Source organism: Gymnoscopelus microlampas, assembly GCF_963454915.1.
Source record: "Gymnoscopelus microlampas genome assembly, chromosome: 12".
Taxonomy (NCBI): domain Eukaryota; kingdom Metazoa; phylum Chordata; class Actinopteri; order Myctophiformes; family Myctophidae; genus Gymnoscopelus; species Gymnoscopelus microlampas.
Window position 1 is genome coordinate 5,926,157 of NC_139949.1, and position 51,320 is coordinate 5,977,476.

At 42.0% G+C, this 51,320-nt stretch overlaps 1 protein-coding gene across 2 annotated transcripts; it reads right to left on the reverse strand.

Moving 5' to 3' along the window:
* Positions 1-25,308: 25,308 nt before the first annotated feature.
* LOC311056970 (uncharacterized protein) lies at positions 25,309-46,448 on the reverse strand. Of its 2 annotated transcripts, none has more exons than XM_084073836.1 (10): positions 46,257-46,448; positions 42,930-42,984; positions 40,856-40,871; positions 40,702-40,751; positions 40,097-40,183; positions 33,563-33,690; positions 31,337-31,578; positions 29,117-29,230; positions 27,116-27,260; positions 25,309-26,093 (listed from the first exon to the last, which is right to left on the reverse strand). In XM_084073836.1, exons 2-10 carry the CDS (start codon positions 42,950-42,952, stop codon positions 26,053-26,055), a joined length of 846 nt encoding a protein of 281 aa, XP_083929962.1. In that variant the 5' UTR covers positions 42,953-42,984; positions 46,257-46,448; the 3' UTR covers positions 25,309-26,052. The 2 variants fall into 2 exon arrangements, with proteins under 2 accessions (XP_083929962.1, XP_083929961.1); XM_084073835.1 differs by having other exon boundaries at positions 40,841-40,871.
* Between the last annotated feature and the right edge of the window lie 4,872 nt (positions 46,449-51,320).

Genomic DNA, 51,320 nt, shown 5'->3' on the forward strand with positions numbered 1-51,320 from the left:
GGAGACGAGAGCGTCGCTCCACCCGACCCCGCCCCCGCCAAAAAAGCAACAAGGAAAACAACTCGACCGGCTCCGGCCCCCTCCCCCCACCCCCACCACCATCAACACCAACATCTCACGGCGCTCCCTAGCCAGTCCACCGTCCACCACCTTAACACTCAAGCTAATCCACCCATTGTCGTGTCTCACCCCCCCGTGCCTGCTTCCCCCCCCATGTCAAACATTTTATCTGTTTTGTCCTCCCTGTGCTCGCAGGCTGCACTTCTATCCCATCCAACCCCACACCCTCCTCCACCCCCCATTGTGTCTAACCTCCCTTCCCACCCTCCCCAACCCCCCCCCCCCTCCCTCCCTCATGTCTCTCCCCCCTCATGTCTCATCCATGCCTAACCATGCAATAACATCTGCTATGTCTAATTATGCATTAACTTCTGCCGCCCACACTCAAGTGGCCCCCCCCCCCCTCCCTCCTCCCCCCCACATTTGGCCATGGTTTCGCTCCTGCCACCAGCGGCCAAATGCCCCCCCCCCTCCCCCCCCTCATGTCCCATCCATGCTTAACTATGCAATAACATCTGCAATGTCTAATTACGCAATAACCCCTGCTGCCCACGATCAAGTGGCTCCCCCCCCCTCCCTCCTCCCCCCCACATTTGGCCATGGTTTCGCTCCTGCCACCAGTGGCCAAATGGCTCCCCCCCTCCCCCCCACATTTGGCCATGGTTTCGCTCCTGCCACCAGCGGCCAAATGCCCCCCCCCCATCCCCCCCTCCAAACCCACTCCTACCTCCAACCTCAGGCTCCGGCCCCCCTCCCCTTCCGCCAAGGTCCCCTACCCCCCCACGGGCCTCAGCCCACCTTTTTCTCCCTCTCCTCAGCCACGCCGGCAACCATGCCACCTACAGCCATCGCCGCCAACCCCATTCCAGTCTCCGCGTCCCTCCGTAACCAGATCCTCCAGGGTATGGACATCGACCTAGCTTCCCTATTAAAGCCCTCCGCCGCCACCCACCAACCCAGGACCGTCGACTGCGGGGGGGTATCCATTACTCTCCGTGACCTCCACACCTCACCACTACACACCGTGCTCACACCCACCGAATTTGTTCTGGCGTTTTCCCTTTTCCGCAACATAATCTGTTCACTATTTCCCACCCGCAGGCAGGAGCTGGACGATTACGTCCAGATAATAATGGACATGGCCGTCCGCTTCGGGGGCACCGCGTACTTCCAGTACCACCGGCAGTTCGCAGCGATGGCGGCAGCTCGGCTCCAGCAGTGGAACATGGCAACCTATTGGGGCGCGCAGGACACCGAGCTGTACTGCCGGCTCTTTGCCGGCAGAACCGCCATCGCCTGCACCCTGTGCGGCTGCCCCGCCCACCCCACCACCGATTGCACCCTGGTCTCCAGCTCCCACCCCACCACCCCCGCACCGCCCCCCGGCCCCCGACCAACCTACAACCAGCAACCCCCACCACTCATGTCCTCCGCCGTCCGCCCAGCCAGGCCAAGAACAGAGCGTCCCACCACCTTCCCAGCCTCCTCCCAGACAAGGGACCGTCGAGGCCGCCAACTTATCTTCGTAGGCTCCAAAATGGTCTGCAACAACTTTAACGACCAGGGCTGCAACATGTCCACATGCAAAATGTTGCACGTATGCACTTTTTGCAGCGGAGCACATTCCCGCCCCACCTGTCCCCACAATCCCACCAAGCCCGCAGTCAGCTGACTATCACAGCACCTCGCCACTCCCATCAACATCCCCGCCATAGCCTCAGAATTAGCCTCCCACCCAGATCCCACCTTCATCCGTTTTTTCATAGACGGCCTCAACCACGGTTTTTCCCCCGGCCTCATCACACTCCCAGACACATCCCACACCTGCAATAACCTCCAATCCGCCATAACTGACCCAGACACCGTCGACGCCCTCATCACTAAAGAAGTCAACCAGGGCTTCATGATAGGCCCCTTCACCTCCCCCCCATTCCCCACCTACAGAATCAGCCCCGTCGGCATAGCCACCCGAAAGTACTCAGGCAAGAAAAGACTCATCATCGACCTCTCATCCCCCCACGGTTCCTCAGTCCCCAGCATTAACAGCCTCATCCCCAGTTCAGACTTCTCCCTCCAATACTCCACCGTCACCCACGCCATCTCCCTCATCCGTCTAGCCGGCCGCGGGGCCTGGCTTGCCAAAGCCGACATCACATCGGCTTTTAAAGTGCTCCCCCTCCACCCAGACTCCTGGCACTTGTTCGGAGTCTGCTGGAGGGGGAAGTACTACTTCTCCGTAAGGCTAACATTCGGCTGCAAAAGCAGCCCCAAGCTCTTCGATAACTTATCAGAGCTGCTTTGTTGGATTCTACTGAACCAATACAAGATCCCATTCCTCGTCCACCTCCTAGACGATTTCCTATCCGTAGACTTCCCTTCATCACCCCCCGCACGCACTCTGCTAGCAATCCGAACGGCCTTCACCGCCCTCGGTGTTCCCCTCGCCGAGGACAAAACAGAGGGCCCCGCCACCAGCCTAGAGTTCCTCGGCATTAATCTCGACACCACCACCTTCCAAGCTTCACTCCCCCTGGAAAAATTACACCGAATCACCCTAATCATCGCCAATTTTGCAGACACCCCCTCGTGCACCAAACAGCAACTCCTCTCACTCCTAGGTCACCTCAACTTCGCCACCCGCATCATCCCCCAAGGCCGCTCATTCATTTCCCACCTCCTCTCACTAGCCTCCTCCGTCCCAGCCCTCCATAACCAGGTCACCATCTCCCCAGAGTGCAAGATGGAGCTCTGCCTCTGGCACAATTTACTGCAAAATTGGAATGGAATCAGTTTCTTTTATGACGATTTCCACTCCTCACCAGAGGACCTCCAATTATTCACAGACGCCGCCCCCTCGGTAGGCTACGGAGGCTACTACCAAGGCCGGTGGTTCGCGGAGGAATGGCCAGAGGAGATGCTAGATCCCCCGTGTGACTCCGGCCATTCCTCCGCCTTATTCGAACTGTACCCGATAGTGGTAGCGGCTTCCCTTTGGGGATCGGAGTGGACCAGCCGCTCCGTCCTCATTCACTCAGACAACCAAGCCGCCGTCAACATCATCAATAAAGGTCGCTCCTCCTCACTCCCCATCATGGCACTCCTCCGTCGACTCACCTGGATCACCGTCACTCACAATTTTATCATCCGCGCTGCCCACGTCCCCGGTCACCTCAATACAATTGCTGACTCACTCTCTCGTTCTCTGTTTCAGAAATTCAGGCACTTGGCTCCAGAAGCAGACACCTATCCCACTCCGGTACCTCCATATTCACACATGACCTTCCCCTGAACCATCCGCTCGGCCATCTCATCCACCACGCACGACAAACCATCCTCCAGTCACTCGCCCCATCCTCACTCTCCACCTATTGGACGGCATGGAAGAACTTCCAGCTGTTCCACGCCACCTTCACCCTGCGCTTCCCGTCACTAGACCTGGCCACCCTCACGGCGTACGTCAGCCACTGCCACCACTCCCGGTCCATGCACTCCTCCACTATCCGAGTTTACCTATCCGGCATAAACTTCATCGCTAAACTCCTCACCGGCGCCGCTCACCCCTTCCACACGCACCCCCACGCCACACTGCTTCTCAAAGGCATCAAACGCCACGAGCCTCACCACCCTCCTAGCCGCCAACCCCTCACAGACAACGTCCTCGCCGACTGCATCACCGTCCTCCGTTCCGGCCACTCAGACCCATTCACCGACTCCACACTCGAGTCCCTATTCCTCCTGGCGTTCTACGGTTTCCTCCGCTGCTCCGAGTTCACATCCACTAATACTAGGTTCGATCCGGCTCGCCACCCCTGTCTGTCCGACCTATCAATATTCAGCCCTTCCACCCTCATCTACACCCTCCGGCACAGTAAGACCGACCAGTTCGGAACATCCACCCCCATTCACCTGTTCAAACTAGACTCACCCCTCAGCCCATACGAACCACTCGTCCGCCACCTCGCCATCCGTCAGTCGCAAAACGCCTCACCATCCGACCCCCTGTTCATCTCAGAATCCGGTTCCATAGTCACACGCACCTGGTTCCACCATCATCTCCGCTCCGTCCTCACTAAAGCCGGCTACGCCGCCAACCACTTCTCCGGTCACTCGTTCCGTATAGGCGCAGCCTCCACAGCCTCCCGGAAAGGCGTCCCCGAACACACGATCCAAATCCTGGGCAGGTGGTCTTCACAAGCATACCACACGTACATCCGTTCCAACTCCCACGATCTCCTCCAAGCCCACATCGCACTCACCCGTTAAAACGATGCACCATTCTTTGGGGTCTTTGCGCGACTAGGTCGCAGACGGACCACGGGCCCCAAAGCCAATATACCCAGGGCCCATGCCCCAGACCGCCCGGCCCCCCGCCCGCTCCTCTCCATTCCTCCTCCCTACCTCCCCTCATCCCCCTACATCCCTCGCCCCTCCTTCAGGCGCTTCATCCCGCCTCTCTTCCCTCCCCGCCTCTATCTCACCACCTTCATCTCCCTACAACACCCCCCTCTTCCCCTTCCCCACTTTACGCCCACCTCCCCTACAGTATCCCAACAACGGGACCCCCAATCGCCCCCTCTGTCCCAACAACGGGACCCCCTATCATCCCCGCCGTCCCAACAACGGGACCCCCTATCATCCCCGCCGTCCCAACAACGGGACCCCCATTCCTCCCCTCCTTCCCAACAACGGGACCCCCATTCCTCCCCTCCGTCCCAACAACGGGACCCCCTAATCATTCCCTCCGTCCCAACAACGGGACCCCCATCCATCCCCTCCTTCCCAACAACGGGACACCCATACACCCCCTCATTTCCCCCCGACCACGCCTTTCTCATCTAAGGCGCCCCTTCCCCCCCCAACCTAACCCATCTTCCTTCCACAGTGGCACCACATACACAATAACCCCTTCTCTCAACAGTGGCACCACACACACAAACCAATGCATTCCCCTGCACAAACCTTTCTCCCCACAGTGGCACCACATACACAAATCAATGCATTCCCCTGTCTACATTTCAATGCATTCCCCCGTCTACATTTCATCATCAATAAATACAACCCAATCGATTCTCTGTTTGATGGTGTGGTCTTTGCTAGTGAAATGCAATTGGTACAATGTAAGTTCGGGAGGGAAGACCACACCGGATAACATCTCCTCCCCCTCCTAATCGCCTCCAATCTGGCCAACACCAACTCCTCCCAAGCTCACCTGCTTGCGATGGCGCTGATAACAACTCCTCCCTTATCTCCTCCTACCAAACTAATCAAGGGTTGTATTTATACCACGCCATGCCCGCTCTCATTCATGCTCAGTGTTCTCGCATCCCACCACCTCCCCTTCTCCTCCCCATGCAAAAAACTAACCCTGCAAAACTGATCTGTTCTCCTCTCTCACACATGCTTCCTCTAGGTCTCCAAGGGGGGTCTTTGCGCGACTAGGTCGCAGACGGACCACGGGCCCCAAAGCCAATATACCCAGGGCCCATGCCCCAGACCGCCCGGCCCCCCGCCCGCTCCTCTCCATTCCTCCTCCCTACCTCCCCTCATCCCCCTACATCCCTCGCCCCTCCTTCAGGCGCTTCATCCCGCCTCTCTTCCCTCCCCGCCTCTATCTCACCACCTTCATCTCCCTACAACCCCCCCCCCTCTTCCCCTTCCCCACTTTACGCCCACCTCCCCTACAGTATCCCAACAACGGGACCCCCAATCGCCCCCTCTGTCCCAACAACGGGACCCCCTATCATCCCCGCCGTCCCAACAACGGGACCCCCTATCATCCCCGCCGTCCCAACAACGGGACCCCCATTCCTCCCCTCCTTCCCAACAACGGGACCCCCATTCCTCCCCTCCGTCCCAACAACGGGACCCCCTAATCATTCCCTCCGTCCCAACAACGGGACCCCCATCCATCCCCTCCTTCCCAACAACGGGACACCCATACACCCCCTCATTTCCCCCCGACCACGCCTTTCTCATCTAAGGCGCCCCTTCCCCCCCCAACCTAACCCATCTTCCTTCCACAGTGGCACCACATACACAATAACCCCTTCTCTCAACAGTGGCACCACACACACAAACCAATGCATTCCCCTGCACAAACCTTTCTCCCCACAGTGGCACCACATACACAAATCAATGCATTCCCCTGTCTACATTTCAATGCATTCCCCCGTCTACATTTCATCATCAATAAATACAACCCAATCGATTCTCTGTTTGATGGTGTGGTCTTTGCTAGTGAAAAATATGTTTTAATGTTAAAACAACCATTACTCGTGTCTATTTTTTCTTGTGGGTTAATTTGGCCCTTACAAGTTACTGTATAGTATAAATGTACACACACACACACACACACACACACACACACACACACACACACACACACACACACACACACACACACACACACACACACACACACACACACACACACACACACACACACACACACACAATTTTAGCAATTTTACAGGCTACAGCAATGCTCTTCACTATTTAATTTTAATTTTGTTTGAAAGAATGTTGAATGTTTTGGACTATTTTAGAGAATATGGGACGGCAGGTTAAACATTGAGGAAAGTAATTATGATTTTGTGAAATATGTTGAATATTTGGACTACCTCCAAACAGCCAAGGCTATTTAAATCATGTTTTTTTATTTATTTTAAAATGTAATAACAGATTGAGTAGATATTTTGCTAAATGTAAAAGAAAATGTAAAGGATTATGAAAATAATGATCAACAAAACCTTATTCATCCACAAGAGGGGGAGGCACAGGTCAGACCACAATTCTGGAATGAATAATTAAAACAATCAGTAATAGGTTAGATAAAAAGGAACAGTTTTCCATGTGGTTACGGTGTGTGTTCATTTAGATGTGGAAACAATGGGGATTACCCCAAAAGCCCAACATTCATGGACATACATTTCCCCCACCCTCTTCTGTTCTCATGGCAACATTATATTAATGACTTTTATTGGCTTTTAGTTGTGGTATCTTATTTTTTAAAATCATGCTCAGTGTAACTATAGCAACCAGGATGTGTTATAGAGGCATAGTGGATGTTGAAACAGTATGTTTTTCACAGGCAAATAGTTGTTATTAGTCACACAACAATTTGTGATATTAGTGACTCATAACTAATGTCGTGTTACTGAAGAGTCATAAAGGAAAACACAATGAGTGAATTTGACCACCCCACACCCGTCTCCAATTAGGTTGATTTTAATATAACAGAACTGCTGTATTCTAAAGAAGGAACAGTATGATAGTTACCTTGTCATGACACTGAAAGTAAATCTAGTTCGACACACACACGGCTATGGTCTAATGTTCACATGTTGGGTTGACGTTTGGTCAAAACAGTAAACATAATGACCAAGGAAAATGAAATGATGCAACTAATAAGTAATGCATTTTCATATAAATGCACAGTTTAGCAGACCAGTCCATTAAACAAAATGAGGTTCTGCTATATGATGCACTTACTCGTATCAGCAAGTTATTTGTTGTTTCCGCCAGGCCGAAAGGCATGGCGAGAGAGTATGTGTTACCCCCTGTCTGTCCGTCCGTGTGTCCGTCCGTGTGTCCGTCCATCTGTCTGTGAGCACACAAAGATGATTGAGATGAAATGGCAGAAGATCTAAGGGCGGAGCTTACTGGTTGAAGAGACAGATGTGTTCATAGATATAGAAACCTACAGTAGATACCTCATTGTCCTCTGCAGTTCGTTGGAGCGACCTGTTTCGTATCGTGGCCGCCATATTTCCGGGGGCACGGGCACTGGCCAATCATAATCACACAGCATTCAAATATGCTGCAATCAAATAATCCCAAACTTTGTTTCTGATGTCATCTTTACCTCAGCAAGGGTTTCCAACTACCTGCAATTCAAAAAGGGACGCACAGCGTCCCTTATTTCTTAGAAACATGCGTTGTGAGCTTATAATGTATACTGTAGAAGAGATTTGGTGTAGACAGAAAAAAAGAGACAACATGGGTCCAGTTTACTATAAGTGTGGAGGGTTTAAGTGGTTACAACCTGTATTATAATATAATGTATATGAGCTGTTTGAACTTGTATGTGTGTCATTGATTGATTCCGAAAAACAAATAACAAAGTGTGTCCCTTATCAGTTCAATAAGGGACACGTCTTGTTTCCAAATAAGGGACAATTCCTTATTTTAAGGGACAGTTGGCAACCCTATCAGCAAATGGTAAATGGTGCCTTTATCCAGACTGCTTTACAATGTGCATTACATTCATACATTCACACACTGACGGCAGAGGAAACCATGCAAGGTACCAACCTGCTCTTCAGGAGCAGTTAGGGGTTTGGTGTCTTGTTCAAGGAATGCATGTACCCGCAATACAATTACTAAACTTACAATTAACCTCATTGTACATACAATGAACCTCAAGGTTAATTGTGTGTGCAATGATTTTTGTTCCAAATTGACCAGTGTGATCGGCACACACACACACACACACACACACACACACACACACACACACACACACACACACACACACACACACACACACACACACACACACACACACACACACACACACACACACACACACACACACACACACACACACACACACACGTGACATGTGAATTGAAAATGTTGTAAAGAATGTTGAATATTTTGGACTATTTTAGAGAATATGGTATGGCAGGTTAAACGTTGATGAAAGTAAGTTATGATTTTGTGAAACATGTTTAATATTTGGACTACCTCCACACAGCCAAGGCCTCACACACCCCTGTGATCTACGCAGGTTTAATGAACACTTATGGTAACACGTTGTATGAAGCTCATGTCTAAAATGTATTATTAACACATTTAATTGCCACTGGTCAATAAAAGACGTTACATTCATCGTATTCAATGCAATTCCCACAATCCTGATCTACAATCTCACAGCATGTCACATCACGACCACAGTGAGCTCATCGATCGGATATCTGTGCTATTTTCTGTATTTGCAGTTATTTCACGATGGGCTATCTGGGGGTCCTTGCCTTGACAGAGTTGGGGAACCCCTGATTATCTCATCAGCACCAGCACCACAATGCAAGAGTGAGTGTGGGGCTCAAGGGGGGAGGCTGTTTTCAGACCGTGCTTTACCAGTGATGATTTTTAGATCATGCCTTGTGCTTAACCAGGTGCTTATGGGCACCATGTTGGCTACACTGGCGTAGACAATACACACATATGAGTGTATTTAGACTAATATGGTCACAGCACAATGACTAAATGCCACCATCAGATCTTAAGTGAGGAATGACAAAGGTCAGTGTGAAGGTGAGTGATGGTGATGTATGGGGTTTACCATGATCTGGTGTTAGGGGAGGAGCAAACTATGATTTGCAGGAAAGAATTTAGCTGTTCTTATCTAATCAAACGCTATCTGACGTAAAGCCTCTATGAACTACACACACATGTGTACTCTCCTCTATTACTATAGGAATAAAGGGGAAACATTGTGGTTAACACAAGATGTTCTTCCACTTCAGTGGGAACTTTAGGGGACCCCAACGGGGAGTTACTAAAGGGGAGCCGCCACATCTTTGTGAGTGTTTCTGTCTTATTTTTTGACATTAACCACTTGAATCCTGGCATCCTTGTTCTGCGGGAGACGACATATGCCAAACATAGCCGATCTATTAGCTCACAACATGCCTTAAGCTTGTAGATTTGGCTATTTGGCAAAGAGATGTGGTGTAGAGGGAAAATAGAGCAGACCAAAAACAGAGTGAATTCAACATATGATAGAAACAACACCTCTGTATTATACGTTAATCTACTCAGCAACACATGCAATCATTACAACCAGCCCATGCATCTGCACTAATTACAATCCAATATTATACAATAAATCTGGAGACCAACCAACTTCAAATTCTCCACACACGTCACAGACGACCCGTGGGAGTTGAGAGCTCAGCGTCGAGTTGGTCAGATAGGTGGTTGTCCAGAACCGCAAGAAAAGGCTCTGGCCGTGGCCCAATTGAGCCAATTGATTGCCATGGCAACTCCAGCCTAAGCTTGATTTGGCAGTTTGCACTCTTTACCCATTCTCCACAGACATTTACCATTGCACAACGACTTTACATATGTGGGCATATAGTGATAACATTAGGGATTTCCATACATGGGCACACAAGGGACACAGACAGACAGACTGACGGTTACAACGGGTACTCTGACAGCGGGCATAACGGGTATTGCGTAACAGGGTGGGCCATGCATTCCCTATTTGCATCGTTCCCAACTTGCATCGTTCCCGAGTAGGCCTGGTAGCCAACGGGCACCGGTCTAGTCATTGGGAAATGGGTCATTCTCCATAATGAGCACTAATGTAGGAGGGTGAATTTCCTCAACGATGAACCCATCAAACTTCTTATACTGCCCTTGCAACACGTGCCATATGTGAAGCTAGACAATTTAATGTTGGTGTAGCGTGGAAACTAATCGTTCAGTCATAACTTCATCATCCAGAAGGAAACACAGGGTTCAAAATGAATCACCAATGCTGGAGAGGAACTAAGTACATCTTTATACAACTCAAATGTATGTGTCAATAGAGGAGAAGGGAGAGCAAATACAATCGTCCCAATTGTATTTACTGTATTAACATAGTCTACCATACAGATTGGACAAAATGACATTGTGTTCACTTAAAAAACAAAAGTGTCAAAGCATACACAGCTTCAGTCTGCTCATCCTCACCACAGATTCTGCACTACGCACAACAAAGGTGTGAAAATGAAACCACACTGGGGGGAAAAAACACTGCTCAAGTTTGTGTGTGTGTGTGTGTGTGTGTGTGTGTGTGTGTGTGTGTGTGTGTGTGTGTGTGCGGGCGCGCACCCGCGTGTCTCTCCGGCCCTGAATTACTGTGTCTGGCCCTGATTGCTTCTGCAATGTCTAAAGAAGCAGAAATAATATTTGTACTCTTATGTAGGCCTACAACAATAAACACAATCTTGAACCATGAACCTTTAGGAAGCCCATCGATGCATCATCTCTTTACATTTATTTTTTATGTTTTTATGTTTGTCAACACACCTATGACAGTTTCAGCATGAAACACTTATTACCATACAGACCCAAAGTACACTTTATAGTATACAACTCAGTGAAGTTGGGGGTTTTACTCATGTTGCGCACAGAAGAACACTGGAAAAAAAGAGAAAGAAATCCCAAGAATCACCTAAAGGAAAAAAGAATGAGTGAATTTGATGCTATCTGAACGATCAACCCACCCGCTTTCCACCACAAATATTATATAATAAGGCCATCACAGGTTAGAGGGTATAGAAATCAACAGCTTCACTCTTCAACAACACTGCTGAACATAAAGCTGACCAGGCCCTGACACCTGACAATGGAGCATCTTTTCACCATTCTGCTTGGGATCTTTACCCTCTCAGCTGGCCTTCAAGCACATCCTGTCGAGAAGGACTTCACACCTGAATTAATAGGGACACCCATATGTGTAAGTTACTGTATAAATGTATTTATTTTCTTTTAATAGAAAAGTTTAAACTAATACATTTTTTAGTATTAGTAACTAATAATCTGCTTTCTTCCACAGAAACAGGTTTCAGTATTCTACACTCCCAGTAACTCCACTCCCGACATGACGGTAAGAGTTATTATCTGCAATTAGAATGATTTTAATAAAACAGAACCGCTGTATTTTAAAGAAGGAACAGTATGATTATTACCTGTTCATGACACTGAAAGTAAATCTAGTCCCACACACACATGAGTTACAGAGCATGGCAATGGTCTAATGTTCACATGTTGGGTTGATGTTTGGTCAAAACAGTAAATATAATGCCCAAGGAAAATTAAATGATACAACTAATGAGAAGTATGATAATGTAATTTGTATATACATTCCCAGTTTAGCAGACCAGTCCCTTAAGTTAGAACCAAAAGTGGTTCTGCTTTATTATGTACTTACTCGTATCAGCAAGTTATTTGTTCATTATACTTTTACAAACCACATACAAAAGGAAGTGTAGTACAGGAAACGACAGCTTGGCATGTGTTTTTTTTTCTCCAAACATCAGCAACAACAGAGCAGTGTAAAAATTACAAGCTCATTTAGTCAAAGTACTGATCAACACTAGGGGTGTCACGATTCACTTACCTCACGATTCGATTCAAAATCGATTCCTAGGGTGCCGATTCGATTAAAATTGCGATTCTGCGATTAATTGATATTCGATTCGATTCTGTGATTTATTGCGATTTTCTAGGGTGCCGATTCGATTAAAATTGCGATTCTGCGATTAATTGATATTCGATTCTGCGATTTATTGCGATTTTCTAACCCAAATCACTTTGCTTTAATTATACTAGAACATTTTAATATAATATAAACCATGAAAAGTTGAATCATACACTTCAATGCAGCCAGATCATGTCAGTCAGTCTTTCTGACATTGATTTCAGACAAAGTGCCAGTGAAAAAGGTACTAACTTATAAAAAAAAAATAAAAAATAATAATAATAATAAAAAATCGATTTTAATATTTTGATTCGATTTTTAAAATCGTGGCATTAAGAATCGCGATTTATTCATGAATCGATTTTTTTTGACAGGCCTAATCAACACAACTGTCTCTGTTCACATGCAGGAATCCTGTGTATACTGGTGTTTTGACGTTGAACTGAACAACGTAAAGTATGAATGTACCATCACTGATGGACAACGTTTCCACATAGACCAGGCAAAGGATTACTTGAACAAAAAACAAGATATAAGTATTTAATATAAACATTTAATGCCAAATAATTAAGAATACAGAGTGACTCCTGACCTGGCAGGACAATTACCTCAATGCACCTTCGACCTTGAAATGCTCATGTTTATACAGTAAGGTGATGTGATGTTGGTTATGTTAGTGGTTTGAAACTGTAATGAGCTTAGTTTGAATTCCCAGTAGAATACATTTTAAACAGGTAATGGGTACATGTGGGTATTAGGTTAGACATTGGTACGGTGGTTAGGTAAGTATAACGTTTATTTTTAATTAAAGTATTAATTACATTTTACAAATAACTCTGTTTAGGCATTAGGATGATTGATTTTATTTGGTGATATCACATAATAAAAGAGCACAATAGCGCGTTCCCGTCATAGGATCACCAAGGATTAAAAAAAACCACAACAACGATTGTAAAGTTGTGGTATGTGGTTAAAATAGTTGTGGCAGTAGCTTGGAGATTGTTTAGTTGAGGTACAGAATGGAGGTTTGTCATTTAGGATGGAGTAAACATCTGGGATGGGGTTAGCAGCAGAGATTGAATGACCTCTGATTCCTGGAGTCAGAGCTTAGAGAAACAGTGTTATGGTGCCGTTCAGCAGACACCTTAAAAATAACTAACTTAAAGAAATGTATTTAATGAGACGATCAAGAGTTTATCGTTTGCTGGAAATAATGGAATTACTCTTCTCTAACAGGGAACAACCAACTCTACAGTCTGTTCCTGTGAGAAATGGCAAGGACGTCCTGTGCAAGACTTTCTTATCAAACTTAAAGAGGTTGTTGTGACGATGAGAGAGAAGAAAAACTCAGCAGGTGTTTGATTACAAGCTGGAGTTGAAGGGACTGGTCATGGTAGTATAGTCAGTCGACACACACCTGTGTTCCTCTGCTGTCACCCTCAATAGCCTCATACCTAGTAAAGTAAATTATGTAATTTAATTTGTTTTGTTAACTTATATTCTTTGGATATTGCTGTGAAACCTACAGGTATGTTTAATGTTTATCATACTATAATCCAATTAAATGTAATTTAATTCATAGTCGCTGTCAGGCAGATACCTTGTATCTCCATATCTCAACTTTTTATGCTTTTCCGCAAATGAATGCTCTACTTCATCATATAAGAATGTCGCACAGAAGTAGCGATATAATAAATATCAGATCTACAAGCTCAAAACATGTCGCCATCGGACGCATTGTGAGCTTGTACATCAGCTATATTGACTATTTTAAAAGTTTTTAAAGTAATATTAAAAAAGGTAGGGTTTTGGACATACAAGGTATCCACCCAACAGCGATGTTCTGCCTTTATATCAGTTGAATACTAATATTTATTGTCAACATATTCATTGTCAGTTTATTGTTCATGCCCTGAACTTATAACTTGGTAATAAAACAATAGTGTAAACAGTGTGTATTTCTATGCTTGCATGTGAGCTCCATCCAGACTGCATGGCCTTTCAAACCTCTCAGTCACTTCCTACATGTTCATTCATGTATTCAGAGGTAATACAGCGTAGCCAGTTTGATGACCAACTATCATGGTTTAGTGTTAGGTTAATACATGTATCTGCCTATAGCAGGAAGTCATTAAAATCATCCCTTTATCAGATGCAACATTAAAATGATGAACATATTAATGCATTACTAATTACAAAACAATATTATGATTGTGAAATGGAACATTTTGCATAATGACTGCTTTTATGTTTGGCACTGTAAGCATACCTTGATGCCAATAACTTCATGAATACAGGACATTTATGTGTAACAGACCATTTTTTGTTGCTGTAGTGTTGCTACTTTTGCTGTAGGATGGTGCATTTCCTCAACGATAAACCCAGCAAACTTCATGGTGGTGTAACGTGGGAAAATAAACCCATTGTTCAGTCATAACTGCATCACCCACAAAGGAAACAGGATTCAAACATGCTGTAATCAAATAATTGCAAACTTTGTCTCTGATGTCATGTTTACCTCAGAAAATAGGGTTGACAACTAGCTGCATTTCCAAAAGGGACTCACAGCGTCCCATATTGCTTAGACAAATGCGTTGTGAGCTTATACTGTAGATCGGATATTTTTTGCAAAGAGATTTGGTGTAGTTAGAAAAAAATGGTCCATGTACAGAGACAATTAAGGTCTATTTTATTATAGGTTTGGAGGGTTTAAGAGGTTACAACCTGTATTATAGTATAATGTGCTGTTGATGAGCTGTTTGAACTTGTAAGATGTGTGTCATTGATTGATTCCAAAAAACAATTATCAAAGTGTGTCCCTTATCAGTTCACTAAGGAACACGTCTTTGTGTGTCCAAATAAAGGACAATTCCTTATTTCAAGGGACAGTTGGCAACCCTATCAGCAAATGGTTAACGTTGCCTTTATAGATGATGATTGAATGATAGAAGGATGCATTTCATGTTGCAAACTTCATGTTGGTGTAGAGTGGAAAATAAACTCATTGTTCAGTCATTCATCACCCACCAAGGAAACATGATCAAACGTTGTCTACTGATGTCATGTTTACCTCAGCAAATGGTAAATTATTTATCCAGACTGCTTTGCAATGTGCACTACATTCATACATTCATACACAGACGGCAGAAGAAACCATGCAAGGCATCAACCTGCTCATCAGGAGCAGTTAGGGGTTTGGTGTCTTGCTCAAGGACACTTCAACACTAGGGGGAGCCACTCGCTCTGCCTCCTCAGACACTGCTGCCCTGTACACACAATGCATGTACCAATTACTCAACTTACAATTAACCTTGCACGCACGCACGCACGCACGCACGCACGCACGCACGCACGCACGCACGCACGCACGCACGCACGCACGCACGCACGCACACATACACACACACACACACACACACACACACACACACACACACACACACACACACACATACACACACACACACACACACACACACACACACACACACACACACACACGGTTCCATGCAAATTCAAGCATCTAGTTTGAGGATGTATTATCTCACATTTACAGTACAATCAAGCTTGTCTGATTTTGAGGTGTTGTGATTACTGGTACCTTCAACCATGGAACTATTACATGTATCTGTTGGATTTATGCAAACATTGCCATGTGTAGAGCCAGCCATCCTAAAACAACAGTATGGTGAATGAGCAGGACTTTACATAACGTTTGTTAGTTACCTAGTACGTCCAAAACTGTTACTTTTCAGGAACTCTTAATACACTCATATGTGTGTATTGTGGTGGCAGCCAACATGGTGCACCACAAGCACCTGGTTTCACAGAGCATGATCTAAAAATAGCACATCACTGATAAAGCACAGTCTGAAGGGTTAGAGTTCCAGTGGATCCATTGTAGTTATAATTTAGTCACAAACTCTTGTTATAATACTTTTCATTAGTTCAACGTTTACACACATTTAGCCGCTTTTACTTTCAACATTTTTCAAAAATAGCAGAAAATGTGCTACTTTTCAGCGACACTCTTGTGTACCAAAGTAGAGTATTAATTCATGAGAAAAAAAAAGAAGACAAAACGTTTAAATATGGAGTTATGAGGTTTCTGCTCGACGGCGACAATATTATTCATATAGTCACCTCAGTATAGTCTCACATTGTCAGACTTTCAGAGATCTTCGCCTAGACGCAGCTATCGAAACGTTTGGCTATGCGAGACTACCTCATACAGGTTGTGTGGTTGTGACCTACAGCTGTACACACACACACACACGCACGTGCGCGCACACACGCACACGCACACGCACGCACGCACACACACACACACACACACACACACACACACACACACACACACACACACACACACACACACACACACACACACACACACACACACACACACACACACACACACACACACACACACACACACGACACGTTGTATGTGTGTAACCACATCATAAGAGTTCTATATCCTGTTTAATTTATGAATCTATTAGCATCACCAAAGTAGAGGTGGGGAGACACACGGAGACACAACACACACACACACACACACACACACACACACACACACACACAAACACACACACACACACACACACACACACACACACACACACACACACACACACACACTGCACACACACACACACACACACACACACACACACACACACACACACACACACACACACACACACACACACACACACACACACACACACACACACACACACACACACACACACACACACACACACACACACACACACAATGGTGGCTACATCAGAAGCATACATGCACAGGTCAGACCACAATTCTGGAATGAATTATTTAAAAAGTCAGTAATAGGTTAGATAAAAAGGGACAGTTTTCCAAGTGGGTAAGCTGTGTGTTCAATTAGATGTGGAAACAATGGGGATTCCCCCAAAGAGAGCCAAACATTCATGGACATACATACTTTTTCAGTGGTCGATATGGAACCTAAGTGGTGGGGACTGGGACCCATCGAACATCATTTACTGTGGACCGGTCACTTCCGGTCATGGTTGCTGCAGACGGGTAGTCCAGTGTACTTTTTATAAAAAGTTTAAGAGCAGTTTAAGCTAATGATTGAGGCAGTTTCTTGGTTGTGGCAGCTTGCTTCTGTGCTGCTCTGCACTGCTATTAGAGGCCTAGTGGATGTGACGTCAGTTACTGTGAGGTTTCTGCTATTGTAGCAGACTAGTGTCGCTAATAAAGTTGTCACAGAACGGTACTCAGTTGTGAGACAACGACGTAATTCAACAACACATGCCTCTAGAGCTGGCTTTTTAAAAGTGGGTGCCATGGTGCTATGACACCAGTCGAGGTATGCCGCAGAATACTTTGATATTTGGAATTTACCGATATCACTTATACACTTATTTTATATGACTTTAAACATCCATTACGAAGTTATGTTCAATCAGTTCAAACCAAAACAGATAATCTCTCAAGTCTCTTAGCCATCAGGATACTGTAAGTCCAAAGACATTGAATATTTTAAGTTATCAAAAATCACAAAATGTCATCACAAAATTAAAAGGAGAGCCTGAACATAATTATGCTTTCAACTGTGTGTGTTCATTTCAATGTTGTGGTCACCAGCATCATCTTATGATACTAGTAATAATCATCATAATGATACAAAGTGTTATAGTAGTGCCTATCATACAGTTATGTAAAAGCATTAAAACATAAATATAAGGTGCTATACTGAAACGTAAACATGTAATGTAGGGGTGCAGTGGGTGGAAATAATTCTGTATAGGGATGCCCTGATTCCGAACTCAAAAGGTTTGATAACCACTGCTCTAGGCATACATTGATGTTGTGAGAGTGCCACTGGTCAAAGAGAGAAGTTACGTTCATCGTATTCAATGCAATTCCCACAGTCCTGATCTACAAGCTCACAGCATGTCACGTCACAACGCACTGTGGGAATTATTTGCAGTAATTTGCAGGTTCCTTGCCATGCCAAAGTTGGGGAACCCCTGGATTATGTCATCAGCATCAACACCACAATGAAAGAGTTAAAAGGCTGTTTTCAGACAGTGCTTTACCGGTGATGTTCTATTTTTAGATCATGCCCTGATGTGCGCAACCAGGTGCTTGTGGGCATGTTGGCTACCACTGACGTAGACAATACACACATGAGTGTATTTAGACAAATATGGTCACAGTACATGTCACCATCAGATCTTAATTGAGGAATGACAAAGGACAGTGTGAAGGTGAGTGATGGTGATGTCCTGTGGGGTTTTACCATGCACTGATGTTAGGGGAGGATAAGATGTACAGGAAAATAAATGAGCTGTTCCTACAGTATGTCATCAAACGTTATCTGAACATAAAGAACTATACACAAATGTACTCTCCTCTATTACTATAGGATTAAAGGCGAAATATTTTGGTTAACACAAGACGTTCTTCCACTTCAGTGGGAACTTTTTGGGGACCCCAAGGGGGAGTTACTAAAGGGGAGCCGCCAAATATTTTTGAGTGTTTCTTTCTTAGTTTTTTACATTAACCACTTGAATCCTAGCCGATCATAGCATTAGCCGATCTATTAGCTCACAACATGCCTTAGCTTGTAGATGTGGAGATGTGATGTAGAGGGAAAATAGAGCAGACCAAATACAGAGCGAAAGGTCAAGTATTGAGGGATTAAGCAGTTCAAGTTGCAGGGCAACTCCAGCCTAAGCATGATTTGGCACAGTTTGCACTCTTCAGTCATTCTCCACAGACATTTACCACTGCACAAGGACTTTCCATATATGGGCATATAGTAATAACATCAGGGATTTCCATATATGGGCATAAAAGGGAGACAGGCAGACAGATACAGATCTCCACATGCAGTATGGGCACAGAAGGGACACAGACAGACAGACGGTTACAGCGGGTACTCTGACAGCGGGCGTAACGGGTATTGCATAACAGGGTGGGACATACGTTACCTATTTGCATCGTTCCCGAGTAGGCTGGTACCCAACGGGCACCGGTCTAGTGATTGTGAAATGGGTCATTCTCCATTAAGAGCACTAATGTATTTTGTACCGCAAGTATATTTTAATGCCAATAATGTTGTACTTTAATTAATAGCCACATACCTACCCTGGGTAAATATAATGGTTTAATTTTGAATACAGGACTTTGACTTATTTCTGCATTGTGGCATTTCTACTTTTACTTATGTAAAACATGAGTACTTGTTCCACCAATAGTAGTGAATTAGTGAGCTGTAGGAGGGTGAATTTCCTTAACGATGAACCCATCGAAATACATGTTGGTGTAGCGTGGAAACTCATTGTTCAGTCATCACGTCATCATCCAGCAAGGGATCACAGGATTCAAAATGAATCACCAATGCTGGAAGTTCATTTCTTAATATAGTATAATATAATATAATAGCCTCAATAGAAGAGCAGGGAGACCAAATACATCCATCCCAAAGGTATAAGTTATATTGTATTAACATACTCTACCATACAGATTGGACAAAATGACATTGTGTTCACTTAAAAAACAAAAGTGACACAGCTTACACAGCTCCAGTCTGCTCATCCTCACCACAGGTACTGCTTCTGCAACAAAGGTGTGAAAACGAAACCATTACTGGGGGGAAAATGTGTGTGAAAAAAAGCACTGCTCGTGTGTGTGTGTGTGTGTGTGTGTGTGTGTGTGTGTGTGTGTGTGTGTGTGCGTGTGTGCGTGCGTGCGTGCGTGCGTGCGTGCGTGCGTGCGTGCGTGCGTGAATTACTGTTGTCTGACACACCTATGACAGTTTCACCATGAAACAGTTATTACCATGCAGACCCAAAGAACACTTTATATTTTACAACTCAGTGAAAGAAAGAAAGAAAGAAAGAAAGAAAGAAAGAAAGAAAGCAAGCAAGCAAGAAAGAAAGAAAGAAAGAAAGAAAGAAAGAAAAACCCTTTGCACGACTGAAAACAGGGAAATGTAGTTTCACAAGCTAATGCCCAGTGAAAGTTAAAAGCTATGCTGTGTGAGTGAGGTGGGGGTTTTACTCATGTCGCGCACAGAAGAACATTGGAAAAAAAGTGAAAGAAATCCCAAGAATCACCTAAAGGAAAGAACAATGAGTGAATGTGATGTTATCTAAACGATCAACCCACCCGCTTTCCACCCCACAAATTATATAAGAAGTCCATCACAGGTTAGAAGGTACATACATCAACAGCTTCACTCTTCAACACCACTGCTGAACATAAAGCTGACCAGGCCCTGACACCTGACAATGGAGCATCTTTTCACCATTCTGCTTGGGATCTTTACTCTCCCAGCTGGCCTTCAAGCTAACCCTATAGCTAACCCTATATCTAACTTCAAACCTGAATTAATAGGGGAGATCATATGTGTAAGTTATATTGTTTTGGTTTTGTTTTGTTGTTTTCCCCCATCTGCATTTTAAACTAATTAAGTTTTTTTTTATTGTAACCAATAATCTGCTTTCTTCCACACAAACAGGATTCAAAAGTCTACACTCCCAATACCACCACTCCCGACATGACGGTAAGAGTTATTATCTGTAATTAGGTTGATTTTAATACAACAAAACCTCTGTATTGTAAAGAAGGAACGGTATGATTATTACCTATTCATTATCCTGGAACTAAATGTAGTTCCAGACACACATGAGTTACAGAACACTGTAATGATCTAATGTTCACATGTTGGGTTGAAGTTTGGTCAAAACAGCAAACATAATTCCCAAAGACAATGAAATGATGCATCTAATAAGTTCTGTCTTTTTTATATAAATTCACAGTTTAGCAGACCAGTCCATAACCAAACATAGGTTCTGCTGTATGATGCACTTACTCATATCAGCAAGTTATTTGGGCAATATGCAAACCACATAAAGGAAGTGTAGTACAGGAAACAACAGCTTTTTTCATACGACTGCAACTCAAAGCAACAGTGAAAACTTCATTCAGTCAAAGCGCTGAACAACACAACTATCTCTGTTCTGTTCACAGGAATCCTGTGTATACTGGTGTTTTGGCACTGAACTGTACACCATCCAGTATGAATGTAACACCACTACAGGACAAGAATTCCACATCGGCCTGACAATGGATTACTTGAACAAAAAACATGGTGTAAGTATTAAATATAAACATTTAATGGCCAAGAATTGAACATACAGAGTGACTCCTGAACCGGCAGGACAATTACCACAATGCATTGCACAAACATCCAGAGACGAGCTAATGTTGTTCCACCTACTATAGAAACTAATGTTTGTTATGTGGTGTTATGTTAGGTGGTGTTATCTTAGTTTATCTTAGTTTAAGTATGAGGATAAAACTAGTTCCTTTATCTATTAGGTTACAGATGGTTAAGTTGAGGTAACATATGAAGGTTTGTCTTTTAGGATGAGGTAAACATCTGGGATGGTGTTAGCAGCTGAAATTCGGTTATATCAGAGAGTCAATAGCTTGTAGAAACAGAATTCACATACAAAAAACACATTACAACTTTAATGATTAGGGATTATAATTTGCTGGACATAATGTGATAACTTTTCTCTACAGATAACAACAAACTCCAAAAGCTGTCAATGTGAGAGCTGGCCACAACGTAATGTAACAGACTTCCTTACCCAAATGAAAGACGTAGTTGTTACTATAAACCAGATGAAAACGTCACAGCACAAAACTACAGACCAAACCCCAGCAGTTGTTTGATTACAAGCTGGGGTTGGAGGGACATATGGATAGCTATGTGTAAATATGTAGATACCTTGTTGTCTCTTTTTGTTTCCTTCTTTTTTTCACTTCCCTTAATTGTGTAATTTAATTTGTTTTGTCAACTTGTGAAACTGTATAATATTATAATGCAATTTAAATCTATTTAATTTATGCTTTATATCAGTTGAATATTTATTGTCAATATATTTATTGTCTGTGTGATATTGTTCGTGCCCTGAACCTGAACTTATAACTTGGTAATAAAACTGTTTAAGCCTTGTAAATAGTGTGTATTTCTATGCTTGCATGTGCGCTCCAGACTGACTGAGGTTCAGTCACTTCCTAATACAATGTCGTTTTGTCATCTTCATTCATGCATACATACATACATACAGAGGTATTATAGCGTAGCCAGTTTGATGACCAGCGGTCTTGGTTTAGTGTTACAAGTTAAGCTACCCATGGAGAACATAAATAAATCAATTGCAATTCAACAATGATTGTGAAATGGGCCATTCTGTATAATGAATACTAAGTATATTTTGATATAGTGTTAGAGTAGTGTTCTAGTGTTGCTACTTTTATTCATGTAGGAGGTGAATTACTGATAGAAGGATGCATTTCATGTTGCAAACTTCATGTTGGTGTAGAGTGGAAAATAAACTCATTGTTCAGTCATAACTTCATCATCACCCACCAAGGAAACATGATCAAACGTTGTCTACTGATGTCATGTTTACCTCAGCAAATGGTAAATGATTTATCCAAAGCACTTTACAATGTGCATTGCATTCATGCATTCACACACTGACAGCAGAGGAAACCACGCAAGGCACCAACCTGCTCATCAGGAGCAGTCGAAGTGAGCTGGTGGAAAAGAAGATTCTGATTTGTATTTTAGTTTTTTAGTACTTTTGGTTTATTGTGAGATTGTGTGTGTTCTTTTTTGTCATGTTTCTTTTTATAATGTGTTGCGTGTTTATAGTTTTCCTTAATGGTTTTCTTTGTTTCCTTATTTCTATTTGAGTTGATTTGCATGATTTTGTTAACCTGTTCTTTCCACTGTCTGGCATCAACCAAACCTGGGTAATACACAACCTGCACCTAAAGGAGACAGAAGTGAGCAGGGGTGATGGGAGCTGAGAGTCTGCTGCGTGGCCGAAGCGAGCGCTGTGGCCTGCATGGCCAGAGGGAGGGCAGCTACCACGGGCAGCCGTCCGGGTGGGCAGGGACACCCTGGGGAAATATTTTTTATACATTTCTGTTTGTTTGCCTAAAATTTCATTTTTTATATATTCTTATGTTTTGCCTATAAGTCTATTGTTCTCCCCTCAGGGCTGGTGCGTGGGCGGGTGGGCATATGTTAGGGTTTGTTTTGTTTTGTTGTATTTTGTCCTGTGTTTTCTGTACTGCGTTTCTTGCATGTTACTGTATGTCTTGTATTTAAAAATAAAAAATAGTGGAAAAAAGAGCAACAAAAAACAACTGCTATGCAGCCTGCTATGTGCCCTGTAGCCAGCAGCGTGAGCTGCAACCAGAACCAAGGGAGAGGGACCGCTATTACAGTACAGTACGGCGACCACCTACTGGATGACCACATCGTGCCCTGTGGAGTACCAGAGAGAAGGAAGACGCTGCGTTGACGTCTTACTTCACCGGTTTAGTCGCATGGATTAAAGCAAAACAAATGTGTATGCCTATTACGCGATTTGTGAAAGGAGCCCCCGACTACTAGCGCTGTTTCAAAACAATTAACACAGTATCTAAAATTATGTTTTAGTAATATTGTTCAAGCTGCTCTACACACTGCCAACCAGGTGAAGAAATCACAGACTGAGGCTTTAACCTTTGCTTTTATGTAATATCCGAGACCATTTTTTATACCCGAGACCATTATTTTTTTCATGGTTTCATGGAAAATGCATAATGCTAGTTTGACCACTTCAAATAAAAATAAAGCCTAAAAATAGCCTATCTTCAAGCTCTCCATGCAGAGCTTGTAGATAGGCTTTTTTCGCTGCCCAACATGCTTCCATAGAGGACAAATGAAATCCTACAGGGGGTCAATTTAGGGGGTCATGAAAATGAAATATGGAGATTATGAGGTTTCTGCTAGACCGCAACGATATTATTCATATAGTCACCTCAATACTAGTCTTGCATAGCCAGACGTTCAGAGATCTCCGCCTAGACGGAGCTATCGAAACGTCTGGCTGCACGGGCCTATACCTCAGTACAGATTGTGTGGTTGTGACCTACATCCAGCTGGTCCTGACAGAGAACACACACCCACCCACACACACACACCATGTGTGTCACCACATCATAATAGATGTATATCCTGAAGTACTAAGTAGAGCCAATAGTACCTTGTATCACCATATTTCATCGTCCTGTTTCTCTTTCATAAATGAATGTCTTATCTTACGACAGTGTTGTGTAAACAGAGCAAATAAAGAGCAGATCTACATGCCTCATCATGGCACTGACTCCTTGGCACTCCACTACCAGGTTCCACTCCTGGTGGTCCTCAGGACCAGGCTCTGAACCTGGGCCGACAGGGTCCTCCCTCTAGAATGCGCACTCCCCAAACCATATCAGAGACGCCCCCTCCCTCCCTTCCTTCAAAACCGCCCCGAAAACCTTACCTTCCCCAAACAATAAGACAGTGAAACAAGAGTTGTTCTCAACTCTTGTTTCACTGTTCTATTGTTTTTATTCTTGTACCCATGTTGTACTTAGCCACTCCCCCCCTCCCGCCCCCACACAGACTCATGTAAAGCGGCTTTGAGTACATAGAAAAGCTCTATACACTGTAAATATTGAGGTATCATTACTAAGTCCAAAAATCTATTTTAATCTTAAATTGCCCTCACAATGTCTATTTTTCCTGGCCCTTACAAGTTATAGTAATGCATGCAAACACGCACGCACACGCACGCACGCACACACACACACACACACACACACACACACACACACACACACACACACACACACACACACACACACACACACACACACACACACACACACACACACACACACACACACACACACACACACACACACACACACACACACACACACACACACACACACACACACACACACACACACACACGGGGGGGGGGATTTTGTCAAAACATGTTTAAAAACACTTTATATGTCTAAAATGTATTATTAACACATTTAATGCATTATAATCTGCTTATGACTGTATAGTTATAAGGAGGCAAATGTCCTTGAATCATATATTTCTTTTTTTTTATTTCAAAATGTAAAAACAGGATGCATGTTCCATCACAATCAATGAAACAACAAGAAATAACAGATTGAGTTGCTATTTGGCTGAATGTAAAAAAAAACACATATATTTGTTTACAGAAAATAAACAGAAAATAAACAAAACCTTATTCATCCACAAGAGGGAATAGGCTCTATGCACAGCAGCCACTTTGGAGAGAAATTGGGCCTCTTCTTACTTCCTAATGAAGGCTCTGTTCCATTCTGGTCAAACAGAGTCAGGGTGCTGATATTGTTCATGTTGGCTCACTGGGAACACTCTGCTACACCAGTGGGTCTCAAAGTGTGGTCCAGGGACCCTCATGGTTCCTTGAGGGGGTTCCAAATGGCCCCTTAAAAAGGTGTGTAACTCTGAGAGTGTACAAATGGAACCAAATGGAACCGTAAGGGTCCATTTGGTTCCATTTGTTGGGGGGTCCTTGAAATTAAAAGGTTTGAGAACCATGGTGCTACATGAAATGGAACAAAGCCTTCATTAGCATCATTGGTAACACCTGTGAAGGAATATATGGCTGCTGTGCATAGAGCCTTTTGGATGGTTATAGCAGTAGCATATAAAAGGCACAGGTCAGACCACGGTCTGGAATGAATTATTGGTCCAAATAAAAACACAGGTTATTCAAGTAAAAGAAGGCACCTTGTGAGTGAGTGGGTGTGGTCACAAATCAACGTGTCACATGTCACACTTTTGGCTGACTTGGGACGCCCTCGGGACGATGATCTGAGGACAAAATAACAACACTTGTTTTCACTGACAATAAAAAATTAAAGTAACTCACAGACGGTCACATACTGACTGACAGACTAACAATTAAATCAGCCTATAGCAGTGGTTCTCAACCAGTGGTCCGGGGACCACCAGTGGTCCTTGAGGGGGTTCCAGGTGGTCCCCAGCTAAATGATGGAGAGTTGGTAACCAAATGGACTCTTATTAGATCTTTAACTCTTGAGAGCGTAAAATGAAACCAGGTCCATTTGGTTTCATTTTACGCTCTCAAGAGTTAAATTATTGTTAAACATCTGCATTACTTAATTTACAAGAAGTCTACACAATTAGAAAATGTGGAAGAATTGTTATTTTTGTTCAAAGTTTGCCTGTTATCTCTCCTATTGGTACAAACATCAATACAGCATGGAATTGTGGACAAAATCTTATGCAACGACAACAAAATATTTTAAGTTTTGGGTCTGAGAGTCTAAATCTCATCAAATGGTGGTTCGTGGCTCAAATGCTGAATAAATAACCTTGATATGAAAAGGGTTGCAAACCACTGGCCTATAGAGTTTCATTCCCCTTTAAAAGGATCCCTGGCTAATAATACATTAAAATTGCCCTCCATAACAAAAAATAAAAACACCTAAAATATTATTTTAGAAATAGTTCATCTGTCAACAACACCCGTCGCAGGCTGATGACGTCATTTGTTCATGTGTGGCCCAGCCCTATGGAATGTATGGAATGCATGTGCTACTAAAACATATTTAAAATATTGTTTTGATGCTCATATTAACCGTAGGAAGTGTTACGTTTTTTTTTTTATTAGCACATGCATTCCATAGATTCCATAGGGCTGGACTTAACTCAACTTGCGAGTTCATCTTTTACTCATCAACTTGGGTATTTCTAAAATAAACAAAATATTTAAGGTGTTTTGAGTTTAAAAAGAAATATAACAGACGGCAATTATAATATAATAAGGCATATAAAGTGTATTATCCCTTTAAAAGAACTCAAGTGTTTACCTGAGATGTCGACGTCTTCTTGCTTCCAGATGGTTTTGCCGTCGGTTGTCTTGACTTCAAACGTTGCGTTGTCTGCATCGAAATCGATGAACACCTCGAACGTGGCATGGTAGTTTGGTCCGTAGTTCATGAAAAACCTAGCAAGCTGAAGAGAGAGATAATTTGTATTAGTATGAAGCAGCAGTGGCCTAAACGTTAGAGGAGCGAGTTTGTAACTGAAAGGTTCCGGGTACGATTTCCCGGACGTGCGGGGCGGGAGGAGTGAATGGCCACCACGTATCCTTCCCCAAACACCGCCCTTGAGCAAGGCACTGAACTCCCAATTGCTCAGTGCCCAACAGTATAAGACTGTGGTTGTAGTGGGCAGTTCCCAGGTATTAATGATGTTTGTGTGTGTGTGTGTGTGTGTGTGTGTGTGTGTGTGTGTGTGTGTGTGTGTGTGTGTGTGTGTGTGTGTGTGTGTGTGTGTGTGTGTGTGTGTGTGTGTGTGTGTGAGAGGTAGGGTAAGTGATAGTCTTTGGTGAAAACAAACATCTTGACCAACAAAAGATTAAAGTACTATATTGTGATAGTACTCATTGCTATAGTGTTTGTTCAGTAGCATGTGCCTCCCCGTCTCTCCAGCTCTTTAATAAACAGAAAAGAAAAAAAAATATCAGCCTATCAGGAAAAGAGTACCCATTTATCATCTTAAATGTTATAGTGTTCCAGTTCCAAATCACTTCTACTTTCCCCTGTTTAATCGGTATTCTGTGCAAGTGCTCACTCCTGATTGGATGAAATAGGTATCCTGACCTGAAAATGTATTTTCTGTTTACTAAGCAATGATTACTATGAGAATATAGAGCTAATAGGGGTGTAATGATACAGTAGTTGTATCGATTTTGAATTCCAACGGTACAACTACATCGATATGTAAACAGCAACATATCGTATCGTGTGACTTTGCATCGTATCGTTTTGCAATACTAAGAACTTGTGTCACGTCAAGACAAGAAAGAGGAGTTTAATTACTTTTCCATTCCATATCGCTACACTTTGTCTATCAATACATGTGCGAGCTTGTCCATAATGTGTTCAAATACAATGTCCATGTATTTGCCAGAGAATCACTGTGTTTACTTATTTATATCCATACTAATCATTTTTTCCCTTAAAAAAAGACAAATCGTGCACTATCCACACGTTTCACAGATTGAATTATTTTCATAAAAGCTGTATTGTGTTTTAACATTGAATCATATCGTATCGCTATAATATTGTGAGCTTGTAAATCTGCTATTTTCAAATGGCCGAAATATATATATAGGGCTGAAGTGGTTAATGTATGGTTTGTGATAATAATCTAAATCTACAAAGTAACTAGTAACTAAAGCCGTCAAATAATTATAGTGGAGTAAAAGTATAATATTTGCCTCTGAGATGTAGTGGAGTTGAAGTAGAAGTAAAAGTACTGAAAATGGCAAATACTCCAGTAAAGTAAAAAAAAATCCTCAAAAGTGTACTTAAGTACAGTGCTGAGTAAATGCACTTAGTTATAGTTACTTGACACCACTGATGCCAGGTAAACAAATGAACCCGGCATAAGTCTAAATACATTTAATTTTAACCTGTATAAGGACTGCATGGTCGTCAATGCTAGGTCAAGTGCTAGGGACTAAGGTGGAGTCTGAAGAGGTGAGTCTTCAGATGATTACAGCAGTGGTGGAACAAGTACTCAAATGTTTTACTTAAGTAAAAGTATCAATACTGCAATAGGGCTAAAGTGGTTACTGTATGTTTTATAATGTAATCATTTATATCTGCAAAGTTTTCAAATAATTGTAGTGGAGTAAAAGTACAATATTTGCCTCTGAGATGTAGTGGAGTAGAAGTAAAAATATTGAAAATTGGAAATACTCCAGTAAAGTAAAAGTACCACAAAATTGTACTTAAGTACAGTGCTTGAGTAAATGCACTTCGCTACTTTACACCAGTTGGATTAAAGGTTGTTGGTTGTACCTCAGGTTGCAGTCTGTGTGGATTGCAGACCAGACTGTACTGGTTGTCTCTGGTAAGAACACAGTGGCAGTTGGGTCTCTTTATGTGGACGTCGTTCTCATGCTGGGCTTCCAACTGAAATCACAAAACCACATGACACAGCGTTACACACACACACCACTGATTAACCACCTTGTTTTTTTCCGTTTCAAGGACCCCCCCCAGTTTAGATATCATCACTGTCTTGTTAATGCTTTACATTGGTTAAAGGGATATTTCACTTTCAAACATGTTTGGGGTCTTTTTTAACATCTACTCAGGCGTTTGTGAACACCCCGGACAGTGTTCTAAGTTGCTTGATTCCGTAATTATTAGATATTTGATATTAATTTGTATCATACACATCTACCCTATACAAACCCATTGTATACTCCATTTTAACCATGTTAGATTCATTGAAAACACCTGTCCTTGGTTATGGCGACTGATATGGGCCTTCTACTGTGTGAGGGCTACGTGTTTTATTCAATAACTTTGTTGTCTTTGTCGTGTATTTGAGGCAGTAAACTGCGTGTTACCAGGCTGGTTGGTTGTAATAAAGTAGAGGAGAAGACGTCCAGATCCATGTTCAGAATCATTCATTTATTCAGCATCAACAGCAAACAGCATCATAGCAGCTTCCAGGGGCAGAGCCCCTGTCCACCCCCAGCCTCACGGCGTGGTCAGTACTCCCTAACAAGTCATTTACAGTCACTCTTATACTCTAGGTTCACATTACAATAAGTTCTTGTGGCTGGGGGTAACCCTGAGATCAGCTCCTTTCATGTCCTTTGATCACTGTTTCTATCTGATTAGCAACAGTGTGCCAGGAAGCCTGGGTGATGTCTTCGGGTTAACAATAGAGATGTAAATCGCCCTATGACTTTACTGTGTAATTTCGATGCCTGTATCTTCTAAGTTGTTCTGTTTGATGTGGTGTTTGTGTTTAATCTTACTGAATGTCTTTTTGTTCTGCTTGACTTCCAGCCGGTGGTCTTGGGGGGTCGTAAGTGGGAGTTGATGATGTTTTTTTTTGGAAGAATGTTATTTTTGGATGTTTTTCTTTCATACTGTTTTAATCAATATACTGTACGTGGTTGCGAAAGAGATTAGAGTCTTTCGTGGGGGGAATAGTGTGGTATATCAGCCCGTATGGCTTATAGTTATGAACAGTATGCAAGTAAAAAACAGATATAAATGATACTACAGTGTTGTGACCCAGCATAGCGCCTGCATAATCAGGTACACTGCGTTAATCTTGACCAAATGTCTACAGAGCATGTGGCTGATAGCCTAGAGTGCAGGGGTGTGAATGGCGATTTACATCTCTATTGTTAAGACCTAACACAGTTCCATTAAGACCTGGAACTGTGTCATTTTTAGATTTGAGCTAAAAAGCATTATTTTACACTTTGGGCTATTCAAAAATAGCAGATATACAAGCTCATAGTGCCGCACCGAGTGCCGCGCTACGAGCTTGTAGATCTGCTATTTTTGAAAAATCGTGAAAATGTGTGCAAATCTTTGAAATATATATTTTTAAAGCGAACATTTTTAACTCAAATCGTTGCTTCTGGGTGTGTGTGTGTGTGTGTGTGTGTGTGTGTGTGTGTGTGTGTGTGTGTGTGTGTTGCAAACTGATTTCAAAGTATGTTAGGATTTTAAAACTCCTGTAGAGTGAGCCCAGTGTCAAAGAAAATGAATTATTCTTTTCATGGCAAACTTTAGAAGAAAAGTCCCCATAAGTCGTCAAAGTCGGTATTACCGGCTCCGTCCGGTTTCAAGCTCAGTGTCAAACCACCGACGCAACTCTAAGCTCTGGGTTTGAAATACTGTTGTGTAAATTGAGCAATAATTTTGATGTTTCATGTAGTTCCACTGGTTCTTCTCAACGTGGGGTCAGGGGACCACCAGGGGTCCAAATGGCTGCTGAAGGGTCTGTAACTCTGAGAGGGTACACATGGAACCAAATGGACCATTTTGGGTCCATTTGGTTCCATTTGTACCCTCTCAGAGTTAAAGGGGCATGAAACCCCCACAGGTTAAAACCTTGGGGGCACCAACCTTGGGGGCTTTACCTAACAGCGTGAGAGAAAAAAAAACGGCGAAAATCGGCGGAATTTAGAAGCAGAGTCCTTTTTTTCCTCGCACAGCAGGAATTGAAAAGGTTGAGATGCAACCGGCACCACGGATGGCCATTACCTCTGTGATGGGGATGTTGGACGGCAGGACAAAGACGCTCATGACGAATCTCCTCCTGGGCGGTCGGAGGTAGAGCAGGATCTGACCGTTGACGGGTTTGGAGAAGAAGGGAATGTTGGACACCAGGCCGAACGTCATCAGGTTGGTCACGTTCACGATCACGTGGGTCTTGTTCACCTTGACCGGCTTCACGATGTTTAAGCCCTCGTCCGTGATCTGGGCCACGGTCAGCTCAGCGTCACCTGTGTGTCAAAAGGTTGTAGAAAGAATCACACGTTTAAAATTTGACTTCTAAGCTGCCGACAGGGTTGCCAGATCTGCTTATTATAATTTCCCCGCAAGATTTTATTTGAAAACATATATTCAAAGATTTGCAAAAAAAAATTTCAAAAATCTACAAGCTCATAATGCGGCACTCGGTGCAGTGCAGTGCTATGAGCTTGTAGATCTGCTATTTTTGATTGATTGAAAGGATTGTGAAGCTATATTAACAAATGTTGCTGGGGACGCCCTGGTATCCCCCCCCAAGGACCCCTGGGGGTCCCCGGACCGCACTTTGAATGGCCTAGAACGCTGGTATCGGTGAGTATGCCATTGCATGGCATTTATCACATGATGATTATGTCATCTAAACTCATCAATTATTTGGTATTTTGAATGCTTCAGTTGTTGCACTACTGTTTTACACTCTTACTGTACTATTTACATTATTATTATACTAACTTGTAGCTGCGCTTAAACAATTATTAAAGGGATAGTTCACCCCCAAAACATTTTTTTTTTCCTATTCAATTAGTCACCCCATGGCGACTTGAATTCATGGATATTCTTTTGTTTTTGTCTCATTAAGACAATAATTTGATGACCGGCAGCGGTTCTAGTAGGAGGCACAAAGAGTCTCCTTTGTGTCTCCTACCGGAACCGCTGCCTACCGGTCCGCTGGTCATCAAATTGTTGGCTTAGGAATTGGACAAAAACTAGAAAAATATCCATGAATTCAAGTCTAATCCATAGAAAAACATACATTATTTATTCAGTGGTTCTCAAAATGTTTAATTTGATTTGAAGGACCCTGAGTGTACACGTGGAACCAAATCCATTTGGTTCCATTTGTTCCACACTCTCAGAGTTACAGACCAGTACGGGTCCATTTGGAACCTCCTCAAGGAACCCAGAGAGTCCCTGGACCCCACTTTGAGAACCACTAACCTAGATTCCTTTTGAATTACACACTGGTATCAGGTTGGTACTTGGTATCGACCGATATGCAAGTTATGGTATCGAAATCGGTATCGGGAAGGAAAAAAATGGTATCAGTATACAGTACATCTCTAGAAAAGTAAAGACATTCTCTCTTTTTATTTCTAAACTATATCAAACCATGTTTTCAAAGGGAAGACTTCAGAGACTGATCAAATAATACATAGTTGTTGGTTGGAAACCTTGTATGTACAAAAAAAAACATTACTTTTGAAGGAAATGTAAAAAAGAACCTGTGTTCCAATGGACTCCACGTAGTTATTTAGTCACAAGCTCTTGTTATTATTTGTTTGCTTCACTTCTAATTTCACTTGTTTATCCTGTATCTCTTGGATAAAATTGCCTGAAAATGTATTTTTGTTTAAGTTCACTGAAGAGCTGGAGAGAAAGGGAGACCCCCGTTACTGAACAAAACACTCTGTAGTAATAATTACTACGGGAATATAGAGCCATTTTAATACTTATATTAACCCATTAAGACCTGAGGCCAATTCTACAAATGTCTTCTAAATATATTTTTTCGGAAAAGACCTATGTTGCTACTCAGACTTTTTTCATGTAAAGGACCCCCAAAATTATATGTATTTGGCCGCAGACCGGATCTAAATGTTTTGTTCCAGGGACCCCCAGAAGCAAATATTTGAGTTTAAAATGTTTGCTTTAAAAAAAAAATATATATACATACTATATTCAAAGATTTGCACAACTTTTCATGACTTTTGAATAGCAAAAGCATACAATAGTGGTTAAAATGATTGTGATGCTATATTTACTAATTTTGCTGGGGACCCCCTGGAAACCCAGTCCCACCCAAGGACCCCACTTTGAGTACCAATGTGGTATATAATAGCTCAAATCTAAAATGACACAGATGCTTTCCCGTTCTTGACGGGTTAACACAATAAATATCCCTTGGAACAAGGAAGTGGAACATGATTAGATGACGATAAGCGTGCGCGGCCTCACCAACGTTAATCAGGGAGTGGGCCAGGTGCAGCTGGGTGATGACCTCCTCGGTGCACTCGATCTTAAACAGGAGGCCTGCGGGAGTCTTCCCCGTGGACTGCACCAGTCGGTCATCCCAGTACACCGTCCTGTAGAAAGCATGGAATAAAGCAGGTGTCTTCGACAGGGATGCCAAATTGTTGTGTGATAGGAGGGGACAGACCCCCACTTAGAAACACCCCCACTTAGAAGCACCCCCACTTAGAAACACCCCCACTTAGAAACATCCCCACTTAGAAACATCCCCACTTAGAAACATCCCCACTTAGAAAAACGAACCCCCCCATCATCCTATTTTATTATCGTCTCCGCCAGGCCGAAAGGCATGGCGAGAGAGTATGTTTTTTAATATATATTATTAATATTAATTATTATTATTATTATTATTATTACCCTTATTATTACTCTCCGCCAGGAGAGTATTGTTATCACTGCGTTTTCACTTTCTAAACATGACACACCGATTGGTCAAGCCTCACGTGACACGTGAAATACTGTGATCTGATTGGCTAGTGACGCCACCGGGCCTATATATACATGGCATCACTCTGACAGTGTCTCCGCCACTGTCAGAGTGAGGTAAGACGGGAACCATGAAATGGCTGATAGCAGATAGGACAGATAGGACATTTATATAGACAGGAGGGATATGACATAGGACACTTATACAGACAGGAGGGATAGGACACTCACACAGACAGAACGGAAGAGGACACTTACCCAGACAGGTTGGATAGGACACTTACATATACAAGAGGGATAGCGACCTATAAATACATGTGTCACTGTGATAAGCCAGATTCCAATACCGAAAATCCGGCCACTAGCTCACTCCCAGACCTTCGAACCGGAAGTAGTCAAGTAGTCGCGGTCCAATTGTTCCTATCTGTCTTATTGGACAGATAGGACAGATAGGACACTTATATAGACAGGAGGGATATGACACTTACATAGACAGGACGGATAGGACAGGAGGGATAGGACACTTACACAGAATGAACGGAAGAGGACACTTACCCAGACAGGATGGATAGGACACTTACATATACAAGAGGGATAGCGACCTTCGCGACCTTCGAACCAACACAAGTCTTCTGGCGGAGAGTTGTGCTCCGAGGAGCACTTTTTCTAGTTATTATTATTATCGTTATCATTGTTGTTATTATTATGCCATTATTATTATTGATAATAATATTATGCTATTTAATGATAACAATAATATTAACAATAATATTAATAATGATAATAATAACAATAAAGACAGCTGGAATTTAACTCATTTACTTAAGTAATGTACTTAAGTGCGCTTTTGAGGTATTTGTACTTTACTTGAGTATTTCCAATACTTTTACTTCTACTCCACTACATCAGAGGCAAATATAGTACTCCACTACAATTATTTGAAAACTTTAGTTACTAGTTCATTGTCAGATATATATTATTATATTATGAAACATATCTCTCTCTCTCTCTCTCTCTCTCCATATATATATATGTCTTTTTTTTTACGTGGTCTGCTCTTTTTTCTCTCTACACTCTATGCCAAAAATAGCCGATCTACAACCGCACAATGCCTAGCACTATGAGGCGTTGTGAGTAGGCTAAATCCTCTAATAGTGACCTCTATTCAATGAAAAACCTCCCTTCTAATAGAAGTCTGAAGACTCTCGCCTCTATGGCTACTATATACGCCTGCCGTCGGTTCAAATCACTGTCTGTGACACAGAGTAATATATAAGACAACATTTAAGTAAAGTACTTGAGTAAATGTAGGCTACTTAACGCTGCTCAGCGCGTCTGCAGAGGTGTAAAGTAACTACCCTACTTTACACCTTATTCCACACAGTATAGGGCAGGCTACTTGATTTCAATAAATGAACCCAGTACATTTTACTGGGGTCCAACTGACACAAAATGTTGATTTATTCATTCTGATCTGTTTGAAAAAAGAAGTATAGGCCTCTATCTTATACATGCCTCCTTTGTCATCATGATTTGTGTGCATGGGGATCTCATCTTAAACAAGCTCAGTGCTTAATGAGTCTTCCAGTTTAGTAGACCTTGTATTGCGAATTTGTACTTCCATGTACTGCTGTTCTCATGTCTTACTAAATAAAGTAAAGTCCTTGTCATGCCAAGGACCCCCAAATTTTGATGTAGGCTACTTGTCTGCAGAACACACTACACAGCATTCCATATGCGCTTTCTCTCTCTCCCTCCTCTCTGGGGTCCACGGCCAAATACACATAATTTGTGATTTGTGGGGTTCCTGACATGAAGGTGCCCCCCCCTCCTCTGAGTGGAACAACTACCGTAACAGCGGAATTTTACACGTGCGTAATTACGCACATAAGTGCATGTAACATAATAATACACAACGTGTGCTGCCTGTACATATAGCTCACTGTAGGCTAACATTCTTGGGGATCTTCTTAGCTTTGTGAGCTTGTAGATCGGCTATTTTTGGCAAAGAGCTTGACCGGACCTCTAGTTAGTTATAAATTAAGAATGTATTATTAATGATTTAAAAGGGGGGGGGTGATCTTTCCACCTATACCAGAATAAACCATGGGCCTATTTAGCGCGTGCTGCACATCCCTGCCTGCATGGGTGCACAGTATAGGCAAAGTTCACAGCTCTCCTTCTCTCCTAATTCCCCACAAATAGTCCCCAGCAGCTGGCTGGGACCGGAGAGCAAGCTGCCATTCAGTCATGATTGATTGAGGTGATTGAGATGACATCATGATTTCTCCATGAGTCTTCTAACTTTCGAGGAAAAAAACAACAACAATTAAATAGGTGTGGATGGCTTCAGTCAATGAATCAACAGCGGTCGTTAGCTCCCCACTGGGAGATCAGAAAAACTTGATGGCCCATTCGGCGCACACATCAAAGGTGGTTAGGATCAAAGGCACTGTAGACAGACGCACACGAGAGAGAGAGAGAGAGAGAGAGAGAGAGAGAGAGAGAGAGAGAGAGAGAGAGAGAGAGAGAGAGAGAGAGAGAGAGAGAGAGAGAGAGAGCTTGCGTGTTACGGCCGCGGACCTTTGACAGACAGACATCCGTCGGAGCACAGTCAGCACACTCACTCGCACCAAAAGTAGCCGATCTACAAGCTCACAACACCTCGCAGCACCAGGCGTTGTGAGCTTGTAGATCGGCTATTTTTGGCAAAGAGCTTGACAGATAGATAGATAGACTGATAGATACAGACAGACAGACCCATGCAGGGCGTCCGTGGGAGCGCACTCACGCCAATGTGCTAAATTATAATATAATAATAATAATAATAATAATAATAATAATAAGGGTAATAATAATAATAGCATCAATTTGTTTATTGCACTGCACAGCATTTACGCACAGCCTCGTTTGGTTTGAGACACATGCAGTGTCCACTGTCCAGTCTGGTCTAATATCAAACCAAACCAGGCTGTCGGTGGACAGCTGTGCGCAATCTCATCTCATGGACGCCTCTTGAAGACTTCATTTATGGGCATATGAAGTGGACTATTATAGTAAGTGGACAGATTAAGGTGAAAGATTAATTTGATCATACTTCTGGTGGTTAGAATTCACGACAGTTGTTGTGAATTAGGTGAGAAAAATCCTTCAATCTGAATGTGGCAATTTGGAGAGCTCCAAGTTGCGCAGGGATGCTTAATTTATTTTTCCTAGTTTCTTAAATGCTACAGTTTCTTCGAAAATATGTAATCTCCTATAGTTCACAAGGCGTGGCGCTGTGATGCATCCAAGTTCATGTTCATGTTACCAAGCCATATTGTAGTACAGTCAATAGTAGGCTAATACTAGGCTGCTTTTAAATCTACAATGAAATGACAACGGATCTCCCTCCCATGCGCGTGTCGTTCTGCAATGATTTTTAATTCATTAGAGGCAGCAAATAAGCAACACATTTAACATATTAAGCTCAGATGATTCCAACCAGGAGGAAAGAGACGGGAAGACAGGAGAGAGGAGAGGGAGAGAGACGGTATAATGCTTTTTATTTTATTTTTGTTGCGTGTCGACCTGCGCAGCGCGCCCCATCCCGCACCGCAATAATGGACTCTGAAAGCTTGGCTCATGTGTAGCCTATCATAATTATTCACAAAAGTAACATGGATATATACACTTAGGATTTAGAGAGAACCCTGAACTATTGCGCTTGAGATTTGGGTTCATTCTGGGTTAAAACTGAATCTCTCCATTGTCTCCAAACTAAAGGCCCAGAATTAATTGGAGATGACAAAAAGAAAGCAGTGCTGTTCACAAAAATGACATATGCCTATGGTTGTGGCAGGTGTAAACTTTAATATTATTTAATAAAGGAGGATTAATGAAGCATTAATACACACATGGTGTTTTGATGTTGGGCTGATTTGACAATAGATCAGATGCAAGTGTCTCATTAATGCGCATGAGATGCTTTACCAAGTATGCCTACATTAATTCACATTCATTGTGATTATATAGTCGGAATGGCGGTGTTTATAAATAGCAATGCGTCACAGTCGGAATAGCGATGTCTTTAAAACAAATGGGAAACATCTCCACTCCGAAGAATGGAAGTCAATCTTCTAAGTGGCGATGTGGAGGAATAGCGATGTGTAACCGTGATAGGAACTTATTTTTTTACATTAACTATCTGGACCCTAGCATCTCGACATTTGCCAAAAATAGCAGATCTACAAGCTCACAATGTGCTTGTAGATCTGCTACTTTTGGCATATAGATATTTGGTGTAGAGTGGGAAAAGAGCAGATCAAGTGCAGAGCCAAAGGTCAAGTTTACTAAACATTGTGTGCAAATGTCTGGAAATACACATTAATGTGAAAATGCCTTTTCTGTTAAATAAAGAGCTGGAGAGACACAGAGACTCCTGTAGCAATGAGTAATATCAGAATATAGAGCTATTTAACACTTATTTTAACCAAAGAAAATCCCTTACCCTACCTTTTAATAGATATTATGTATAAACAAAAACAAACAAACAAAAATGAATTGACACAAAACTGATGATAATGCTGTCAAACAAGTCTATGAAAAGGTTTTATCTGCAACACATGTAGTGGGGGCCCCTGCTTCATCTCTCTCTCTCTCTCTCTCTCTCTCAGCTAAGGGGTCCTTGGTAGGGGTGTGCCGATATATCGTCCCGCGATATATCGCGATACGTTTTCGTGACGATACGTATCGTTTTGGAAAAAATATATATCGTTTTTCAATCATTATAATCAGGCATGCAAACAGCCCCGAGGTGAAAAGGGTGACAACATGTTGTTGTTTTTTTCGGGTCAGGTGTCACACTATTGCCCTATTTGGATTCAAAACGGCTATTGTAGCTGAAAAGCTACAAGTTTGCATGTCTGAATAATGCAAAAACAGAATTATTTGTTTGCATTTACTTTTTTTCTCCCCCATATATTTTGATAATAAAAAAAGTGTGTATCGTATCGTATCGAAATCGTATCGAAGTTGTGAGCCAAATATCGTATCGTATCGTTTGGTGAAATTAGTGTATCGGCACACCCCTAGTCCTTGGCCTGAAAAACGTTGAAGACCCCTGTTTTAGAGTTATGGTTGCACAATACACACACAATCTGTCATTGATTGACGTGCATCCTCACATGTAGTTGATGCACCCGGTAGTACTGTAGTGTTGCAGAGCAGTACCAACAGCAGCTTTGTGACCCAGTTCATTATTATGGCGGAAAAGTGTTTTTTTTTTACCATTGCTGCCATAAAACACATTTCTGTTGCACACACAACAAAAACGTTCCCGGAACTTTTTTGCACCATGACCTGAACGGCTTTCCCGTTTCAACGTTTTCATTCAACCAAGCTCATCTCCATTCATGTTTAACCCATTAAGGCCTGAGTCCGATTCTTAAAATGTTTCTAAAAAGAACAGTTTTTTGAAAAAAATATAAGTAATATTTTTTCACGATTTTTCAAAAAATAGCAGATCTACAAGCTCATAGCGCGGCACTCGGTGCCGCACTATGAGCTTGTATATCTGCTATTTTTGAATAGCCAAAGAAATCTTAAAATGACACAGGTCTTAATGGGATAACTGTGCTCTACGTCCGAACCTTCTTTTTTTATCACCAACGCCACCGGGATGATATCGTTCGACTGGACACGTGGGAGTAATTTAATGCATTTTCCCTCGAGAAACGATCCCCTACTGCTTTGAAAACCTATCATGATACCGTCCCATATTATGAAACACCGCAGTGTTTGCAATGGCACCTGTTTGAGTGACTTTTGTGAGTCAGAGTGACAAATTAATCCTCTCCAATCTCCGATTGGCAAACATAGCAATTGTTCCGCTGCTTATTTTAATGCAAGAGAACGTAAGCATACAGTACGTTTATTACTGCTGGTCTTCCCTGTCAACAAATAATTAGATCCTACCTGTTACTAGCGTAATCCACTTTCTAATTTAAAACTCCATTGTCTTACATCATTCCTGGGATTTCATCTTCTACTTACCGGTAGTAGACGTCTGATTCCTTCGTGGTTTGAAACAGCAGGTTGGTCTTACTGCAGCGGAACAGGCCCGCCCCGGGGAACACCGACCTAGTGACACAAACGTAAACGTTATTCTTCTGAACGACTTCCATCTTCTCACCAATTCAATTTTTCTGAAAACTGCTGCTATGTATCAGTAATTCCCGTAATTTACAAGTAATTCAGTAATTTACAAAAAAAATAAAATAATAATAAAGATTGAAGAATGAAGAATAAAAGATTTGCACACATTTTCAAGATTAAAAAAATATACAGATATACAAGCTCATTTTGCCTTTTGCGGCACAAAGTGCCTCGCTATGAGCTTGTATATCTGCTATTTTTGAATAGCCAAAGTATAAAATAATGGTTTAAGTAGTTACACAAGTTGTCTTAATGGGTTAAATGAATTTCACTGTATTTTTTTCAGATTTAAAACCTTAAAAGAATTACGACTCTTCATTGCGATACAGATAAAAAGGTACATCAAGTATACTGCGTCGGTTCCATTGATCCATTGATCCAAGCCGGAACCCAATTGATTGATTGATTAATTAATGGTCATTAAAATAAACAATTGCTCTGACCTGTAATGGGTGACTGAATGTTCATAGTGATAGGTGGGGTCAAAAAGGGTCTGAAAGACACAAAGCAGGTCAGCAGGTCAACACAAATCTATCAATGACATTCCTGCTGTGATGTTGTAGACGAGCTGGTTTTACTCACACCATCCTGACTCACCTCTTCAGACGACACACTGTAGGAAAAACACCAAAACACAAGGATTTGGGTTAATTGCAGTGGTGGAAAAATGTTTTACTTAAAGGAGCATTTCACCCCTGGAAGAAACTGCAATCACTCAATGGTAATAGTATTTGTAGTAGATAACAGTAGCACAATTTAAAATTTGCACCCTATGGCCAGAAAAATAATGAAATCTGTGTGTTTGACTACGGTTTGACTGGACTGCTGCATTACTACAATGACCATAATGCTTTGGTTTACTGCCCCTCCTTGTGGCAGCAGGGGAGGTTCTATGTGGGTGTGATCTCCAAGAACAACATTCAAACAGCATGGTAGTGTTGCCATGTCTGCTTATTATAAGCGGCTTCTTTCTAAAATGTAGTTGATATTTGGGCTTGTTTCCAAATGTTTTGATTGTTGTTTAAACCAGTGGTTCTCAAACATGTTCATGTATTTTTCCACAGTCCCCCATCTGAAATTATAATTTGTGCCAGGGAGCCCCTAACAAATATGTGTCAAAAATATTCCACATTTTGCACTTTTTCCCCCTCAATATTTTTTTGTAAATAGCAGATCTACAAGCTCACAATGGGTCGCGAAGCGTTGTGAGCTTGTAGATCGGCAATTTTCAAATATATAATATCCCATGTCTAGGTAAAGTGCTCTTGGCCTAGTTATCCTCTTTTGGGTTTGTTTTCATAGACCTGGTTGCTTATTTCTCTCACAATATCTGGCAACACTGGCTGAACCTAGCACACGTTCATCTAGTTACATATATGTCCAAGGATTCGTTAGTGATGTCATATCACTGACAAATCCTTGCTATCTTCATGCAGTTCTACTTCCGTGTCGCATAGTAGTGACATCACTGTCAAATCCTTGGTATTTTTATCCTAGCCTTTCGCGACGGTTTGTTTACCAGCGCTGCCTCTCCATGTTGTCTTTTTTTTCCACGCTTGCGCTTATGAAACACTACACAGGATTATTATTTCATGTCAACATTCAAGTACAACTATCAGAAGATAACTCAGGTAAAGTAAAGTCTCACTCTGCAACGGGGGTGCAGCTAATGGGAGTGACTGGCCGTGTGGGGACACCCCATTGGGGCGGTCTTTGGAGCTGGTCTGTGTGAGACGCGTCGAGACATGTAGTGCGGAAAGGAATTACGTAGCATCTCGTGACGTAAATAACGTCACGAGATGTTCGAAGATTACTAGATATCTAAAAACACAGATTATACACACAAAAAAAAACAGGACCTTGTTTCTTGAGTCCTAAACTTCATTAAAAGTGGTGAAAAGTGATCTGCGGTGAAATGTCCCTTTAAGTAAAAGTATCAATACGGCAATGTAGAAATACTCTGTCTGTTACAAGCGAAAGTCCGGAATTCCAAAGAAGTGGCATCAAAATGTACTTTAAAGTACCAAAAGTAAAACTACTCATTATGCATAATGTCCCATTTCAAGTTTTCAAATCTATAAAAATATTTTGAAAATAACATTCAATAGATGAATATCATTCTATTGACCCAATCAATCTGGGAACGCATCTCTGTCATTTTAAGATTTCTTTGGCTATTCAAAAAGAGCAGATCTACAAGCTCATAGCGCGTTATGAGCTTGTAGATCTGCTATTTAAAAAAAATCAAGAGATTTTTTGCAAAATTAGATTTTTTGATTTTTTTAAGTAGACATTTGTAACTCAAATCTTTGCTTCTGGGCATCCCTCGAACTAAATATTTTACAAATGTTCGCTTTAAAAAATACAAGTTAAAAGCTTTGCACACATTTTCACTATTTTTCAAAAATAGCCAAAGAAATCTAAAATGGCACAGATACTTTCCCGGTCTAAATGGGTTAATAGCGGAATTCTTCGCCTGCTGAACAAGGAGCTGCAGGATTATAATTTCGGACGAAAACACACGGACCAGTGTGCACGCTCCTTTAGTCAAGAGAAAGACATGGTGGCCTCAATGGAGTCCAAATGACTGAATTCAGTCTTAAGAGACTGAGAACTTGAATCCATGAGTTTTCCAGCAGGTAAACTATACCAGTATAAGCAGTGATCTTACTTTTTGTCTGCTGATGCCTCCATGTTCTCCACACAATGACTCTCAGCCTCTGGACCTTAAAGACAGAGAGCACAAATAATTCAAAAGTGTTAGTCATATAGCACTGGTTCTTCTCAATTTGGGGTCCGAGAACCCCCAGGGGTCCTTTAGTGGGTTCTAGGCGGTCCCCCAGCTAAATGATTGACCTGAGAGTGTGCAAATGGAACCAAATGGACCCGTAAGGATCCATTTGGTTGGGATGGGGTCGCAGAGATAACAATGTTATCAAATGGGGGTCCTTAACACATATACTGCCAATCCCGAGATATCTCGGGACATTAAATCCAACCGTTACCTGCGTATCCCGAGATATCTCGGGATCGTCTTTTTATGTGGTTTGATAACGAAAAAAAAATGTTTTGGTACCATCCTTGATTTTTTTTTTTTTCCCATGACGCTTCCGACCCATCCTATGAGAAAATTTCCGACAACCGTTTCCGGTTCGTTTTTTATCTTGAAAAAACAGTTTTTCCCTGGTTTTGGCTAAAGATCATGGTTTTCACACGGTTTAAAAAACGAATGGTAAGCTCCGGTTGTATTTTCTTTTCTTTGATCGACGAACGGTTATCCTCTTTGTGTTTAAAAACGATCTGATAGCCGATCGGAGGCTAAGCTAATCTAAGATGGCCGGTGGGGAAACGTCACAGCCACGTCACAGCCAAACGGATATGACGTTTGCAGCCTCTTTTGGCCGCTGGATACCACAGAATAAGAAAAAGAAAAAAAGTGTAAACATTATGAGGGCTCGTACGTCCGTCGTTGCTGTTTATAAACACCATCCGATCGCGGATTTTAATGGATATAATTTTTTTATGAACGGTTCAAAAGGCTATAAAACTCAAAAACGCTGGCAGTGGGTGAGTACCTTATGAATAAACTCTGGCAGGGAATGTGTTAAAAAGTAAAATGGTTGAGAATAAAATGATATCCTCAATTAAGAGCTCCGGCCGAGCCCCCCCTCTCCCCCCACAAACTTTTCAGTCCCTGCAAAGGGATGAATGTCAATATAAACAGTGGAGCAAAACCAAAATCAAGCCAGTGGGACGTGTCTTTCTGCAGAAAAACACACCTGCATAATTATATAGTGACTGATAGCTGGGGAAAAAAAATACATATATATATATATACAACTAAAAGGAAAAAACCTCCAAAAGAAGGGACCGCACAACTCCAGGACTGATTTTGCTTTCTTTATTTGCACAACGCGTTTCGCTTGTTTGCTTCTTCAGGTGCCATCCGTGGGCTTCAGCACCTGAAGAAGCAAACAAGCGAAACGCGTTGTGCAAATAAAGAAAGCAAAATCAGTCCTGGAGTTGTGCGGTCCCTTCTTTTGGAGGTTTTTTCCTTTTAGTTGTATACTTTTCTTGCACTGACCTGCACCTCCAGTCGAGGTCTTACAAAGATGTGCACGAGTCTTATTTAGTTTATATATATATATATATATATTTGTTTTCTCTTTTTTAAATTTAGGCTCAAAGTTACCTAGTATCCCTTTAATGAGGTTTGACAAAACATCTCAGTAGCGAGGAGTTAGATTATAATGTTGTAGTTTCACTGTGAGTCCAGTAGATGGTGCACATTGACCAGAATAGGCTCTATTCACAGCAGCCATAGTATGAAAACATTCACAGGTGTTACAATGACACTAATGAAGGCTCTGTTCCATTCTGGTCAAACAGAGTCAGGGTGCTGATATTGTGCATGTTGGCTCACTGGAAACACTGTTACACCAGTGGGTCTACAGTTGGGGTCCAGGGACCCTCATGGGCTTCCAAATGGCCCCTTGCAGGTGTGACCCGTAAGGGTCCATTTGGTTCCATTTGTACACTCTCAGAGTTATGGGGGTCGTGGAAACCACTGTGCTAGACTAAATGGAACAGAGCCTTCATTAGTATAATTGGTAACACCTGGGAAGGAACAAGGAAGTGATAATATGGCTGCTGTGCATAAAGCCTCTAACCACAACATGCAGCGAAGCAAAGCAAAGCAAAGTTTGTTGTTTACCCAGGGTGTCGGACTAAGTACGAAACTTGTTTCCAGCCGGACCCTGCATGGAAGCCTTGCTCAAGGGCTATTCAGCGGTGATTCATGATCGATGTGATGAATTGGGGAATCGAACTAGGGACCTTCCGGTATCAAGGCCGCCCCTCTAACCACTAGGCCACCGCTGCCACAAGGAGTCACATCACAGATGGCTGTTCATTTATGTTTATTCATGGGCCCCATTGGAAAAGATGTTGTACCAGCTGTACCCCATAAGGGAAGGTGTGTCAGCATTTGTCAACATGCTTTGAAAACAGCAGATTTACAAGCTCACAAAAAGGTTGTAGATCTGCTATTTTCGAATAGCTGAAAACATTGAAAGTGTACAAACTCAAACTGTTCCTCATTTTGCTGCTAGGGACCCTCGGGAACACCCTCAAGGACCCATGGGGGTCCCCAAACCACACTTTGAGAACCGGTTAATACAATTCAACTCATTGTAAGCTAGTGTGCTGTGTAGTTAAATGTGCAAGATCTGTAAACTGACACTAAATCACTAAATGAGTCACATCATGAAATATTGAAGAAAGGGGGGGGAGTAAAAAGTGAAAGTGAAAGTATAGAGTGTTGCCTGCTAATCAAAATGGAGCCATTTTTCACCCAAGAGGTCAAATAATGATAAAACTTATGATTTAAAATATATATACGGTTCATTCAACCTGGACAACTGAGCAATTAAAGTATGACCGTTTAAAACCACATTAACATCCACCATACAGTCAACAGTTAGTATGCTGTGGTGGAATGTAAGATTTACTTAAGTACAATAGTGTGGTATTTTTTTTTACTTTACTGGAGTATTTCCAATTTTCATTACTTTACTTCTCTACAAGCTACAAGCTCATCACGCTTGTAGATCTGCTATTTTTGAAAGTATACATTTTTGAAAACTTGGGAAACAGGACATTCTGCATAATGAGTACTTTTACTTTTGGTATTTTAAAGTACTTTGATACCAATACTTTCGTAGTTTTACTCATGTCATTTAAATTCCGGATTAAATTCCAGCATTTCTACGGCAGTATTGATACTTTTACTTAAGTAAAACAAATTGAGTGCTTTTCCCACCACTGCAAACAATGATAAAATTGTTGATTTTTTTTTTTACTGTTCATTCAACCTGGAAAAGTCATATAGTAGCAAGAAAGTATGATCGTTTAAAACCACATCAGTAGTAGTATTAAAGTTACATTTACTCTACAAAGTAATAGGCTACTTCCTATTTAGGGTGCATGAAATTCTTACCTGGTGATTATTCAATTCGACAGTTTAAAGTCAAATACTTTGTGGTGATCCTTGCCTGTATTACTTATAGTAATTATTACAATTATTTTAGAAGGGTCGTTGTCTTGTTTGCAGCATCAGATGTTAAAGTAAAGTCGTTTTTAAACTTTTATTTTCGCTGATAATAAAGCTGCTTCCGCAAAAGCGAGACGTTCGGAGCAGATTCAGAAGGGAGAGAAACCGCTTGGCAGTCCGGGCCCCGCCCCCTTTCCGAAAATAGCAGATGTACAAGCTCACAACGCTTCGCCATGCGACGCGTTGTGAGCTTGTAGATCTGCTATTTTCGACGCGCGAGGCGGAGCCTAGCCCCGAAACGCGACTGTCATGTTATGACAGTCATGGCGCTACGTGGTCTTTTTTTTTTTTTTTTTTAATTACATCTACAACCAGTACATCTACATAAACGTTCACATTTCAAATATAAAGTACTTATCCCACGGTCACGGATGTTATAAGTTAAAGCGCTTGGGTCTAAGTACCCGTATCGTCCGTGTTGTTCAATAAAAAGCATTTTAATCCGATTGCCGGCCATTTTTTCTCGAATTGTCTCCATGTGCTTTCAACCATATGCCCCTATCAGTTGTAAGGTGTATTGCACCCTGATACATTATGTAAACAAATAGAACATGGCCGTCAATCGGATTAAAAAGCTTTTTATTGAACAATACGGAGGATACGGGTACTTAGACCAATGCGCTTTGGCTTGTTAAATCCGTGGCCGTAGGGTCCGTCCTTTATATTTGAAATGTAAAAGTTTTTGTAGATGTGCTGCTTGTAAATGTAAGCTTTTCAAAAAACAGGAACAAGTAGCGCCATGACGCTTGTGACAGTCGAGGCGCGCGAGGCGGAGCCCAGGCTGAGCTGTAAACGTCTTCCTGCTGGGGAGGGGGGGAGGCTCCACTCTGCACAGCCTGCACATCCGGTCTAGAGCAGATACGGAAGTGGAATGTTTGAATTAGTCATGTGTGAGTGGAAATGGCCGGATACAGTAGGCGGGTTCGGAGGGCTAGACCTGATCTGATTCCTGAACAGTAAATAGAAACCAGGGTTTTCTACCGGGGCTTTAAAACAAGGAGTACATTGAAGAAGGAGAGGTCGCGCAGGACACGTTCTAATCTAGGCACAGGGCAAACAGGAGCAATCATAGATATATATAAAGGCTAGATGGCTCAAGGGGGCGGCGCAAGCGTAGCTCAACCGCGGCCATCTTGCGACGGTCACTCATAACATTATGTCTATGGTGCATATACTTTGAAATAACCATAGCGTGCTCAATTTTCATCCGATTTTCAAACGGTTTGGTGTTTTGTAAACACCAAAGATGTAGTTATGATACTGCATACTTATAATTATAATCATGTTTTTTTTTTAATACAATAATATCATAACTACATCATTGGTGTTTACAAAACACCAAACCGTTTGAAAATCGGATGAAAATTGAGCACGCTATGGTTATTTCAAAGTATATGCACCATAGACATAATGTTATGAATGACCGTCCCAAGATGGCCGCCATGTGGCGACGTCGTACTCCATTGGCCAGCAGCGCGGGTGAGTCATCTAGCCTTTATATATATCTATGGGAGCAATAATCAGAGTGATGTGTAAAGTAAGTGTAAAGTAACTAAGTACATTTACTCAAGTGTTGAAGTACAATTTTGAGGTATGTTTTACTTTGCTGGAGTATTTCCAATTTTCAGTAATTGTACTTACTCCACTAGCCTACGTACACCTCAGAGGAAAATATTGTACTTTTACTTTTACTCCACTACAATGATTTGAAAACTTTAGTTACTAGTGACTTCGCAGATATAAATCATGATATTATAAAACATACATTAACCACTTTAGTCCTATTATATACCTAGGCTATTTCCAAACATTTTAGTACTTTTACTTTTGGTACTTTAATCCCTATTTCAAATAGTGAAAATAGCAGATCTACAAGGTCAACTGTAAACTAGTAATAATTCAGGATAAGTGCAAAGCGTAAATCCAGCAAAATTACACCACTGTCACTTGGCAAGCTATAAGGCTTAATCAAAACTGTTTTATGCCAGGATCCCATGTTATGGACAAAGTCTTTTGGCGTCACCACACTTTTCAATTTCAAAGTTGAAATAGAAACATCAACTATGCGTGGGGATACCTTGCTTGATTTAATACCTCTATGTTATATACTTTTTATTTTTGTACACTTTACTGCTTGTTTTTTATTTCTGTGTATATCTCTCAACGAAAGGACTGAAGTTGCTTCAAATAAGGATCCCTCTCATTTCATCTGGACTGAATAGCCCTTAACATGAGAATGTTAACTTTGCCAGAAATGTACTAATTTAATTTAATGTATATGTGATGCCCAACATGACCTAACCTGCTCTAAGAAAAAGAAAATAAAAAGAAAGTTTAAAAAAAAAAAGAAATAGAAACATCATTAAAAAATAAAGCATAGGTAGCGTTGAATATGAATATTTATTTGAAAATGCATAATTCTGTGATTGCTGCTGATTTTGTGTTTTATCAGCGTAAAAAAACACGTAAAAACAATATAGAACGAGTTTCTGTCCACATTTGTAAATGGAAACATATGACCGTTGCCAGAACCAGAGAATACATTAACAAGCTGTTTGCTTTTTTTTTCACAATTTTTATTTTTTTTAAACTAAATAAAATAGACATAATAGCAAAGATATGCTGTACAGTATTATTTTTTTTCAGTTATCAATGTGCGACTCGACCTTCCCTGGCCCCACTTGGAGTCCTGACCCATAGTTTGAGAACTTCTGTGCTAAATAGGCTCTATTCACAGCAGCCATATTATGAAGATTCACAGGTGTTACCAATGATACTAATGAAGGCTCTGTTCCATTCTGGTCAAACAGAGTCAGGGTGCTAATATTGTGCATGTTGGCTCACTGGAAACACCAGTGGGTCTACAGTTGGGGTCCAGGGACCCTCATGGGCTTCCAAATGGCCCCTTACAGGTGTGTAACTCTGAGAGTGTACAAATGGACAGGGTTGGGAGGGTTACTTTTAAAAAGGAATCCCCTACAGTTACAAGTTACTTGCTAAAAAATGTAGTCAGTAACGTAATCCTGATTACTCCATTTAAAAAGTAACTATAGTTACTTTCAGTTACTTTTGGATTACTTTTAAGTAGGGATGTCCCGATCACGTTTTTTTGCTCCCGATCCGATCCCGATCTTTTGATTTTGAGTATTTGCCGATCCTGATCTTTCCCGATCCGATCTTTTCATTTAAAAAAATATTTTTAAATTATAATTTATGCATGTAGAATTTATTTTTATCATTTATTTTGTAGCAATAAAAGACAATATGTCTCAAAACACTGGCTGACAGTTGAATTATTGCCAACAAAATAAATGTTAATTAAAGAAATTAAGACAAATACTGAATCTCTGAACATTGGCTTGCAGTTATCGCACATAACCAAAATACAATAATAATATTAGGCTTGTCATTCAGGATGGAAAATAAAGTTGTCCTTTTGGGGAGAAGTGGAACTTAGAAGTCATTTAAGTTTAGCGTGAGGGAGAGGGTCTACTCTGATTACTACAGCAGGGGTCCCCAAGGTTTTTTTTTAGCTAAGGGAGAGATGAAGCAGGGACCCCCACTACATATTGTATAAAATTTGTATTGCAGATTAAACCTTTTCATAGATTTCATAGATAGCTTCATAGACTTGTTTAACAGCACTGTCATCAGTGTATTTATCAGACATGTCAAACTCTCAGTACTTAGTAAAGTTGAGCCTAGGCTCTGTACTTGGTCTGCTCTTTTCCCCTCTACCTCTTCTTGTTCCCCTCAGAATATAGGGATATTAGGGTTCATGTGGTTAATGTAAATACAAGAAAAAGGTCCTATCACGCAAATATTTGGAGACCCCCCAGACTTGATATCTACACTACAGAAAACATTCAGTTGGACATTAAACACACACACACACACACACACACACACACACACACACACACACACACACACACACACAGCTGACATTAATTAGTGCTGTTGATTGCTATGTGGTCAAATGCGCATACAGGCTCAACGAGCCATCGTTAATCAGTTAGTGTTACACAGCTGACTGCCAATATGCGCATTTCTGTTGAAAACGCATCACTGACAGGCTGATGAAGGCTATACATAGACTAGATAAAATAAATAGAATATACCAAGTTACTATCAGAACCTAGTAACAATCAGAACCAAAGAAAGACACTTTAATAGATTATAGTCCCTTTAACCAAACCATCTGATCAGTTTAAGGTTAAGAGTAAAGGCTTTTATGCAGGAACAGCGCTGCAAAGAGGACTAAAAAGAGAGCCACGATGTCTGTAGTGTTGCCTAGTCTGATTATTATAAGCCACTTTGGGCTCATTTTTCTGAAGTTGCTTGTAAATAATGGTAGAACGGTTGTGAGCTTGTAGATCGTCTATTTTCAAATAGCCAACATATATAAATATGTACATTGTTTAATGGACGACATATATAGCTATGAAGTGCGTTATGTGGCCTTTTATAGTCGCTTCTTTTGTGCTTGTTTTCATAGACCTATTTGCTTATTTATCTCGCAAAGTCTGGCAACACCGCTGTTGATGCAACATTAGCAGTCTCCAGTCTACTGTGAGGATTTTTGACACAGAGACGCGCTGCTCAACTCCAATCCATTGCGGTCTGTGTGCGGACTAGTGTGCGCTCTTGCAGGTGGTTGTTTGGTGTTATAATAATTTATAACTTGTTTGTAAAATTAATGAGGGGAAGGGGAGAATGTAACCCTCCTGTAACGCCCGTTACAACACCCCCGTTACTGTAATCCAGATTACACATTTTAAAATGTACTCTAGGACGTTACCGTTACGTTTTTTTTGTACTCCGTTACGTAACGGCGTTACATGTAATCCGTTACTTCCCAACCCTGCAAATGGAACCAAATGGACCCGTAAGGGTCCATTTGGTTCCATTTGTACACTCTCAGAGTTATGGGGGTCATGGAAACCACTG

Coding starts and splice junctions, on each gene's coding strand:
- LOC311056970 (XM_084073835.1), bottom strand. CDS start 42,952: ATGGAGGCATCAGCAGACAAAAA. Junction 29,231..31,336: donor CCAACATCCCCATCACAGAG/GTAATGGCCATC, acceptor TTGTGATTTCAG/TTGGAAGCCCAGCATGAGAA. Junction 27,261..29,116: donor CACACAGACTGCAACCTGAG/GTACAACCAACA, acceptor CTCTCTCTTCAG/CTTGCTAGGTTTTTCATGAA.